Source organism: Primulina eburnea, chromosome 12 (assembly GCF_022965805.1).
Source record: "Primulina eburnea isolate SZY01 chromosome 12, ASM2296580v1, whole genome shotgun sequence".
Lineage (NCBI taxonomy): Eukaryota > Viridiplantae > Streptophyta > Magnoliopsida > Lamiales > Gesneriaceae > Primulina > Primulina eburnea.
Window position 1 is genome coordinate 7,215,560 of NC_133112.1, and position 71,078 is coordinate 7,286,637.

The 71,078-nt window shown below is 34.4% G+C and overlaps 8 protein-coding genes across 9 annotated transcripts in view; 6 read left to right on the forward strand and 2 right to left on the reverse strand.

The window, feature by feature from the left end:
* Positions 1-5,970: 5,970 nt before the first annotated feature.
* Positions 5,971-9,055, reverse strand: LOC140808380 (uncharacterized). The gene is made up of 2 exons (XM_073165490.1): positions 8,118-9,055; positions 5,971-6,178 (listed from the first exon to the last, which is right to left on the reverse strand). Exons 1-2 carry the CDS (start codon positions 8,920-8,922, stop codon positions 6,057-6,059), a joined length of 927 nt encoding a protein of 308 aa, XP_073021591.1. The 5' UTR covers positions 8,923-9,055; the 3' UTR covers positions 5,971-6,056.
* Positions 9,056-20,457: 11,402 nt separating this feature from the next.
* LOC140806912 (TOM1-like protein 9) lies at positions 20,458-26,850 on the forward strand. The gene is made up of 10 exons (XM_073163462.1): positions 20,458-20,824; positions 21,030-21,108; positions 22,248-22,346; positions 22,433-22,546; positions 22,661-22,821; positions 23,904-23,985; positions 24,190-24,275; positions 24,999-25,190; positions 25,323-25,741; positions 26,066-26,850. The coding sequence occupies exons 1-10, from the start codon at positions 20,724-20,726 to the stop codon at positions 26,662-26,664; spliced, it is 1,932 nt and encodes a 643-aa protein (XP_073019563.1). The 5' UTR covers positions 20,458-20,723; the 3' UTR covers positions 26,665-26,850.
* Positions 26,851-28,630: 1,780 nt separating this feature from the next.
* Positions 28,631-32,357, forward strand: LOC140807668 (protein PEROXIN-4-like). 2 transcript variants are annotated; one of them, XM_073164618.1, is made up of 6 exons: positions 28,631-28,759; positions 28,929-28,998; positions 30,062-30,181; positions 30,284-30,412; positions 31,106-31,235; positions 31,934-32,357. In XM_073164618.1, the coding sequence occupies exons 2-6, from the start codon at positions 28,993-28,995 to the stop codon at positions 32,020-32,022; spliced, it is 474 nt and encodes a 157-aa protein (XP_073020719.1). In that variant the 5' UTR covers positions 28,631-28,759; positions 28,929-28,992; the 3' UTR covers positions 32,023-32,357. The 2 variants fall into 2 exon arrangements, with proteins under 2 accessions (XP_073020719.1, XP_073020720.1); XM_073164619.1 differs by having other exon boundaries at positions 28,670-28,759; positions 28,953-28,998.
* A 5,001-nt stretch (positions 32,358-37,358) lies between these two features.
* On the forward strand, positions 37,359-39,829 carry LOC140808061 (uncharacterized). The gene is made up of 3 exons (XM_073165071.1): positions 37,359-37,532; positions 38,133-38,364; positions 39,146-39,829. Exons 1-3 carry the CDS (start codon positions 37,408-37,410, stop codon positions 39,440-39,442), a joined length of 654 nt encoding a protein of 217 aa, XP_073021172.1. The 5' UTR covers positions 37,359-37,407; the 3' UTR covers positions 39,443-39,829.
* A 7,977-nt stretch (positions 39,830-47,806) lies between these two features.
* On the forward strand, positions 47,807-50,740 carry LOC140806609 (uncharacterized). Its single transcript, XM_073163167.1, has 3 exons — positions 47,807-48,938; positions 50,264-50,553; positions 50,723-50,740. Exons 1-3 carry the CDS (start codon positions 47,807-47,809, stop codon positions 50,738-50,740), a joined length of 1,440 nt encoding a protein of 479 aa, XP_073019268.1.
* A 629-nt stretch (positions 50,741-51,369) lies between these two features.
* On the reverse strand, positions 51,370-52,676 carry LOC140808164 (zinc finger BED domain-containing protein RICESLEEPER 2-like). The gene is made up of 2 exons (XM_073165212.1): positions 51,534-52,676; positions 51,370-51,449 (listed from the first exon to the last, which is right to left on the reverse strand). Exons 1-2 carry the CDS (start codon positions 52,330-52,332, stop codon positions 51,406-51,408), a joined length of 843 nt encoding a protein of 280 aa, XP_073021313.1. The 5' UTR covers positions 52,333-52,676; the 3' UTR covers positions 51,370-51,405.
* Positions 52,677-54,964: 2,288 nt separating this feature from the next.
* Positions 54,965-56,455, forward strand: LOC140806610 (uncharacterized). Its single transcript, XM_073163168.1, has 3 exons — positions 54,965-55,171; positions 55,313-55,447; positions 56,201-56,455. Exons 1-3 carry the CDS (start codon positions 54,965-54,967, stop codon positions 56,453-56,455), a joined length of 597 nt encoding a protein of 198 aa, XP_073019269.1.
* Positions 56,456-68,919: 12,464 nt separating this feature from the next.
* LOC140808233 (transcription factor HY5) overlaps positions 68,920-71,078 on the forward strand; it is a 2,934-nt gene continuing 775 nt past the window's right edge. The window contains exons 1-3 of the mRNA XM_073165307.1: positions 68,920-69,206; positions 69,652-69,826; positions 69,980-70,136. Of these exons, the coding sequence (XP_073021408.1) occupies positions 69,110-69,206; positions 69,652-69,826; positions 69,980-70,136 (429 nt within the window). The 5' untranslated portion in view covers positions 68,920-69,109. The remainder of the gene's footprint in view (positions 69,207-69,651; positions 69,827-69,979; positions 70,137-71,078) is intronic.

Genomic DNA, 71,078 nt, shown 5'->3' on the forward strand with positions numbered 1-71,078 from the left:
AACACTTAAGTAAAATAGAGTTGTTGAGGGAAGAATTAGGACCTTTAAAACGGTTGCTAGAACAATGCTTGCTAATTCTGAAATTTCTAAGAAATTTTGGGCTGAACTAGTAAACAATGTATGCTATACTCAAAACATATCAATGATAACAAGAAACATGACAAAACACCTTATGAGATCTGGCATGACAAGCAACCAGTTATATCTTACTTCAAAATTTTTTGTTTCAAAAGTTTTATCCACAACAATGGTAAAAATCATCTGAGTGCTTTTTGAGGCTAAGACAGATGATGATATATTTTTTGAATATTCTTCAGTTAGTAGAACTTATAGTGTATTTAACAAAAGAACTCTAATGTTGAGGAATCCGTGCACATTATATTTGATAAACAGTGTCGACTGACCAATCAACTTATCGAACCAAACTGATCAACCGATTTGAAGAAATCAATCTGGATAATGAAAGTGAAGATGAAATCTATGAAAAAAAATACCTCAAATTCCTAAACCAGAGCCCAAACTGACATCAACTCAACTGAGCAGAAACAAACTGAACTCAACCTAATTGATTCAGTTCCACGTAACATTATTGATGAACCGTATTACAGAAGGAACAAAAATCACCCACCTAGCTCGGTAATAGGTAATCCGACTGCCCCTATAAGAACCCAAGATGTACATATTTTCAGTGTAAATGATAAAACAAAGTATTAGCAGTCGAGAACTATATGTGTTCAGTCGGAATAAAAAAAATTACAGTCAAATTCAATATTAGTAGAAGTCAAGGTCTATTTATATTCAGGGTAAGGTCACACTCGATTTTAATATCTCTATAAAAGTTCATATTATAAGTATAATATAAATAGTTGAGAACCATGTGTTCTCGATCTATATGCACAGGGTCTCAGTTGATTTTAATATAACTATCGGATCTGGAAAAGTAATAAATACAAAAATAAAACTGCTGATAAAAATATTCACAAATGCAGTAAATAAAAAGCCAAATAAAATCAAGAAATGTTTGTGTACTCTGATTGGAATGCTTGTGCAAATTTAACTTTTATCCAAGCAACATTCTCGGCAACAAGGTTGGGTACATCTTTTGGAACCGGCAAAAACTTGTGTGAAGCGGTCTCGCGGGTCGTATTTTGTGAGACGGATATCTTATTTGGGTTACTAACGCCATGGTTCCAAATTCTCTGGATAAGGCAGAAAATGTAAAAGTTATTAAACAAATTTTGTTTACATATTCTGAAGTAAAAAGTGATTTTTGGCATAGTGCCATATTCTAAAAACTTTCCAAGGGTCATAAGAATGGTGAAAAACTATGTCATACAATCGGCGTTCCTCTTTATCTGTCACTCCACTTCCAGCCAATCGGGCCAAACCCTTTCCAGTGGAAGAATGTCATATGTGACACCTTGAAAGGGGGTCGATAAAATTCTTCACATAACTGAGGTCAAATATAAAAATAATTGAGTGGTATTAATGGAATTATAAGTTTATCAAACTTGAGTATTTTGCAATAACTCTCAAAAAACTTGGTAAAACAATATGAAAATTCACCACAATTCACAAAACTAAATTATGAACAACATTTAGTTTTATGTGAAATAATGAAATCCGTCGTAAAAATTGTCAAATATGGAGTGTAATATGCAATAAAGGTTTGGGTCATTATGAAAAAAAAAGATGCACCAATTATATGTAAAAAATAATTTATTTTTTTTTCACTTTTGTCTCCTCAAATAAGCCTATAAATAGGAGTGTTTCGTGATGAATTAAATCATCCATTATTATAAAAACTTTGAGTTCATAATTTTTCTCTTTATTTTATCCAAATTTTTTGACTTAAATACAATTATCGTGCTAAGTATATATTTCAAGTTCTTCATTTCTATCATGAATAGCTAATCTTCCAAATTCGTATGATAATAAAGTAAAATTATTTAATATTTATTTATTTATTTTATATTTAGTTTCTTTTATTTAATCATTTTTATATCCTATTTATACATGAGAATTTTGATTTATTGATGTTATATGTTTTGCCAAATTCTTGGTATAACTTAAATATTAGTTTGAATTACCAACAATTTAAAATGGTTATCTTGATTTATTATATATGAATATTATCATAATATTGAATTCTTGTTACTATTTAAATGTTAGTTTGATATTAGCAACTATTTAAAGTGATTACTTTGATTTAATGTTTATAACAAATATGTAGCTTAATAAATAATTGACAATATTTATAAGTTTTTGTGTATATAATATAAGAATATGAAAATAATATAAATAATAATAATTTAATATATTGGAACAATTTTATCAAGTGGATTTCAATTATATTCATTAATTCTAACTTTATTAAATACCAAGAGTAAATCCTCTAATCTCAAGTGTTTAATTTAAAATTTTGAACATATAAAAATCATCATCTAAGGCTAATAATTGAAAAATAAAAAAAAATAGAAAGATATCAAAGTAAACTTATAATTACCTTAGCTTTCCTATGGATACGACATTCGAATTCGCTGAAATATACTACTTTGGACTATCTGATATTGAGAGTGTAACGATCAAAATTGTAGCACGGTGCTTCCGTCAATGGGACTTCATTTGTGCATAAGGGAAAAATTAGTTTGACATATGGTTCAGAGGATAACATTGGTAGGGCTATGGGACATAACCAAACCTGAACGTGTCTCAGGAGGTGGTGTGGGTTGTGCATCATGTGGTCCTTTCCTCAACCAGATTTCATCTTTTTATAAGGACACAATTAATTTAACATATATCTAATGCAATGCTACAATTGTAATAACCTGTCCAATGCTACGAGGAGTAACAACCTTGGGTCGGACGAGGAGTAACAACATGTCCCGTGCGTGCTATGAAGATAGACAACAAGAAGTGCTCGCAAACAACCTTCTCAATGTTGACCTCATCACCTCCCTCAAGGCTCACAATGCACTTAGCCTATCCTCCAAGTTTCGCACATGCACCACATCCATATCCCGAAATGTCTATATTTAAAATCTAAAGTCATTGGAATCTGATCAGGAATATCTTGGAAGCATTTAAGGCGCATGATCAAACAATACTCGAGTATTGGAAATTTAACACGCCCTCTTTCTTATGACCATCCAAAATTCATGTTCGAGAAAAATTTATAATTATTCAATTCGCGCTTACTATTAGATTACCAAAGTTTGTTCTACTCACCATGACATCCATCTCCGCGGCATTAAAATATTTCACTATTTTTGTGAGACAGTCTATATATTGCATCCAACTGATGTCAACTTGCAATTAAAGCAATCAACTTTTAAGACTTTCTTTTTAAGAACGACTAGTAAAACGTAAAACAAATTTAAAATAACACAGAGATCATCTGAATAAATATGGGTATAATGAGATTAAACAAGCAGTCGAAAGGAAAATATCATACAGTCCACATTACAAGCAAACAAGTCGACATAACTGGCACACGGTCTACATTTCATATTATGTATTGCAGTCGGAAATCAAAACGAATGCAGTCGAAACTCGAAAGGGAAAACAACTAAGTCAGGCAACAGTCGATATTTACTAAGACGAAATGAACTGTGGTTGAAATGAGTACAAAAGCATTCAGAATGAAAACAGTTTGAACTTCGATATTTAAAATCTAACTTGTAGTTGTTTCATCATTATTTTCAGACATGGCTTGATTCTGTATAACCCAACGAAATCATAAATTATATAAAATAGTAACTCGGTCGGTGACTTAATGTAACGTTTTCCTCTGCCATTTTTCACACCGTAGAAAGATCAAAACTTGGGTCTGTGCTTGCTTTCCGAAAATGCAGGAGGTTACGTGGAGGATACTGTTGGAGAAGGAGAATATTAGGCAGAAAGTAAGTGTAATAAAGAAGAAGACAAAGACACTGCTATTTACGTGAACTTCAACTCAATTGATTAAAGACCCATTTACATATGCTATTTATAGAAACAGAGTAAAACAAATATTAACCACTAATCCACTAATCCAACTATGAGATTCACTAAATCTTAACCAAATTGACTAAGCAATAAACTTGAGCCACAAGCATGACACGTAAACTAAATAAACTTTGACTCATTCTTCAATACTCCCCCTTGATTCAAAGTTGCACACACCAAGAAAAGCTCTAAAGTAGACAAACTTCTCTTTTGGCAAGGACTTTGTCAATATATCTGCGAGTTGCTCATGAGTGTTGCAATACTTCAACATTATCTCATCCTTTGCAACCAAATCACGAATAAAGTGGAAACGTATATCGATATGCTTTGTTCGGGAATGAAATTCTGGATTTTTTGTCATAAAAATTGCTGCTTTGTTGTCACAGAAAATCTCAGTTGGTCCTTCTTGTTCTTGTTGAAGTTCAGCTAACATTCTTCTCAACCAAATGACTTGACACGCTGCTGCAGTGGCTGCCATGTATTCAGCCTCCGAGGAAGATAATGCTACTGTGGCTTGCTTCTTTGAGCTCCAAGTGATTACTCCAGACCCAAGAGTAAAAATACTTGCTGAAACACTTCTCCTATCATCCAAGGAACTTGCCCAATCACTATCTGTGAAGCCACATAATCTGAAATCGGAAACTTTCGAATACCAAATCCCATATTCCATTGTTCGAGCAATGTAACGCAAGACCCGCTTTGCTGCTCCAAAATGAATCTTCGAGGGATGTTGCATAAACCTGGAAATCATACCAACAGAAAATGCAATATCGGGTGGGTCGAGTGTGTGTTAGATAAATCAAACCTCCAACCAAGCTCCTAAACCTTTTTGCATCATCCATCTCTGCCCCATTTTCATGCTGCAATTTTTCATTGATATTCATTGGAGTGGCAGTAGGTTTACAATTCATCATGCCAAATTTTTTAAGGAGATAATTGGCATATTTTTGTTGCGAAATAAAAATCCCATCTTTTGCTTGTTGAACTTCAAGTCCAAGAAAATAATGTAGTAAACCCATGTCCGACATTTCGAACTCATTCATCATAATTGCTTTAAACTCGCCCACAAGAGAATTAGAGGAGCTTGTGTAAATGATATCATCAACGTAAAGGCAAATAATGATAAAATCATTTTTACCTTATTTCTTCACATACAAAGTGGGCTCATTTTCACTTCTCATAAAACCATTTTTCTGAAAATATGCATCAATTTTGCTATACCATGCCCGAGGAGCTTGCTTCAATCCATAAAGTGCCTTTCTCAACCTGTACACTTTTGTTTCTTTGCCTTCAACAATGAAACCTTCTAGTTGTGTTACATAAACCTCTTCTTTCAAATTTCCATTTAAAAATGCAGACTTAACATAAAATTGATATACATTCCATTGTAATTGAGCAGCTAATGCCAAGATAATTCTCACTGTTTCAAAACGAGCTACCGGAGAAAATGTTTCTTCAAAATCAATGCCATATTGTTGTGCATATCCTTTAGCCACAAGCCGGGCTTTATGCTTTTGTATGCTACCATCTGCACCAAATTTTGTCTTGAAAATCCATTTCAAACCAATTGAATTTTTTCCTTCCGGTAAATCCACCATCTCCCATGTCTCATTCTTTTGGATTGCTGCCAATTCATCCATCATTGCTTTCTGCCATTCTTCAGTTTCAGCTGCTTCTTTATATGAAATAGGATCTGAAACAATAAGAGCAAAGTGACAGGATTCATATATATCAGTCAAAGATCTACACCTTTTCTGCGGTATCTCATCCGAAGGGCTTCGACTTTGTGATGTGCGGGGAGAATTTGATGATGTTGAAGAGGATGAAATTGGAGAAGCCGTAGAAGAACTAGCTGGAGAATTTGTTGAAGTTGGCTCTTGAAGTTCATTTGAAGATATTCCATTGATCCAAGGAATATGTTCCTGCACTTTTTCATTGCAATCCCAACTTGCATTTTCATCAAAACTACATCTCTTCTCACCAAAAACTTTCCATTAAGAGGGTTGTATAATCTATATGCTTTAGATTCAGTGCAATAACCAATAAAAATGCATTTTTCAGATTTTTCGTCAAGTTTTTGACGAAATTGAGAATTCACCAAAGCATAAGCTATACAACCGAAGACTCTTAAATGACTTACAGACGGCTTTGTGCCACGCCAAGCTTCGAATGGAGTTCGATTCATGACAGCCTTTGTTGGAGATAGATTCAATAAGTATACTGATGTTGCCACAGCTTCAGCCCAGAAGTCATTTGAAAGCTTTTTTTCTTGCAATAAACTTCTCGCCATCTCTACAACAGTCCGATTCTTTCGTTCAGCGACGCCGTTTTGCTCCGGAGTGTAAGGAGCTATCAATTCCCTGTGAATGTCATTTTCTTCACAAAAAATATTAAACTCTTTGGCTGCGTTTGGTTCGAGTGATTAGCCGGGATAGATTATTTTATCCCGGCTAATCACCCGTTTGGTTGGATTTTTAGGAAATACGAGGGCCCGTGATAAAATTGAAAAGCCCGCACTGTAGCTACTATTTGTTGGATAAATAATACTGACAATTTAGGTGTGATAAATTATCCCACTCTTAATACCTCCTATCTTTCCAATTTTACCCTTCTCCTAAATTCAAACTCACCACCACGAGTGTCGCCGGCCGACCATCCGGTTAGCGACGGTTTGTAAAAATCCGTCCCAAATAGCGACGGTTTTCTCAAAAACCGTCGCTAATAACCACGGTTTTCTCAAAAAACGTCGCTAATAGCGACAGTTTTTCAGAAATTGTCGCCGATCTAAACAAGATCGGCGACGGTAAATCCGTCGCCAATAGCAACGGTTTTCTTAAAAACCGTCGCTATTAGCGACGGTTTTTAAGAAACGTTCGCTGATGTAAACAAGATCGGCGACGGTTGCCCAAAAACCGTCGCTATTCGCGACGGTTTTAGAGAAACCGTCGCCGATTTTCCGGCAATCGTTTCAGGCCCTCTCACCCGCCGACCTTTTCCGGCAGACCATTTCCGCCCGACCGCCGGCCACCACCGCCACTGTCGCCGTCGCGAAGGGGAAGGGCAAATTCGTCTTTTCATCAAAAAATTCAAAATAATCCTACACTTAAAAATCTTACCAAACATAATATTATTTTACACCATATATTACAATCCTATCACAATCATTTTCTTTATCATTTACGTACTAATCATTAGTTTACTCTATCCTTCAACCAAACGTAGCCTTTGGATACAAATTCTCCACCCCTATCTGTGCGAAGGACTTTGATGCAAGATTCACTTTGTTTCTCAACTTTAACTTTAAAGTTCTTGAATTTCTCATATGCTTCAGACTTGTTTTCTAAAAAATAAACCCAACTCATGCGACTATAATCATCGGTAAAAAGCAAGAAATAGCGACTCCCACCAAAAGATTTAGTCTGCATAGGCCCACATAAATCGGCATGAATTAATTCAAGACACTTTGAAGCTCTCCAAGCCTTTCCAACAGGAAAAGATTTTCTAGTTTGTTTTCCATATATGCATCCTTCACATAAAATGATAGAACCAATCTTAGGCAATCCGAAAACCATACCTTTATCACTTAATAATCTCAGACCTTTGACGTTGAGATGCTCATATCGCAAATGCCATAGAATTGAGTCAACTTTTCCATCAGCAACCAGAACAAAATTCTCAATGCGTGAAACTTCCAGCGGGAACATTTTATTTTGCGTCATGTTGATGGTGACCAACGTAGTTCCTGAATTCTTTTCCTTAATAACACATGCACTATTATCAAAGGAAATAGAATATCCACATGACATTAATTGTCCCACACTAAGCAAATTATATCCCAAATCAGGTACAAATTGAACATTGTGCAGTAGCTTTATTTTACCATTTGGTGGTTTTAATGCCTACTGTACCTTTCCCTTCAACTTGCACATCTTTACCATTCCCAAGCTGCACCTTCAGCTTTTGTGTCTCATCAAGCTCTTTAAACATGGATTTTGTGCCCGTCATATGGTTTGAACAACCGCTATCTACAAACCACACACCACTCGAATTATTTTCATTATTAGAAACCATAAAAAGCTTACTTTCCGGAAAATAAGCTTTTACATGCCCATATCCCTTGCATTGAACACCATTCTTGTTAGTTCTTTGCTCATTGGTGTACTTCGATTGCCAGTCGAATCTACCTCTGCCTCGTCCTCTACCAAAACCTCTACCACGACCATGACCACGGAATCCTCCTCTTCCACGGCCTCTAGTTGTTGAGATTTCAATTTCTCCAAGTTTTGAGACTGCTTCCTTCACTTGAAATGCCTTTTCTTCATGTTTTTTAAGTGACCTGTTAATTCTTGACTCATGGGCTTGCAAAGACCCCATAAGTTCATCAAATGAAAAAACTGACAAATCCTTAGATTCTTCTATTGCAGCGACAACATGATCAAATTTTGGAGTTAAACTTCTCAATACCTTTTCAACGATGGTCTGGTCATTAATCTTCTCTCCATAAGATCGCATTTGACTGCTTATTGCCATTGCTCTTGACAAAAAGTCAGCAATTGATTCTCCCTTGTTCATTATCAAGGTTTCAATGTCTCGTCGAAGTGACTGCAGCCGCACCACGATGACTTTTGAATCACCTTGAAATTCCTTCTGCAAAATTGACCATTCTTGCTTCGACGTGGTCGCAGATGCGATTCTTGAGAAGATGCAGTCATGAACAGCCTGCTGCATAATTACCAATGCCTTTGAATCTCTCTTCCTATTCTCCCTCAACCTGCTTTCTTCGTCAGGATCGGTACACCCATGTTCTACCAAGTCCCAAAGATCTTGAGATTTGAGCAAAGTCTTCATACGGATACTCCAAAATTCATAGCCTTCTCCTTTAAAAATTGGAATAAGTGGTTGTGCAGCACCCATTGCAGAAGTACCATTGGCCATGAAAGTCTTTCTCAAAATGTATCCCTCAACTCACGTGTTTGCACTCTACTCTCTCTCAAACCTGGCTCTGATACCACAAATGTTGGAGAAAGAGAATATTAGGCAGAAAGTAAGTGTAATAAAGAAGAAGACAAAGACACTGTTATTTACGTGAACTTCAACTCAATTGATTAAAGACCCATTTACATATGCTATTTATAGAAACAGAGTAAAACAAATATTAACCACTAAGCCACTAATCCAACTATGAGATTCACTAAATCTTAACCAAATTGACTAAGCAATAAACTTGAGCCACAAGCATGACACGTAACTAAATAAACTTTGACTCATTCTTCAATAGATACGAACGACGACGAAGTGGATGAAGGAGTGACGGTTCGGTTTCATTTGAGTTTGAGAAGAAAAAAAGGAAAAGTGGAAAAAATAATAATTTTTATTGAAACAAAACATGATCTTTGATGCGCATTTTCTGAAACGCTGATGACATGGAGCTTCAATTCCCAAGTCGCCATTGCAATTGAGCTCCTTCATGATTAGTAATGACATCCACATATTCTATTTTATATTAGTACTGTTGCATGGCATACATTTTTTTTGGGTTTGATATTTTTTGTGTAAAAAAATATATTATTTTATTATAATATTATACTTATAAAAGAATGATTAGACAAGATTTATCGAGCTAGTTTAAACTTTTAAATTAGAGATAAATTGGAGAAAAAATAAAGATACATATGTACAAAAATTATTAATAAACTCACATCAGCGAAGTTAGCTAACTAATATTATTAAGGGTAAGACAGTAAAGGAACTGGTGTCATATTAACGAACAAAAGTTGTTAGTATGAAATGTTCAAATTTAATAATATAATTTAGATATTATTATAATAATTATATTTTTTTATATCGATTTTTCTCGAGATTCTTGGATAATTGAATTTTTTATTATTATATGAAAGAGAATGTCATTAGTCATTTATTTATTGAAATAAAGAAAATATATGGGTAAATGTCAATAAATCTTCCAACTTTAGTTTCATTTAGAGTTTACTTCCTTGTCCACCAAAAGTTAGTTTAAGCTCTCTAAAATATTTAAAATTTTGCAAAATCATCCTTGAACCTTCTTTTTTGAATGTGTCGTTATACATATCGATCATGCCCAAAGACATAGGACTACACAACGTTTCCGGCTTATATACCATGAATCAAGTGTTTTTAATAGCCTATCATGTTGTATAATAAATTAAACATATGACTTCTTTGACTAGAATGTCGTTGGGTTGTATCCACCGAGTTTTACAGAATGCTCCTCACAGCCTAACCACGCAGTCTCAACAGATAGTTCCTGAAATAGATCTCTTCAACAACACTAACACAACCATGTATCATTTTCTACCTTATGGTGTATAGTAAAATAGTAAACAAGTTTAATTTAGAAAATAATACATGAGAGGAGCAGTAAGTCTTGATTTTTTTTATTTAAACATACAACATATTATTATATAGTTACTTCCTATAGATGAGGAAAAACTTGTTCAACTACTTATAGTAGCTTGGATTACAACAGATATAAAATAGAAAGAGAAATAATATAATTTATTTGAAAGAAAATGAAGATCTTGAATGATGTCTTTATCTTCATTCTAACTTGGTATTTATTGAATCCTCATTTGCATTTCAAATTCAGATTTCAATTACTTTCTACTTGTGGCTGACAACATCTTTTAGTGAGTGTATCACTAGTTAGTGGCATGTCAGGTCTTGTTATGGCAGTTGAGTGGTCCATCGTCCATTAATAGAGTGGTTGGATCACATGTCTTCTTTACTTTTGTCAAGGAATCTTTTATTTTTTATCGTTCTCGGGGAGAACGTGACTTGTGTGGACCTTCACCACTTAGATTTGTCTCCGCATTATGTTTTCGGTCATATTTGGGCCGAAAACCTTTCCCGAATGCTGGATCAGTCTGGTTTGGGAATTCTGAGTAGATTTTTTTTGGCCATCTTCCCATATGAGCTTTATTGATAAATTTCCGACGAGTTTCTTTACTCTCCAGCAGCTAGCTATTCCATAAAAGATTTCATTTATTTTCAAATATTTCTTCTCCAAAACTTGTAGTTTTTCCTGTCAAGGTATTTCATAGAAAAGATCTATTTACAGAATTTTGATAAAATTTAAATGAAAACTTGACTTTGTTCATATATGTGAGAAATACCCATAATCCCCATGCTGGTCTAGTGGAGATGTGGTCTTCGGTGAGTGATTAACAAGAAGTGTTTCATTCTCTGGAAAATCCTTGATGAACTTTTAAATGTTCATGTTTAGTTTAATCAACTTGATGAAGTGAAATGCTTCATGTGAGTCTTTTCCGACTGGTTCTAGTGATGTACTAAAAAAAATAAACTTTGGAATATCTCCTCTTCACAAATAATCATCATTTGCACATGTTTCATGGACAGATTCCAGGATCCATTTTGGTCGTGTCAAGATTTCTGGGAAATTGAATGATACAGTGTAAACTTAGGCAAGAGCACCAAACTCATATCATGATTTTACTTCTTTGGGATAAGAATTTGTTTTCATCCATACTCAATGATACTTTCTTGCCAAATAAACTCGGATTGTGGCTGGGTTGATGCATATTCTTGTTTATAATTTCTCTCAGTTATGTTGAAATTTTATATAAATATTACATATTTTTCAGTAAAAGACTGGACATTTTCCTGTGTTGAGTAAGATTCTTAAACAAAATTAACGAATCCTTAGAAACTTTGAAATTGTTTATTCTCTTTTAGCTCATCTGAAAAACTTTGTACCTTTCCTACTATGTGTTCTTCCAAAATTATTCTAAATTTATCTATTTCTACTCCAAGGAATTCAATCATTATTGTAGCAATAACTGCCTTTTTTCAGATAGAACGGGTCCCTCTTTTTTACAAACTTTAGAAAAAATCTCTAAATGTTTAAACCCATCAAGCTCTAGAATTTTATTAATTTCTTGAAAATCAATTATTAACCTAAGTTTGTTTCTCTTGATTTCACTATGATTTCTTACCAGGAAACCTGACTGTTGTATGGTGACATTCTATTTTTTATTAATCCAAAATGTTCCTTGACAATAATATGCACATCATTTTTTATCAATTATGTTCACCATGATAGACTTGCATCTAACGAACTCATATTCCTTGTCTTCTTTAATTTTAAGGGAGGTTTGGAGTTGGTTCCTTTCTCATCATGTCAATGGATCTTCATTGAAGTTTTCTTTGATCATTTTTTTGACATCTTCTATGGATACTTTTGATTCAAACTCTACATTTCTCATATAAAGCTATTTTGAAGAATTCTATTTTTTCTGGTTGGATGTTTTGATATACTCTTAATTGAAGCATTGTTTCTAAAAACCATCTAGAATCCTTCATTTTTGGGTTTAGAAGTTTTCCTTCATCACCACGCTTGTTGCGAAACTGGATTGTCAATTTTCTGTAAAATGTCTCTCTAAGCCTCTAGACTATAATTTTGTGATCACATGGTGGTGTGAACAATAATATTCTAGTATCATTTTCTTGTGTATAGAATTTAAACATTTGCCAGAAATTATTTCCAAGAAAAATGAATGTTCTTGTATCATAAAAATAAATCGGTAGTGGTTTTACCTTGTACAAAAGTGTTTATCCAGCACCTTCAATTAATATTTTTGTCATCTTAATCCCTTTACACAAGATTAACATTCTCTTGAAGAAATCTCGTCCAACAATCTGAGGTAATTCTTCTTCCCGTTATTTTGGAAAAAAATCCTCTTTTTATTGTACATATTTCAGCTTCTGAATTAATATAAGAAGCATAATATTATGACTTATATTATTCATATAACATCTCTACTGGGATGTATATCGAAAATGGGCTCATGGTCATTGGATTTTCCACATTCTATCATCCACCATGAGTACCATTTCATTCTCTAGACGTTTCCAACGTTTATGTTCCTAGATAAATTCTAGCCTAAGAACCAATTGATCTGATGCTTTTACTGGGATTTCTTTTATGTGAACTTCCAATTCTCCGATATTGATCATTTCTTGGTAATTTCCTATCATAGGTTGTTCTAAATAATATATGATATTATAAAGAAATTGATTTATTTATTTTGTAATATCAAATACTATTCCAACATCTCTCCACCCTTCTGGATATCTAAGTTTTCCTATTATCGAAAAGCTTTTTAGTACCTGTTGGGCTTCCTGGACGAGTGATTTCCCCCCACCTATGACTTGTTTATTTCGTCTCATTGAAAAGATAATCTTCTTAATTCCAGTTTAAGACTTTGACTCTTTTGTAGAATTGATTTGTCTTGGATCTGGATATCTGCTTTTTATATTATAATAAACTTGATTTTTTTTTTTTGATAAATTATCTGAGCAACTTTTCATAAAATTTCTGGTATTTCAATAAACTCGTTTCTAATAAATAATTCTGAATTATGTGTATTAGATAGAGTATATGAATCCAAGACATGGTTCGTGATACTTATATCTTGATTTTTTTTAAAATTCCTCCCTAATTTCTTGAGAAATAATTAATTGCATCTCTATCTGATATCTCGTAAGTCCCATTAGAGTTGTTATTTTCTTTCTAGAAACTTTATATATTAGATGATGATTTATTTTTCGTTGACAAGGATTTCGTAAGAACTTTTTTACATGTCATGTAGAGAATCTTTAATATCTCTGTAGGTTAGGATTTTCCATCATAATCATTTGGATCATGTTATGAAATATTGTTATCTGACTAAAGAAACCAAATAAGTCTTCATGCGTTTTGTGTCGAAAAACCTCGTCTTCAGCCAGATTCTGATTATGTTCCACCAGATTATTTCTGACTCAAGATTTCTTCTTCTCATATATACTTTCATCTGAAAGAATATTTTAAACTGATATACTTGGTAATAAACCGATTATTCAATATCTGGAGATGGTTCGAATCTTTTTATTAATTTTCTGTCATTTTTTGGACAGTCGGTCGATTATGACCTCTTACTCAACATTTCCAAGAATTACAATATTTAAAACTTTCACTAGCTCGGTTTGAGCTCTTCTAAGAGTTTTCTTTGTTGGTGTTCGTCTCGTAATTCGAAATGAGTTCGATGCTTGGGATGACATCCTACTTCTCAATGTTCCACTTCTTTCCCAAATTTGTAAGATCTGGATTTTGTCAAGAAATACTATTTTTGGTTTTCAGGAACTATTTCCCCTTCTGGTATAAGGATGAGATCTACGACTCTTCATTTTTTGCCTTTGTGACTTACTTCTAATAATTGTTGGAAGATCATTTTCTTTACAACATAAAGGAGTACATTTATTAATACCTCTTAATCTTTTGTAATTTTTTGGTAAAGCTACCATGTGAGACCATTCAGCCAGTTTTTTTTTTTTTTTTGAGAAAAGAGATCCTTCGTTCCAAATGGTTTTCTAGAGAGATATTCCCTAATTAGCATTTCTCTCTAGGGACTTGATATTTTGGCGAAAAAAATTGCATATATATTTTCTTCTACCACTGAATTCTATCTATATTTAATGAATAAGATAATATATTCATCCACTAAACATATGTCATGTAATTCAAGACTATACAGAGCTTGAGTGTATTTATTTTTCTTTTACGTTTCTTGATTGTTAAAATAGTCTATTCTTATAAATTATGATTTAAATAGGGTAGACATTCTCCCAACTATCTTACTAAGAGATTCTCCTGCTAGAACTGGCTCTTTGGTTTCCATCGAAGTCATGTCCCAAGCGATTTTAACTGATCTCATCAGAATCATTTCTAAAAGTTTAATGAATCTTTCTTTGTTGAGATCAAGTGTGCCAGCTGAGATTCTCAAAACTGATATCCAGTCATTTATGAGATCTTCTCTGTTTTTTGAAATCCAGTACATCAAGGTTATGCATAACCCCATAAGGATGTACTGCTTCTAAAACAGGCTTCTCATATGGTGTTTGGTGCAAGAGAATTTGATTTCTTCTTGAACTTATTCCTGCTAAGTATGCTTCTTCACCTACTTGAAAATCTGTTTGGGGTACTCTCATATTTGTATTATAAAATCGTATACTTACCCGTGGTGGTTCATGGCAAGATGACTAAGTAATTGATGGAGGTTTGCTGTTGTGGGGACCCGGACGCTAATCATCTTTTTAATCATGATTGGGACTAATTAATCAAGTATAATAAACATGGTCTAATTTTTTTTTTTAAAATGCGGAAGGTAATGGAATCAAACTCCTATACATATCAGTATAAAAGTATAAATCTGGTAAAATATACAAACATACATACTCAGGTTCAACAACTACTATCAAGTGTTTAAACCCTAGCTCTAGTCCAAGTCCGGTATCACCACTCTAATCTCGATCTGTCTTCACCTCTATGACCCTGTACCTGTCCCACCTGTTGCCATCCACACATACAAACAAGACAACAGCCGGATAACTCCGGTGAGATATAAATATCCCAGTATAAACAATGTATTACATGCAATCATATAAAACATATATAAAATCATAAACAAACATCGAAGCATGTATCTAATCTGACTACATGAATCAATGACTCGTGATCTAATCTTATCTTATCTCAAATCTAGGGATCCCAATCTAATTTAGACTTTGGTATGCTGTATCGAGTGTCTGAGATAGACGTCGATCTACATCTAAGGCTCTTCGATACACCGTAAGTCTAGAGTCTTATCGGTTCTGAGAAAGACTCGGCGGTTCTGTCCTAGCTAGGCTGTCAGCCCTAGACTCGGACTCTGACTCTGTTCTAAGTCAATAAACATATCAATCTGATAATTTGCAAATATCAATGCAATAAAATAAAGTATGTGATTTAGGGAAACTCAAGTCAAACCTAACTCGAGTTGTGCAATCCCGGATCAACATTTATTTATACCTTTCTTGTTGTCGCTCTGATACAATCGAAGTCTCGACTCAAAGTCTGTCAATACTCAATCTGGCAATGACAATACCAATATTCTGTATTAATATTCAAATCAAATCACAACATCTCTGTTTTATCAAATTCTGACAGTACAATAGTACAGTCTTGCGATACTGATAATACTATATCAGTCTGTACCAGTTATAATAATTTATAATCAATCCCTGTACAAATCTGATATCACATCTCAGTCAATTTCATTCTGAAAATCATAACAATTTCATTTTCAGTCCGTTTCTTAACCTGACTTCGATTCTACGCTATCTAACATGTCAAGAATAACATATATGACGTGTATTCAATTCTAACAACATCATAATTCCAAGACATGTCAAAACGTAATAAAACTTACGTCCAGTTGTAGCCTACGTCGATAGGTACACGGTACCGCAGTCGGATTTAAAATCTAACGGACGGATTGAAATAAAAAGGCGTAAGGATTTTCACGGAACTTCCCGAGCTTCTTTCTTTTCGTTCCTTTTGATTTCTGAAGGCATATGTATATATATATATCACGTTTGCATGTTATTGAAACGTGGCATATTTTGTTGCATTTTGGTCGGCGCTCGAGCGGTGCAAAACTACCGCTCGAGCGCGGCAGTTTCTGTCCAACAATTTCTGAAGGCACCCTTGGCGCTCGGGCGGTCAAAATCTACCGCCCGGGCGCCGAACTTTCTGCCCGCGACGAATATTACAGCAACATTGGCGCTCGGGCGCCAACAATTCTGTCCGAGAAGTTATATACTTCATATGCTTGGTTTAATTCGATCTCATAATGGCCCGGTTATACTCACATTATCTTAACTCCAATAACCTCATGTTAATATAATTAAAATATCATATTAACAGAATCAAGATCTTGGCCCTTACAGCTGTGACGTCCCGTAAATTTGAGGTCTACATGAACCGCATGTGTGCATTTTATTAATTCATCATGTATTTGATTAAATGGTTTTAAAGAATGTTTATTTCATTAATTGTGTTTTAATTCATGATCTATGAATTTGCATTGTTTTAAATTATTATATGTTTATTTGATGCATGTTAAAACTATTTTCTCGAGTTTCATGTTTCAGGCGATTATTCGACGCGGGATCGAGGAAGAGACCGGTGACGAATTTGGCAAATTTAAAATGTGGTATTTTATTTTTAAGATTCAGGATGGGGCATTTTAAATAAAATTATAGAGTTTTAGTATTTATTGAGTGATTTAAGAGTTTGAAACTTTTAAAATTGGTGTGTAACTATTTTAATTGTGGAGTTTGATTAAGTTAGTGTGGGTTACCCTTTAATTAGTATTTTTAATTTATCTTAATTAGCACCTTGATTAGCATTGTTAATTACTAATTAGCAAATCATTCCCCTAATCTATTTCCTAACTCACGCACACACCCACTTTAACACACATTCACACACACGTACAAGCATACACACACACACAATTTTATTTCTCTCTTCACTTCATTCTTTTAAAAGAAAACTAGGGTTCTTCCTTCATAGAGCAGCCGCCCCTCCCCTCAAAAATTCCAGCAAGTTTTGTGGAGTTTCTTTAAAGAAAACGGTGCCACAATCGTCCCGGATCAACCTCGCTTCCATCTCCGCTTCGGTAACACCGTTTCGGTAATATTTGATATCAAAAGGCACGTATATTCTGTTCTTTCTGCATCGATCTTGTCATAATATGCGTTGTGTTATTTTTTATGCGTGTAAATTCATGTGTGACGTTCGTCGTTTGAGCGGAAAATGGTTTGAATGCGTTTTGAAATACTTTTGGATCTGAAATCTCGTAACTTATTGTTCTGTTGAAACTGCGATTCTTCTGTCGGGATTTTGAGAAAACTTTCAACTAGAAAATTGTAGAACTTTTCGATGCCTTCGATTTGATATAAAATTCGAGATTTTTGGACAAAAATTGAGTGAGTTATAGCATTTTTTGTGGGACTGCTCAAACTGCGTTTTCAGAAAAGTTATGATGTTGATGTGTCCTTGAAGTTTTATGGTTCCAAGCTTTGTTGGGAATCGACGGGTGATCGTTGCTGCGTATAGGTATATTGTTAATGATGTTGAGTTGGTTATCAAAGTTTCGTGTCGGGTCGTTAGGCGCTTGGGAGAGCGAGGAGTCGTAAAAACTATTTTTATGTCAAAAATTTAAGTTTGTGAGTTTTATTTTATTGCGTGGGGTGCGTCGTTTTCTTGGAGATGTTTGGGACATCGGTGGAGTCGAGTCAGTGCCATAGTGTCCTAGGATGGGTCTCGAGGCGTGGTTCACCATTTGGGTAATCAAATTCGAAGAGTACAAGGTTTTAAGTCGCGGAGTCCAGAAGACGCGGCGCCCGAGCGGTAATTTATTACCGCCCGAGCGCCACCTTTTCTGCCCGAGTGTTCAACTTTAGAAAAGCTCGGCGCCCGAGCGGTAACATTTTACCGCCCGAGCGCCACTCTTTCTGCCGAGAGTTTTGTTCTACGAGCTCGACGCCCGAGCGGTAATGTTTTACCGCCCGAGCGCCATTCATTCTGTACAGACGCTTGATTTCCCACTTCTTTTCAAGTTCTAGTAACGAGTTCACGTCTTTTATTGTTGGGAAATGTTCACACGTCATCTTAGAGTTTGTTCGGGGTTGGATGTCATGATTAGTATGATTAAATGAGGTCAAGTCCCGAGTGATCTAGAATGTCATAAGCTATTTATGCACTTCGGCGGTGAGCTCGAGTACCTACGTCTAAGATATTAAAGTTAAGCTTTTGAAGTCATGTTAGTATGTGCAGCAACGGCTCCGATCGAAGTCCAACGAATCCCTCAACGCCAAGTAAGTATGTTTGACGTGCAAAGAAAATATTTTAAGTTTTTTGAGGTATGCTAAATGTCTTGTGACCAAATTATGTTTAGGATTGAAAAGCGTTAAATTATGAATGGGGACCAATCCGCCCGTTAAATTATGAACGGGTTAGATCGTGGTTGGAAAGCGTTAAATTATGAACGGGGACCAACCAGCCCGTTGAATTATGAACGGGGATCTCATGTATGTGGCAGTGGATACGTCCCTGTCAGCCCAGTACTGTGGTTTGTCTGATCAGGCATTTATTATGTTATGGGTCACTTGCTTTGAAACATGCCTCTACCCAAAATGATGAAGTTATGTATGTTCAAGTATGCAGTATGTTTATGAAAGTTTATGTTGACGGAAAGTCTAGATATGTACGTACGTATGTTCAAGTTCATTATGCAAGTTCAGTTTCAAGTTAAGTACGTTCTATTTTGAAGATGTATGCGATTTTATTATGTAGTACTCGTTATCCCAGTTTTTACGTGTTGAGTCTTTAGACTCACTAGACTTGATCGATGCAGGTGACTATGTTGAGGAGACAGGAGGTGGCGACCAAGGGGCAGGCTTGGACTGAGTGGGAGGCTAAACTCGAGGACCGCCAAGTTTATGTTTTTAAGCAAAATTTTTAAAATACTCTGGTTTTATGATTTGGATGTGAGACATTTTGAGACAGCTTTTCTTTTAGCGAATTTTATTTGTGATGGATGATTTCAAAGATATTTTATGAATGTTGAGTGACGACCGTATGGATGTTTACATTTAAGAAAATTTTTAATTTTTTCGCAAATTTTAAGTATGAAAAGTACGGTTCATTACATTTGCCCCTGTTATATTCATCTTCAGAACTACGACTTTGAGATTCATAAATATTCTGCGATGTCTTGAAGATCTTCTAGGCCAATCTTTTCTATAGTTGTCACCGGCTAAATTTCTTTTCTTAGTAAATTTTAATCAAATTGGTTATTTTTTCTTTGTCGGTTAAAGATTTTAGCATTACATTGGCCTTCCCTATTTGGTGTAATAAGGGTTCAATACCAAAAGATGGTGATAACCTTCTTTCCGAGGTCTTTTTACCAGAACTTAGTTGTTGTTCTAGAGTTTGGATTCTTGTTTGAATATCTTTTAATGTTCCAAGAATTTCTTCTTGTTTTTCAAGTATTTATTCAATTTTATGTGATACATAGTATAACTGATTAGCATATTTTTGTACCATCTTTTGGATCTCTCTAAGATCTCCCGAGAGTTCAGAGAAATCAGTTATTGTTTCTACGAACCAATTATTTTGAATTATAAGTGTACCTTAGGCATCTGATGTGTTCCTCTTTGCTCTTGATGTATAACCTATCTTTTTGTAAATATTTCAAAATATTGAAATAAGTAATGTAAATATTTAATCTTGAACGTATGTTCTGATCCATAATTTTGATAAAAATATGCTCCTCAAACATTTAATCACACAATAATAATAACATTGTATATTTGAAATAATTTTACTTCGACTCTGATATCATTTCTCGATTATAACACCAAAAATATTTTTGATAACTGTCAAAATTGGGAGTTCAAACCAAGATTTATATCATATGGTGTAAATTTTATGTTGAAAATTGCAATGAGGATTTTTTTTCCAAATTTATCCATAATATATCTCAAAAGGAATAAGATTGAGATTATTTAATATTGATTGGTCAACAATGCAGACACAGATTGGTTAAGAACCATATAAAGAAAAAAGGAAGAAAAGAAAAAAGGGGTACAATACATATTCTACCATAGGGATCAAGAATTGTCAAAGCCACCGCCGTAAACAAACGGCGGCGCTCCCCACTTCCGCCGCCGTCAACCCGTTTTTCTCCGCCTATGAAAACTTGCTGAAATCTGTAGAGGAAAGTTTGGAGGGGATTTCTGTAGATTTCTCTGTGGGAAGTTCCAAGTCCGATTGATATTTCGCTAGAGTTTGTGGAGATAAAAAGGGGGAAATCATGGTGAATTTGATGGTGGAAAGAGCTACCAGCAATATGCTGATCGGTCCTGATTGGGCAATGAATATTGAGATCTGCGACATCTGCAATCACGATCCTGTGTAAGTTATTTCAATTCTATTTTTAGCTTGGATTACTTGATTTTCCGTCTTTTTACCGCAGTTGCCCATGACATGAATGCAGAAGTATATCAGCTTGTTTGTTTTCTTCATACTGAATGCTGGCACTTTTTGTACTTGCCGTAGATTCCTCTCTTTCAAAATATCACTGGTTTTGTGAACTCATGATGGTCTTCTTTTTTATCAGACAAGCAAAAGATGTTGTAAGAGGTATAAAGAAACGTCTTGGCAGCAGAAATCCAAAAGTCCAGCTTCTTGCTTTAACAGTAAGCTTGAATTTCCTTCCCTAACAATATTTTGCCCTAGCCTTCGTTACTTGCCCACAGGCTTTACTTTCTTTTCACTTGATACTTTCTGGGTGTTTATACTCGTTCAACAAGAGGTTTTAAACCGTCCTCGCAAGGTCAAAGGTTAGACACAAAAACCATAGCTTTTTCCAAAACTTCCCAAAATTTAGCAAACTTCATTACATTTGTTACCAACTAACACCCCTTAGATTAACCTTTAAAATCTTGTTGGAAGCTCGAGGAGACGAAAACATTAAACATGGTAATGAAGCCATATCTTGACCAAATTAGTTTGATCCATTTACAAAACTTCACACAAGCTTGGGAAGCCATAACTGAGATAGTTTCATAGATGAGCTTCCAAATATTGATTATAAAGTACATAAACTTGAAGCTCGTTGCAAGGATCAAGAAGCAGTAATGAGCCATTGCTACGAGATGTTTTGAAAGTGGAAAGTAACAAAGAAAATGGAGAGTTTTCTTCCAACCTATGCTATCTAAGTTCTGTGGTGAAAAACTTTGAAATGACGATTATCAAGCCATTACATCATCTTTAAAGTTGTATTTTAAAAAAATTAGAAAAATCTCCTGAAATTGTGGGCGGTCCTTACCCCCATCCATTGCCATATTTGTGTCTTTAAATGGTCCTGGTCCATGACGTGCTTTCTAGCCTTCCCATGTTCAACTACACACAACATGCATGAGTTCCGTGTCTAAAATCCAAATTTAGAATGCAACGATGGACTAGTGGCAACCTAAGTCCCTAGTACTAGTACATGCAAACACCACTGTTCAAACCACTGTTTTATGTACGTTCATATGGGTCGTGTCTGCTTAACTGAACCAACTATCATGGACCTATGACCTTTACCGTCAGTTTCGTGGTGTGCAACACATCTACTTCCACTGTCTAGAACACGACATTCAGAACGCAAGCATGTGTGAATCTGAACATGGATGAACAAGAATTAGAAAGCAAGGAATGTACGACCGTGGCTCTGTGGTCACGTTCGTGGCACTGTGGGCTATCGGTGGCCAGCATAGGAACAAAAACATAACGTGGCACGTGCTTAATTTGGAAGCAAGTGTGACACTTTGGCTTATATTTTGTTTTCTAGCTATTAGAGACCATTGTGAAGAATTGCGGGGATATTGTGCATATGCATGTTGCTGATAAAGATTTACCTCGTGAAATGGTGAAAATTGTTAAAAAGAAGGTAACATGGTCACACATGTTGTTGCTATTCAGCATTTTTTCTTGATCTTTTTGTTTATTTTTAGTAACATTCATTTTGTTGTGCAGCCGGACTTTCATGTAAAAGAGAAGATTTTAATTTTGATAGATACATGGCAAGAAGCTTTTGGAGGGTCAAGGGCTAGATATCCTCAATACTTTGTGGCATACCAGGATTTGTTAGTATGTCTTGCCCGGATCATCCTGTCTTGTTCCCTCCATTGTTTTTCGTTTTTTAATGGAATACTATGGTTGTGTTTATCCTAACCTTTCCATATTTTATTGATTATTTACCAGCGACTTGGGGCAGTTTTCCCTCAGAAATCCGAGAGTTCAGTGCCAATTTTTACTCCAGCACAAACACAGCCATTAACATCTTATCCACAAAATCTTCGTAATCCTGATTCTAGATCAGATGCGGCTGAATCTTCTGCAGAAGCTGAATTTCCAACATTGAGGTACATTAACACAGTAAAACTTTCCTAATTCGTCTTGAATAACTTTACATTTCCCTGTTTCATCGAAATTGTGGAGGTGCTAGGCGGTCAGCCTTGGCGGTAAGGACGCCTAGGCGCTCCTAGGCGTTTAGAGTTTTTTTAGGAATTTTTTTGGGATTTTAATTTTTGAAACCCAAAACGCCCAATTAAACCAGAACATAACATAAGAAAGAATTATAGATTTCTTCTTTTAATTTGTTGAGAATAAAAGCCCAATTAAAACCATTAAATGTTGGCTTGCGCTTGCCCTAACACACCAGTCACATCTTCTTTGTCTGCTTGCTTCTACACACATAAAAAAATCGAATCAGACCCCTTAAAGATAATTTTTTTCTTTATTTTGATATCTTTTGCATTGCATCCCGACCCGCCTTAAGCAGAATAAGCGCCTTTAGCAAAAGAAGTAGGAGGAATGATCTAGGTCTCAATTGGATTTTAGCAAAGTTTGGACTGAAATTTATTCTAAGAACCATTACAAGTCTCTTGATACCGTGGAATTCGCTTAGCGGCACCTGGTCCTCACCTAGGCGGCCTAGCCTCTAGTCGCTGGTCTGGCACTTGACTAACGACTAATGAATTTTAGAACCTTGGATATTTGTAGTTATGATTAATCTTTTATTTGGGTTTTGTGTATTACTTAATTTTTGGAACTTCTGGCTTGGAAATCCAGCCTGTAGATACCTTGTCAGTGCTTGAATAATTATGTGAACGCAGATTTGAATGGTGTATCTTACTCTGGTTTATGAATAATTACTCCAAATGAGTTGCACACTTTTTCTTTATATGTAAAAGTCTGACCCTATCTCTTCCGTTACTTTTAGAACTCTAGCTGTGACACATGCAATTCTGCGAAGTCATGTTTTAATATTCATCTTGTTCCTCTTTCATAGGAACCATATTTCGTTCTTGTTTTGCAAGTGTCAAATAATGAACGACATTAGCTATTCCTTTGTACCTTTACTTACCTTACCTTCTGATTTGAGTCTCCAGTGCTCCTTTGGTAGTTACATTGCTGTTTGGTTTTGATGGAAGATTTTTTTCAGCTTGACAGAACTTCAAAATGCTCGAGGTGTCATGGATGTCCTCTTGGAAATGCTGAATGCTTTAAATCCTGGTGATAAAGAGGTAACTTTGCGCTGACATATGTTTGAGCAACATTGTAGTTCTTGTGGATCCTCTATTCTTGCATAATTATGTGAAGCGGCATGGAAAGTTGGAATAATTTATCTGATTGGCTATGGTGGAACTGAAAATAATTTACTTATTTTACTCTGATTTAATAAGTTTTCCCATCAAGTTTTTGCTAAGAAGTTATTTTTTTGGTTGCAGGAACTCAGGCGCGATGTTATTGTTGATCTGGTGGCGCAGTGCCGTACTTATAAGCAAAGAGTGGTACACCTAGTTAACTCAACTTCGTAAGGACTTGTTTCACTTCGACTTGTGCTAACAGTGTTTGTTTATTGTAATTGTCATTGGTGTTTATCCTTGTACGACTTTTTAAATGTTAACCTTCCATATTATCTTAACATTAATAAAAAAACTAAGAAAGATGCATCTTAGTTGATCAAATGTCCTATGATTGTTGACTAAGGAAGGCACATCGTGATGTTTCAGTTTTTTCTCATTTATTTCTTTCCAAGTGGTCTGCATATTCTGACAGGAACACAGTACAAATTGAATGTTGTAATAGCTGGACATGCCACAACGAATCACTTAGATCTTGGTGGATTTTTGCGAATCTAAAATGCTGATATTTGTCGTGAACCTTCTGGTATAAGAATTGCTTCTTGTACTGATAGATTCAAGTGTTTGAAGACACTGAGTGCAGTTTGAAGGGAAAAATCTTCTGGTTGGGTAACAGAATTGAGATTGCCCACTTCATAACTTTTATATAGGTTCTCCGTTAAGTTAGGTTCTGTGATTTATAATTTCATTTGACAGGTTTCATGGGTGAAATTTTACCTTTGTTGCTCCCCTTTTCTATGCTATTTGTGTGGTTTTTGAGAATCTGATCACAATATTGATGTAATATAAACTAGTATTCATCATAAATCAATCTAATATCACTGAGAAATTGTAATTATACTTGGTCAGAATCGTTGTAATTTAAAGCAGTCTTTTAACGTGTTCTGACATAGGGATGAATCACTGTTATGCCAAGGACTGGCGCTGAATGATGACTTGCAACGTGTTTTGGCTAAGCACGAGTCAATGTCCTCTGGAGCCACCTCTGGTCAATCAGATAACCCAAAACCCGAGCCAACTCAAGCCTTGGTAAAAGTTGATGCTCCTCTTATTGACACTAGTATTGCCAAACAATCCGAAAACGGGTAAACTTTGTTTCTGCCACTAAAGTATGAAATTTATTAAATGCCCCCATCATTTTTGCATGTTTAGGAAAGTGACCCAATGTGAAAAAGATTGTTCCTACTTCCTAGCCGTGAAGTAAATGTATTTTGCAGATCCACGTCAGGTACTATCAAACCAGCACCTCCAGAAACTAATGCTCAATTAGCAACGCCAACAAAGGCTGCTCCTATTATAGATCTTCTGAGTGGAGACACACTGGCCCTTGTGCCTGTGGCAGAACCTCAGCCAGCGAGCCCTGTTACATCTCAGCAGAACGCTCTTGCTCTTGTTGACATGTTTTCACCAAACAATAACAATAACAATATAACTTCCAACACCATTGGACAAGGATATTCATCATCACCTCAATTTCCACAAAATGTACAAATTCCGCAGCCTTTGTTACACTCAAATGGAAGTTTGTCTGGCTCTGGATTACCCCAATATGGACAGCCACTTTACCCTCAGGGCTCTTCTTCTATGTGGAATGGTCAGATGACCCAACAACAGCAGCCACCTTCGCAAGTTTACGGTACATCTTTGGTCTTTCTTATTTATTTAATATCTAATAAAAAAACCCTGTAGAAAACCAGAAAAGAAAAAACATAAAAAATCCAAATTAATTAATGAATTGGAAACAAACTTCAATTACTTTTGTCTCATGTGTGATTCTTGGGAAGATCTGGCCCTTGTACTTTCTTCATTAATATGTTCTTCTGATGGTTTCTTCTTTTCTCATCCTGAATCAGGTTATTGCTTGATTTATAGAATTTTGTAGTCTTGCTCTACTCTAGAGCTCAAAGTGATGATGCATTATAATTATTGTCTGATGTATCCCTAATTTTTCGAATTATAGGTGATCAAGATGGTGGTGCGCTTCCTCCTCCACCATGGGAAGCTCAACTGGATAACACTCAACTACCCATAAGCCACCCCACTCAACAAATGCAAGTTGCATATTCCCTGCCACCCCCCAGTGGCACATATCTTCAAGGATCGCAACCTTTGGCAAATAACCAACCATTCAGCACATACACTCAACCAATCTCCAGTGGCCATCATACCCTTGTAAACAACCAAGTTCTGCAGAGCAACCAAATGACTGCTGGCTTGTATTCACAACCTTTTCAAAACCCACAGGCTATGGGTATGTTTCCTCAGCCAACACAATCTGTTCCAATGGTTTATGCGTATCCTCAACAGGCCTACGGGTACCAAACAGCTGGCTATGGCTATAGCTATGGTTATGGCCAAGGTGAACGACAGAACACACAATTTCTTGATCAAAACATCTCCATATCATCGAGGGACCATAGCTCCATGAGGAATTCTTCTAATATGGTTTCCAATTCCTCATATGTGTCGTCCGGGAAGCCCTCCAAGCCAGAGGACAAGCTATTTGGAGACCTTGTTGATATTTCTAAATTCAAAACGGGAAAAAACCATGCCATATAAAGCAGGGAGTATGTGATAAACATCGTGTCGTGTTTGTATCGTTACCAGCTTTCTTATTCGCTTGCCCACTTTCTCTAGTTACCAGATGTTTGATTTCTTGTTTGTAATCTTTGCACATATGTTATGATTGTACTTCTCATGTTGAAAAAATGACTCCCGCGTAAATAAAGAAACATTTTTACGTTATTTCAAATTATTGCTGTTTTTAGATTGTTATGAACTCTCACAACTTTGGCCATCGCTTTTACTTGTGGAACGAATTTATTCATTTGATAGATAGAAAGTGTCATCATGTGATTCACTGTCGGAAAATTAGAAGTTCAAAAAATAAATAATAACTGCATAATTTCTTTTATATTTCATATTAATATGATCTTGTATGTTTATTTTTTATTTTTGGAACTTTATAGCCATTATCCCATTATTTGAAAAGACTAGCTTGCGAGATCATTATTGGGTTTAAATGCTTGATATACATAATGAAATACTAGTAAAAGATGCACATGCAATATATTAGTAAAAGTTGCATGTGCATCTTTTACTAGTATTTCATTATGTATATCAAGCATTTGCATGTGTTATTATTATTTTTAATTTGAGTATATAATATTAAATAATTAACACGAAATTATTTTCGATTTAGAAAAGTTGTTCGATTTAAAAAGGAAGTTTTGTTTTGATTTTTATATTTAAAATATGGAGTGATTTGAAAAGGTTTTTAGTAGAGTAAGAAGGATAATTATGGAATTAAGTATTTTGGTGTCCTTAAAAGTAGTTATTCTAAGGCTCTCACACTTAATATAATAGTATAGATATATAAAATTAATATTGGCCACTTCTCCAAAAAAAAGAAAAGAAAAGGTTTTCTAGAAGACAAAAAAATTTGTGTGAGACGATCTCACATATCGTATTTTGTGAGACAGATTTTTTTTTTGGTCATCCATGAAACATTATTATTTTTTATGCTAAGAGTATTATTTTTTTTGTGAATATCAGTAGGGTTGACCCGTCTAACAGATAATGATTCGTGAGACCGTCTCACAAAGACCTACTCTGTCTAGAATAGAAATCACACGTTTTGATATATGAAATTGAAATTATGTTAATTAAAGAGTAAAGCTCATTTTAGTACATAAAAATTATTGATAAATTACAAATTGATATATGAATTATTGTTGATGTTTAATTAGTATATTATCCAAGTAAAAAAAAAATCCACTTTACATTTAACCTAAATTGCTTGTAGATCCAATTACTTTTATTAAATTCAATTTAATAGACATTTTGTTCCAAAACTTAATTAATTAATAGTTTTTAAAAAATATATATTCATTTAAATGTTATATTATAATAATAAGTATCACGCTCTTTATATTATATGACATAATTTAAAATATTTATAAATATATAATAATATGATATTACTTTTTTACATCTATATTTTAATATTATAGTTATATTTTTCATGCAATAAATAAATTATATATCTAAATATTTTAATATATTGATAAAATTATAATTATTATTAAATAAACATATCACCGGAGCCAGGAGTATCAGCTAAAGCAAGTCTAATCAATATTTTAGTTTTTCAAAATCTAGTGTTGATCTCATTTTTAAAATTTGAAAAAGTGTTTCAACATCAAAATTGCAGATCGTGAAAAGATAAATATCTGAAAATTTGGTTGCACATGACGATCGGTACATCGATTGTCCTAATTTGCATGATCTCGATGGTCGGAAATTATTGTAGATCTTTCTGATATTATTTTGTGTTATTGTTTCTATTTCAAAGATAAAAAAAACTTTTACGTTATTTTAAATATAAATAAAAATATATTTATTTTACTAGGCCTTATGATGGTCATAAACCGAGGTTCTATTTCATTTTTTTGGCCTAAAATGTGAAATACTAAACGAAATGGACCAAATTGTAATGATAGAAAGCTCTAGGGGGAAATTCTAATTTTCATAGGTGAGGCTTACATATCAACGGACAAGATTTGCAGGTATCATTGAGCTACGGGGCAATTGCTATATTTAACGAAAATCGTTGAAAAATTCCATCGCTGCGCGTAAATTGATTGAATTTCAGGTGAGTTTCTATTTCTATGATCCCTCATAATTTGTCATCTTTTTTAGGTCCTGCTCACGTTTTGTCCACTTCGTATTTCTCGTTTTTATCACTCCCTTTACCTTTTGCTTTGGCATTTTAGCGGTGGGGTTACGGTAAATTGATTGAATGTTTCTTTATTATAATCAAGGTAACTCGTTGTTAACTGATTCAGTTCTCAGCCGTGTTTAGGTGGATTTTGATTGGTGTAGAAGATGCAGGTTAGTGTATTTTTCCTGAAAGTTTTTGTTTTCCCAACTTCTGTTTTTCTTGGTTTCTTTTTCTTTCATTTTTCACGATTGATCGTCTGCTGTCATACCTGAAATGAGATTTTTATGTTTTTTTAAGAAATTGTAAAACGATCATATGGGTCTTTGTTATGTGTGGTTAAGCTTTATGATTGTGCTTCATAGTTGTGGAATATGAAATTAGTTGATGGGCGATTCAGCGTATTTGTGATTTTCTTTGTTTTTTTTAATCATATTTTCCGAAATTTTTTAATTGTAGGCATCGGCGGCTTCCCGGAAATTGTTTAATTGTTCTGATGTAAAACATGGTTCCTCATTTATTTAAGATGCCATGTTCATGTTAAATAAATTGCTGACATTTAGTCCAACTGCAAAATACCACTTCCTTCTCCTGGAACTGGATACCATTTGAACCATGTTAGCATTATATGCTTTTTTATACCCCTGATAGATGGCACGAGTGGAGGTTGATTCTAGACAGCTCAAAAAAAAAATGACTACATTTTGAGGGAACGATGGGGTGCACAAAAATTTTCTTAAAATGTTTTAACATCCGCATCGCACATTTCCAATTTATCGCCGTTTTGAGATAACCTTTTTTCTTCAAGAATGTCTACAGTTGACACCTGACATCTGGTTGTTATAGTATGTTATATCTAATTTCATTTCGATTCTTTATATAATGTAAAGTGATCATGGTCCTTTCTTTGCCATCAATAAAATCTTGAGTCATTGTACTGTATTTGGAATGTAAGATTAGGACTTTTATGGGATGTCATATCTCATTTTAATTTGATTCTCTGTATCATGTTAATAGATCATGCTCCTTTATTTGTCACCTATCAAATCTTGAAGCATTGTATTTGGAATGTAAGATTTGGACTTTTGAAATTGGATAATGATTTATAAGTTTCATGAGATTATAGTGTAATGTTTTAACGGCAATGATATGACAGTAGTGGCTGCATATTTTATTTGATTAATAAGTGATTTGTTGTTTGCTTCTGTATATGAAATGATTTTCTTGGCTTCGTAGGCATCAAGGGCTAGGCTTTTTAAGGAGTACAAAGAAGTTCAGAGAGAGAAAGTAGCCGATCCTGACATTCAACTCGTTTGTGACGAAACAAATATATTTAGGTGGACAGCTCTCATAAAGGTTGGTAGTCTTTTCTATGCATCATTATCGTATTATTGTGATGTTTGGGAAAATATGAATCATTCTTTTGTGTGGCTGCATTCCTTCCGTGATTTTGTGTAGGGGCCATCCGAGACACCGTATGAAGGGGGAGTTTTCCAGCTCGCTTTTTCTGTCCCAGAGCAGTATCCCTTGCAGCCTCCGCAAGTGCGGTTCTTGACCAAAATATTTCATCCGAATGTACACTTCAAGGTGTTGATTTATGTCTTTTAAGTTCTTTTTTCTGGAGTGTGCTTGTTCTAATGATAAGCCAAGAGATCAAAGGTTAAAATATGCGAGGACGTGTTTGGTTTGGTTTTGTTTTGTGAGTTAATATGGAAGAGTTTTGGGGAAAGAAATATATGTTTGGTTCTGCTGATGTCAGATCATGTAAAAAATTGTCTGGTAAAATGTTTTTTGGGTTAGAATATAATATACAGGTTTTGGAAGTGATGAAGTTTAACGATTATCTTGGAGATCTTAAGCAGGGAGAAAAAATATGTAAAAGGAAAAAAATAGAAAATTATGATGGCGTTTTTTTGTGGGGATGAAACATAGTTCCTAGGAAATAAAACCTGACAAATCCTAACTTTTTAAAATAGTTTTAAGAGAAGCTGAAGTAGAAATTCTAAAAGTCAGTTTGTGGCTTCTTCATTTTGGGTTTTTTAAATGTTTTGAAATTATATACTTTCAGCGAATATCATTTTTCTTGTAAATCGATTTCAGAAAAGCTTCTCCATTCAAGTTCACTCAACTTTTGATTTTATTTAGTAGCTTATCTTACTCAAGTACTTATATATATATATATATATATATATAAAGCTGTTATCGTAAATCTGCTTTTGATATGACAAGGCTGATATGTTAACGTAACATGAAATACATGCAATCTGTTTTTATATGCAGACGGGTGAGATTTGCCTCGATATTTTGAAGAACGCATGGAGTCCGGCTTGGACACTGCAGTCTGTTTGTAGGGCTATAATTGCCCTGATGGCTCATCCAGAACCTGATAGCCCACTAAACTGTGATTCAGGTATTAATATAGCCTCATCGCAATATACTTGAAACACTCGTTTTTGTCTGTGAAACTAGAAAAAAAAAATGGATGTGATTGTTTGCAGAAAAGATATTTTTTCTTGTACAGTAATGCGGTGTTCTGTGACTAGCTAACACTGAACTCGGGTAAATTATAACACATTGCTTTTTCTTTGCACAGGCACATGTATTTTGTGCGACTTGAATTTATGATTTTGAGTTCTAATAGTAATTGCTTCACCTCCAGGCTAATAATGGTCGGCGACAAATGGTTCATTCCTCTATGAGAAACTATCTTTATACTTCTCCTGGCCCATCTAAAATCTGATTGAAATGGAGATATTGAAACTAGGTTCAGAACTCTTCAGTAGTTGGGAAATTATTCAGAAATGGCGCTGTTTCTCGGATTTTCCCCGTGAACAATATGACAATGAGACATATATCAAGAAATAAATCGGATTAGGAAATAACGCAGTTCACATTTCCAAAAATTTTGGTGTCATGATAATGAAATCAATATTACAGTGCAGACGACCAGTGTTTCTTTTTCTTAAAACGAAAGATCCATCCCTATAATTCATGTCTTTTATATCTTCTTGCATTGATGTGATTTTTACAGTTATGAGGCGATTATACATCCTCACTTGGTTTATAATTTTGAGTGAACTGAAGCCTAATCTTTTCGATTTTGTGTAGGCAATCTCCTGCGCTCTGGAGACATCAGAGGATTCCAATCCATGGCCAGGATGTATACTAGACTCGCAGCCATTCCCAAGAAAGGGTAAAGTCGACTCATCTTCATGACCGTGTTTTGCGAGCCAGTCGTCCGCTGGATAATCACTTGTTATTTTGTGCATGAAACATGTTCTTCACACAATTTTATCGGTATTATGTATTCTATATGATGTGGGAAATCATCTTTGATGTATTTCTTATTTTATCTTCTGACCCCATATTCAAATGATTGGTTGCATTTTATGGACAGTAGATAATGTACCATGTAAGTGCTTGATATCTCGATGACTCAATCCACATGACTTTGTAATATTGATATCTATGGGAGTGTAAAGCTGCTCAGAAAGTTTAGTACACTGAATGGATCTTCACAATCCATAGTGCATCACCCCTAGTGAATGGTACTATTGTGTTATCACACTCCGTGTAGCGTAGAATCTCTGAGGGGTATCGTCTGTGTGTTCTGCTTTCGTTTCTGCAAAATAATGTTCCTGTTAATTAACAAATGTACAAATAATATGTGCATTTAACATTAATTAAATTAAATATTCATTATTTAATTTAAGTTAATTAATTCTATATCTCTTTATAATATTTTTTGAGAATTCTATACATATTAGTAATCATTGGTACTAGTACTATTATTTAATTAGTAAATTCGAAATTTACTAAATAAGTAATCATAAACTCATTATAGTCCCCATCAACGATCTGACAGTGATGATGTTCTAAGAATACAAATCTTATTCATATAATGAAAATTGAAAATTTCGAAGATCAAAATTTTTAACGTCCATATTTGGCAGCTGCCATTTTTGTGCACTCATTCATCAAAATAGAAAGTTTCACTCTCCTTCCTCAATTATCGGTCTATCCATCTCATTTATCAATCGGATTATTCTGCCTCTACCAGCTCTTCTTCTTTCAAGTTTAAACGGGTTGTGGTTCAACTCAAACGTGAGTGGATCCCAGTGTCGTTTATTTACAAGAGGTTGAAATTTTCCATCATACGTTGCTAGGTACTCAAACATCATGTATCACAACTGCACAAGTGTTGTGGGATCTAACGAGTGCCATGTAGCGGTGCAAATAGCATGAGAAGCCAAAAAAGATCTTCCATCATACGTTGCTAAGTACTCAAACATGTTGTATCACAATTGCACAAGTGTTGTGGGATCTAACGAGTGCCATATAATGGTGCAAATAGCATGGGAAACCAAAAATCGTCCATTTACCACATGAACAATCACTGGTTGATAATTTCACCGATTGCATATGTATGACACAATTTGGTCTTCCTCTAGTCGCAACCGAAGCAGTTTGCATCCGTACATCATTTTTGGCAACACGATGTTCGCTAGAGGTGATCACGGTGCGGTTTTGCGGTTTTTTTAAAAAATTTCAAACGACTCGACATATGCGGTTGGTTAGTATTTTGAAAAATTAATCGCGGTTTTACGTAAAAAATCATCCTTGCGGTTTCGAGCAGTTTCCAGCGGTTGCGGTCGGTTTTACTGTTTTTTTAATGAAAAATATTAGAACATATATTCTAATTTGTTTGAAAACAACAACAATATATTGTTTTCAAATATAGAATATAGTTCAAAGCATATAAAGATCAAAATAGATTAAACAATAATCAAGACTCAAAACTAAGTTAATAATTTAACAACACAACGCATTTACAACAAAAATGACATCTACACTATTTTATCATTTTTTTACTTTCAGACTACAAACAAAATATTATAGCAAAAAAAAATAAATACTTTAATAAAAGATTAATATGAATAATAATTAAGAAAAAGATAAGTTTTATTTGTAAGAATAATAATTTTAAAGACGGTTAGGATATAATGAATGATGACTTCTTTATTTGAATATGTTGTTCACAAATTATTATAATTCTAGGCCAAATTTATGGCAAGCAGTTTAGGCGGTGCGGTTTGGTGCGGTTCTTGGCAAAAAAAATAACTAAACCGCGTATGCGGTGCGTTTATGATTAATATTTTTAATCACGATTTTTATAAAATATTATGAAAAACGGTGCGGTGCAATTCGGTTCGGGTGGTTAATAAAAAAATGTGATCACCCCTAATATTCGCTAGATTTTCTCGCTCAGTCCTCATACTTACGACATGTAGAATATGACCATAACTAATTTTCCTGAATCATATGATTGCTTTTTATCGTACGTTTAATGAAGTACTGTATGCACCTCAGAAGGGTAAAGTGTTCTATCGCAGATATAGGAAGTCTATGAGCTCCCTTTAACACAGTGTTTAAACACTCCGACATATTAGTCGTCATACCCCACGACGCCAACAACCGTTATGGGCCATACTCCATTTCTCTTTGCAATTCTAGCCAAATATTTGTACGCCAAAATGTTTTTGCTCTAGATTGCCTCCATTGTTGTTTCAAACTTAAAAATTTGATGTTGTGTATCTGTCTTCTAACATAAATCTTTCAAATGCACATATTTGAATTTGCAATTAAAATTTGAGCATACGTGTCTCAAATAAAAACGATACACACCGTGAAGAGATTGAAAATAAGATAAATCCTCAACTGCTCCCACAATTCTCTTATGCATATCAGACATTAGGCACATACCATTTGAACTACAAACAACATGTCAACCATGATTCTCCATGAATCATTTCTAGGAATCAAATGTTTCTTCATCCACAATGGCGAATGTTAGAAGTAGAACCCGATTGTTCGCATCCAGAGTGACATCGATCAAAATTTTTGCTTGTATTTTGTGTATAAATGTGTACCATTGACATTAATAACTTTTTGACAGTGCCGAAACCCATCTATGCACGATTTGAATGCCTAGAAAACATAGTTCAATGTCTTTATCGCATCGGTGTTTGATCTGAGATTCTTCAACTCCACAATTTTCCCTAATTATATTTGGACATGGCAACATATATTTTGAAAGTAGTTACATGGAGTTCTCCCTTTGCCATAAGCGATTTCCAGTGCGTGTTTCAAATTTAGTCATGCTTTCGTATACGAGATTTTATATACATATTTATCACTATGATATAATTAAACTCGTGCGAATGATCACATCATACAACTCCCAATATCGTTTGTGTCATCATATCATTGTTCAAGTTGTGATGGTCTATACCAACATTGGTAGATATACATGCTTGAGGCCTATCCATATTTTATTATTTTCTAATAACTTGTTTTCGACTTGAAAGAAGTTCGAGTACCCCCATCGACATATGACTGTAGAAAAATCATATTTGCACCTTAATTTCCACAAAATGGGTGTGCTATCCACGACACGATACTCACACATGTTTGCATATAGAATCAGATCATTCTTATCCTTAAAAAGCATATTTACGCGTAATTCTCCTCTCTCTGGATTATAGTAGCTTGTTCGGATTCTAGAAAGTACACCAACAAAATTAGGAGGCTCTTCCCCGAAAAATTTATTGAAAATTAATGGCATTTTATAAGCGCTAGAAAGAAATGGTACAACTTGCCTCTGCAACGTTTCACGAGGTGGTTGACTAGATGATGTCTCCTCATCAGGATTAGCATGTGTATTCACATTTTCGTTGACATTCAATTCCTATTCTTCTTTGGAATATGTGACATCTCCGGTTCAGTATCACTCCTAGAAACATCATCATTAGTAGCTATATCCAGAAAACAAGCTCTTGTATTTATGCCATCATTGTTTGCCACACAATTATGTCTTTCTGGATTCCAACTTGATCTACCACATTTAGGTCCCAACTTAGTGTTTTATCCGCCCAACATACAGTAGTATTTGGTTCAGAAGGCCGATGATATATTGATCTCACAATACACTTTTATGCTCCAAATATATATTGCTTAGACCTTCAGTGACATGTGCAACATATAATTTTGTCTCCTGAAAGCCACCATATGATGAAGTATTGGGTTGGTTATATTGAATTTTTTTTTTCTATAAGAGGATTATTAGTTACTCGTTGGATTTATTCGGAACATTTTACTTAATCGGAGATGTGTGGAACGTATGATTCAGGTTCATCAAAACCAACATGATGATAAATTGGATTTGATTCCACATATAAATGCAACATATGCATATTGGGATATTGCATTATAAACTCTAAAGTGTCGTCATCAACGAGATTGACTTGAACTTCATATCAAGATGATTTCTCCATGAATGAATATTTTGTTGACAACTTAATAGTAAACTGCATTAAATCGATTTCTAACATTTTATACGTAATTTGAACAAAATCCAACAAAGTAATACATCGTAATACTCATATTGGTCTAATATAATGAATAATATATTCGACTGATCCATTCCCGACAATAACATGGCCACAAAAATATAAAAGCATATCGATAATAGCCACTTGGAAGAAGAATTTCGGATATAGCCAAATTTTAAAAATTTTGACAGAATAATTTTGGATTGAAGAAGTGTGAGAAATAAATAAATACGAGGCAAGATTTTAAATAAAACGAAACAAACTAAGAAGAGATTTATAGATTTTGAAAGCATGAATCAGGCATATTCATGTCATGAATACCGCATATTCAACGCGAGAATCGAGCTGAAACTAAAGCAGTAATTGTGGGAATCGTTCTGAGGCAGCTTCCACTTACAGTAGTAGCTGACACTGCCACTAACAACATATTGTCGGTGACGTTTTACAATAATCTTTCAAAACATCACCAACAAAATTATTTTTGAAATTAATTTTTGTTTTTGATTTTTTTAAAAAAAAATACCTTGTTGCCTTTTGTTAGAAATTGAAACTAACGAAATAATTATAATCTTTTAAAAAATATGACCTTTTTCAAGCAATATATATGAAAACATCATCATAAAAAATACATTTCACCTATTATACATGCATAGAAAAAAACAAAAAAACGACTCATGACTTGTAGTACAAATTTTAAGATAATATATCGGGTTTGATATTTAGGCACAATTTAAAGTCATATATAATTAAATTCGTTGAAAATTTATTTTATCATACAACATGTTTATTCAGTCATATTATTTATCAATCTACTAATTATTTATCTTACATCAATCAAATCATTAATTATTTAATTTACATCAATTATATCATTGAATTTAAATTATGATATTATTTTAATAAATAATATTATTAATATTTAATTATTTAAAAGATAAATAATAATTTATCAAATTTAATTAATCAAATCAAACAAATTATTAATTATAAATCAAATATTATATTAATATTCTTTTATTTATCTTATTAGACTATTTATCTTATTATACTATTTTTAACTTGAAACGATATCATGATGACAAGAAATCTCGTAAAAAAAAAAAAACAAAAGGCGTTGGTGCGATTATTATTTTGAGGAGTAAAAGCGCACAATCTCTGTCATTTTGCGTGGACCTCTCTCACAGTTCGGCAATGGCGAATGCTTCAACTTCAATGCCAGCATCACCTCCATCAACCCAAGGAAGATGGAATCACCTATCTACATACGCGTCGCGCATTTTTTTCTTCCTCATCATTCTTCAGGTCCCGCTTTTCAGGTCAGGATACATTCTTCTCCATTTCATTTTCACCCAAATTCGTAGTTATCCTTTGGAATAATGGATTTTTTGTTCCAATTTATTCCAAAGGCTCGTCCTTTTTTGGCTGAATATTCAAAATTTTCGGAATTTTAGTTTGATTGGTACTGCTTTTGATGGTGGAAGAAGATGTATCGTTAGATGATTTGTGGATCTGTTGTATTTTATCGGAATCCAAGAGTTTCTATTTTTGGTCGTTTCTAGTCCAGTATACTATGATGGTTTGGGTTAAGTATAGCAAATATTAGACATATGATCGAATTCAAGTGAGTTGTTTGTGCCAAGGATATGCTTTGGTTTAATTTTCGTAGCCCTAATTGCAAATTGTCTACACAGGTAGAAAGCTTTTTTTTCAGCTGTAATTAATCCATGAGTTATGGCAGCATGAAGCTATTTCATCATAATTTTTTGATAAATAAAGTATTGTTATTGTTGCCCTGGCTCGATCTCTGTGAATATGCAGTTAGAAACATTATTTGTGTAATTTAATCACCAGTAACTATCTTTCTTCCTTCCCTTTATGTAACTGGTTTCGTCTTCTCATCTCCTGCACACTTTCAGGGTTCAATGTAGATCTGGCATGTGTACAACGCCTCTTCATGTCACATCTTCACAGTTGGTGTCTAGCGAAGTCTTTCCACTTCTAGTGGTAAAGGGCCTTCTTTATCCGGGAGCTGTTGTAAATGGTCTCATCAGTAACATGACTGTGCCAAGCTGGAACGATCTTCTAGACTTCTACAACTTGACCGGCATAAAGGAGGCCTCTGCCGTGACTGATCTACAGAGATTGGAGGTTTGACTTTGGCTTCTCTTTGCCCACATCTCTTTCAGAGCTTTATGTGATTGGAGGTTCTTTATCTATTGAATATCAAATTGAGCATGCTTCCATGGGAACAAAAAGGACTTTTTCAGAATCTATACTACACTTTATGGTTATTAGCAGTCATTATACACTATAGATAAGATGCGTAGACATTATTCTTCACAATTTACCAATTATAGATAAGATGCATAGACATTTTTCTTCACAATTTACCAACGTTCTTACTATTGTAAATTTATGGAAGCAACCCATTCGTCGCTGTGTAGTCTCTAAATGTATTCTTCCTTTGGGGTCTTGGGATTTGAAATATTCAATTCTTATTATGTGAATGGAAACTGTTTCTTTTTTTGCTAGTATATTGATTACTATAAGGCAGTGTTCTAAAAGGCAACGTCTATGTGCAGGCGGTCTCCCACCGCCCTGATTTTAGAAGCCGTTTAATGTAATATATAGAATTTTTTTATTTTTTTAAAAAAAAATTTTTTTACATATTTTTCAATCAATTTGTATCGTATAAAAAAGAAGAATATGTCATTGATTTTGAGTTTGAATCCGACATAGAGGAGTTATTGGGGAAATAGGGAGACAAACATGAAGAAATTGATGTTTAGGTAAAAAAGATAACCGCCTTGGCGGCTTGCTTTTTAGAACACTGCTAAAAAGTAACCATTTCTGTGGATGAAAATTTTACTTCTCTTTTTCCCCATAACAATTACCTTGTCGTAAAGGATTGTTCTAATTCCTTGACCAGGTTCTTGCTGGAAGTTACTTCAGTGTGGCTGGTTCGCTGATTGGTGTTATAAAACCAGGAAGGATGAGCATGTTCGGAACACTTCTTGTTGTGTGGGGTCTTGTTAAGGAAGGGATTCTTGGAAAGCAGGCAAGCACGGATCCGGCGAAGGCCGTATTTGTGTACCCAACAATGTTACTAGCCTTGGTTTGTGCTTTTCTCTCTGTCAAATATGATTTGAAGAAGGCAGTGAGAAGTGCCCCAACTCGACCTGTTGTTAAGCCTCTGAAGAGCTCTTCAAAATCCAAATTAAAATGATCTACAGATGCAACATGTAGACAACAGTTGGAAATTTTTCTCTCTTAAAGAAGGGTCAAATCGGGCTACCCAGATTCCCTCAAGATGCCTCGAACCCATCAAGGTCATGTTTGCCAGGTGCTTGCTAACTAAGTATCTTGTCTCGAGACGATTTTGTTGTCTTTATTTTCTTCCATTTTTAGCTTATCTATCACTCGCAATGTATCAGTTGCTGACTTTTATTTTCTTTGAGTTTGCGAATTTGTGACTTGGATTGGTTTTATGTCAATTTAGGAAGTAAGTCTCATACCGGAAACAAATTTATGTGTAATAGTGGGCAAAGATTATGTACTTGGCCTTCTACTTTAGTATTGACATAGGAAATGATACACTGGCCTTTTATCCTTATTGAACTGCTGTCGGATACAACAAGGCCGCACTTGTCATTAGCTTATACTGCCCCTTTATTTGAATTTTCAGACTTGATTTGACAATGATCGGAGAAGTTCAATCATAAACCATAGAAATAACAAGTCGTGTGACATCCTCAAACTTGGGACCATATTCCCTAGATGTCAAACTTGGGACCATATTCCGCTTCTATTTTTAGGGAACATCAACCAAACCGTGATCTTTAATTTGGCAGAAAACTAAGAATTAAATTTTATACTTTATGAGAATCAAGACGAGACCACTATTACCATTTTGACCCCACCATTTGTTATGCAAAAACAATATTCTTATATTGCACCTACTACTCTGGCGCAGGTCAAAAGCTTTGATGCCATATTCTGACCTTTATTGTTGTTCTTTAGCTTGGAAACATGTGTATTTTGGACCCTGTCGGCAATATATATTTCAAATTGAAACCTACAATTCAAGATATTATAGTTAAGATGGCTAGTTTGAAGAGGTCTGCGAGATCATTTAGAAGGCAAGGTTCGTCAGGATTAGTGTGGGATGATGATGAGCTAGCAGGTGGATTTTATAAATTTGTGCAGAGAGAAGGGAAGTTGGGTGAACTAAGGCACTGTCATAGTCTCAGTGGTGGTGCGACTCTGGTGGATCGAGGCAGTTTAAAGGCAGCAGCACCGCATTACAACCGTAGTATATCCGCTCCGATTACAAATCCAAGATTGCCTAAATTTGTTACAAAAGTTTTATTTGCAGAGGTCTTTGGAAAACCTCTCAAGTCTGGAGAACATCCCAAGTGAAAGTTTTTATTACCTTTAAATACATTTAAAAAAAAAAAAAAAAAAAAAACTCGAAGTATAAGGCATAAATTTCCGTCGTCTTTTTTTGGTATATTAATTAGTTATAAAAATGGTATCCTGCGTGATTGGATTTGTGTCCACTTTTTATAGGACTCTCTTATATGTCCGATCTATGAAAAACACATTATTTTTTATTTTAGATATGAACCAGGTCGATCGTCTCACGGATTATGTATTTGTGAGATCATTTTACAAGAAAGTTACTCGTAATCAGGTTATTTTTACAGTTTATTCTAAGGATCGTGTTATTTGCACTCCGTAATTTGTTAACCAAATTTTAACTTACTATTTCATCTAACTATTTGTTAGAATATGATTAAAGTTTGGAGGGAGGTAAATAAAATCATTTAAATTTTTTTTAAAAAGTTTGAACAGTTCGTTCTTAAAATGTTTAAAAAATAAATCGAATACTGAGAAATAAAATAAAGTTTGATTTTCAAACCATTTACTTAAAATAATTACTCTAAAAATTCCATCCTAAAACAGGTACAACAAACAAATGCAATGAAAGAAAGATGCATGAATTTGCTTATAATAAATAGTTCGAAGGTCAAACCATTCTACAATTTCCCTTTTTCCATTGTCAGAAAAATTTCACTAGAGGATTTTGATTTATACAACTTTTTGTATGAATTCATTTTGACATAAGACTTATCTCTTGCATAATCGAAATTTTTAGCACACTCTCGATTGTAGACGACAACATCAGAATCTGTATAATGTTAAACGTCTTTTATGCCAAAACTACTAACATAATTTTTAATGTCTTTATATGAAGACTATCACTTAACTGAAATTTGAAACTCATCTCTCTTGTATATGTGAATGATTGTATGTGTGAGAAAATTAATTCATTACAGTTTATATACTCTCAAATGTATTCTCACACATAAAAAGAAAAGCTCTCACTAAGTTAATATATCTTTTTAGACTCCCTTTCTTGGTTTGCTCTCATTTTCATTAATTTCTTCTCATAAGTTGTCCATGCGTTGAACATCATTCAAAAGCTCGTATTTGATCTTTAAGATGTTGTATATATAGCCTCCATAAGTTATATATACGTTAGACACGAGAATCATAAGTTATATATACGTTAGACACGAGAATATGACTGTTGGAAAATGGTCTGTCAAGTTGCCAATGTGGTCTGGCTCCAAAAACTGAATGGTTGAATGAATGAAACGGTTGGATGAGCAAACCGGTTATATGAAACGGTTGGATAGCAAAACGGTTGAACATCTAACCGGTTGGATGAACAAAATGGTTGAATGTATGCGGTTCGGTCTGGCCCGATTATTACAACTCTGGATTTTTTGATTCTGGGAAAAGTGATAAACATTAAAGTTATAGTCCTTTCTCTTACATTTCTATATAATTAAGAATCACTCATTTCTATGTTCATTCGAGAGCGATATGCTCTAAATGCCGACATTAGTCACGTGTCGGAAGCTGTATTCGTGTTGCAAACCAGCAACTTCATCGCGATTTTTATCAGCTTCTCAAGTTTCGATTCAGATTTTGACCTTTGAAGATGATTTATAGATCATTGTCTTATCTTTCCAATGTATACATTGTTTCATTACACAAATCGAGCTGAGCAATATGGCCAAAATATCAGTGCTGGTTTATCGAGCAGTCCGACTCAAGGATGTTTTCCGGTCGCATATTTCAACCATCATTTCGCCTCGATAGCGTCCAAATTCACTCGTCCAATCTGAGATATTATTTCTAGAGAATTGAGTTGGATTTTTTTAATCGTTTTGACCGCTAGTCATTTGGATAACTGGTTTGTGAGATATAATCGAGACACTTAACCTCGCCAAATTTTTAGCTTGACTTTATTCGAGTTCCAGCTTGTCAAATATCTCAACTTGACATCTTACAACTACACAACTGAATAAATATGTTAAAAACATAATAACAAGTTTTTCTATCATTAAAATCAAGATTGTTAGCACCGCAATCCAACATTATTTGTCAACATTACATCCCTAAATTAATTTTCAAAAATTAACAACTATCGTGTAGTATAATAGTAATAATAATAATAATAATAATAATAATAATAATAATAATAATAATAATAATAATAATCTTGTTATTTAATTATTATAATTTTAAATACATATTAATAAATTACCAAAAGCTTATATTTGCAAATTAAAGATAAAAACTGTATTCAAATCAGTTTTTTATTAGCGAAAGATATTTCTAGCCAACTTATACTTGGTTTACCTTTCATTTTTCAAATTTATCCATTAACCTATGTTGATGAAATATGTATTATAGGAACTTTTCAAAGTAATCCTATTTCTTTTCAGTTTATAACTAAACTTGTTCATAGAATTTTAAAAAGAATTACAAGAACAGATTGAAAGAAAAACCTTTCAAATATATTCTTTAAAAGAAGAAATAAAATTTTTAACAATTGATGAAAAATTACAAAATCCTAAATTACAGGAAAAGATTAAAATTATTTATAATAAATTTTCATTAGAAATATGTAATGATCTACCAAATGCTTTTTGGAATAGAAAGAAGCATATAATATCTCTTCCATATGAAGAAAATTTCGATGAGAAGAATATTCCTACCAAGGCTCGTCCTTGTCAAATGAATTTGGAATATTTAGAATTATGTAAAAATGAAATTCATTCTTTGTTAGATAAATTTAATAAAACCTTCTCAATCTCTTTGGTTTTGTACTACTTTTTATGTTAATAAACATTCTGAGCAGGAAAGAGGAGTTCCTAGATTAGTCATAAACTATAAACCTCTTAATAAGATTTTAAAATGGATTAGGCATCCTATTCTTAATAAAAAAGATTTATTAGATAGATTGGTACATGCAGTTATATTCTCAAAATTTGATTTAAAATCAGGATTTTGGCAGATTCAAATAAAAGAATCTGATAGATATAAAACTTCTTTTAATGTTCCAATAAGACATTATGAATGGACTGTTATGCCATTTGGACTTAAAAATGCTCTTTCAGAATTTCAACAAATTATGAATGATATTTTTTATTAATATAGTAATTTTATAATTGTTTATATCGATGATATTATAGTATTTTAAAATGATATTGAAATACATTTCAAGCATTTAGATATGTTTAAAAATATTGTTATTCAAAATGGTCTTGTTATATCAAAATCAAAAATGATTTTATTTCAAACTAATATTCGATTTTTAGGTCATATGATTGAAAACAGAAAATAATTCCTATTCAAAGAAGTATAGAATTTGGTTCAAAATTTCCTGATATAATAACTGATAAAACTCAGTTACAAAGATTTTTAGGAGGTTTAAATTATATTTCTCATTATATTAAAATTTTAACTAATGATTCTGCTATCTTATATGATAGACTGAAGAAAAATCCTTTACCTTGGTTTCATAAACATACAGAAGCTGTTAAAATTATTAAGGAAAAGGTTAAAAATTTCTCTTGTCTTATGCTTGCTAATCCCCAATAGGATAAAATTGTTGAAACTGATGCTTCGGATATAGGTTTTGGAGGAATCTGAAAACAGATAGATCCTCAATCAAAACAAAAATATCTTATCAGATTTTATTTTGGTAAATGGAATAATGCCCAGAAAAATTACTCTACAGTGGCAAAAGAAATTTTAGCTATCGTGAGATGTATTTTAAAATTTCAAGATGATTTATATAATCAAAAGTTTATTACAAAAACTGAATGCAAATCTGCAAAATTTATGTTTAATAAAGATTTTAAATATGATATCTCTAAGCAAATGTTTGCGAGATGGCAGGTTCATTTAGCTCTTTTTCAATTTAAAATCATTTATAAAAAAAGGTGAAGATAATCACTTACCACATTTCTTAACTCGAGAATATTTATCTTAATGTTTTCATTTACAGATATGTACTCTCGAGGCAGAGGTGAGCCCTCTTATAGAGGACGAGGAGGAAGGGGAAAACCCCCTAATATTATTGCCCAACATGGAAAACAGAGGCTCATAGCCAAGAACTTATCAAGTTCATCAGCCAGTAATACTGAGCAAAATGAATTATACAATGAATTTCAAGAATTCTTGAAACAAAAGCAGAGAAATAATACAGATCCTCAAGCTTCAGCATCATGTGCTAATATCATCAAAGAAGATGATAATGATTCAGCTCTATATACAGAGACAAAACATCGAGAATTAATTATTCTTATAGAAGAAAAAGATGCCCAATGCAAAAAAACTCCATGGACTATCATGGAAAGATATTTAACCAATACATCATATGTATATGGTTCTTACAAGCAAAGAGGATTTTATGAAAATCTTCTGTTATCTACAAAAAGTGTTGATATAACTAACTTTTCAGTAATTGTGAGAACCTGAAATTCCAGCAGCTAGCAAATTTCAGCATAAGCTAAAAAAAATTCCAGTAGAAGCTAATATTTCAGAAGCTGGTATTTTCCAGCAGACAAAATTCAGCAGGCCGAATCCAGCAGCAGAAGAGCGAATTCCAGCAGACAGTTACTGATTCAGCTATTGAGTTGTAACTGAAGCATTTAACTCGAAATAAAGGCTGTTAATGGCAGATTATGGCCATTTATTTGGTAGACTAACAGTCAGAATCTTGCCTATAAATAACACTCTCAAATCTCTGAATTGGGGTTACACAAATCTGAGATTATCATTTGAATTTCGAGCTAAGGGAGGGTGCTTATTTTCGAGCAGTAGAAACCAGTGGCAAGAACGAGCATATTCCAGACTTCTACCGAAACCTTATTACAAATTACGGTAAGTGGGCTTATATATAAATATCTTAGAACCCGTTTGATGATTTCTGTTTTAAAGCAAAGTATATTCTCGATTTCTGATTTTGAAGCACTGAAACTTAGTGAACTAATGGTAGGAATATATATTCTGAACATTACTGAATTCTGATTACTGATTACTGGCCTCACCCCTTAGACGAGAGAACATATAGGGGACTGATATCAGTTTAGCCATGAAATTCACGAATGTGCTCAGTGCTTACTTGTTAAACTTCTGATTTCTGATTACTGAATACTGATTACTGATTACTGATTTCTGAATACTGATTCCTGTTCTGAAAGTAAGAGTTTCTGTATATTCTTGAAATACTGTTCTGTATTAAAATGATTTTCGAAAACTGGGAGTTATTCCCGCCCCTGCTTACTGAGTGACAATCATATCACTCACCCACCAAACCCATCTCAGATAAGAGTACTGAAGAAATGTCAGAAGAAGAGGAACAGATCCAGTTCTGGGGCTGGTGAAGAAGACTGTTGTTCTCAGTTTATGTTTATTTTATTCCGCTGCATCTGTTAAGATACTGTAATATTTGGTTTTACATTTCCGCTGTAAAACATCAGTATTCGAGTTGTAACAGACAATTGATTTATTTCGTATTATGAATAAAAGACTGGTTTATGAGATTCTGTACTTCTGAGGCTTGTTGTTTTCGAATGTCAATTTGAGAGCAACGTCGGTGTCAACCAACCCCCGTCCCGGGGCGTGACATTGAAGTGGTATCAGAGCAAACCGGGTTTCATAATCTGGGAGGAGGAACTAGAAATAATAAGTTCTTATAGACTTCTGAGAATAGGTTCTGAAGGTTACTGAAATAGACTACTGAAAATAAGCTACTGTAATAGACTACTGAAACGAGTTAAAAAAAAAAAAAAATTCAGTAGGCCAAAACCAGTAGACGAAAAACAGTAGGATAAGACCAGTAGTCTGAAACCAGAACCAGTAGAAGGAAACCAGCAAGATCTGAATGCAGAAGACTGAGTCAGTAGACTCAGAATGCAGCAGACAATGCTGGAAAAGCAGCAGACTGCTTGCAGTAGCATCAGAATTGCAGTAGCAAGTGAATTCCAGTAGGCGCATGCAGTAGACTTCGCAAAATGGCATAGAAGTTGAGGTGTTTTTCGCGCAAACTTCAAACGGCCATAACTTTTGATCCAGGAGGAATTTTTACCATTAAAAGTAGGCGTTGGAAAGCTCTCGACGAGGAGAACCCAAAATCCCAAAATTTTTACGAGGAATTTTTATTCATCGTTCTAGCACCACCGACGAACCCCAAAATCCTCCGTTTAGATAGAGATATCATCATTTCCGCAAAATTTTCCAACTTTTCGAAACCTTGAGGAATTTTCATTTCCAAATGGCTTAGTATTTTTACACCAAACTTGGTATCATTCATGTTCTTGATGTCAAGGATTTTTAGTAAATTTTTCACACCACTCTGAGACCGAAAATTTTTGAGCTATTTTCTGCTATTGAATGTTATAGGCTTACTGATTCTATTCATTCCAGTACTTGTCTATAACTTAATCCATATTCTTGATATCAATTCTGAACCTTTACCTTCATGTTTTGGATGTAGGATATGGCTGACCAAAGTAGCTACGTTAAGAACTTAGAGAAGAAGCTAGAGAAACTAAAGGGGCATAACTACTGCCTAAAACTGGACAAGGACGAGTTAGAGCGTCGAGCAGAACACTTGGAGGGTGATGTTCACAGATATGCTCACTATCTGCATGAAGCAGAAGAGAGGAATAGGAAGACTCAAGAGGAGTTTGAAATATCCCAAGAGACTGTGGTAGAATTCATCGAGTTACGTGATACACTACTCGAGAATATCCAAATACTCAAGGATCAGAATCACAAACTTGTGCACCAGCACAATCAGTATAGTGCACAGACTGATGCTCAGATTCAAGAGTTGCAAGATACTGTTGAAGTTCTTAGCGACCAGAATGCAGTTCTGCATGGTCATATTGAACATCTCGAAGCATTAATAGCCAACCATGAAGATGAACCCGAGGAGGATCCCGAAGAAGAAGAAGAGGAAGTTGAAGAGGACCATATGGATTTAGATTTGGGAGAAGTGATAGATTAGAACATCATTAGTAGTCTTGTGACACTTGTTCCATTTACCTTCTTGTTAACAATTTCGATATTTCGTTGTAATTGCAATTTCTTGGGAAATCAATAAAATATCTTTCGATCAATTGGTTTCATATTTAATTCTCGAGCAATTACATAAACATTGTATTTCTTTTGTTTAATCTCTATACTGCCATCAATCTTAGAACTTTCATAACTGTAGGAAATGGACGGAAGACCAGTTAGAAACAATCGCAATCCTCGCTATGGCAACCGCAACAATCGCAATGACGACCGTAACAATGAGGAGGCACAACAACAACCCCCACAACAGCCACCAGCAGTTGGCCTCAGCCAAGTGAATTTAATGGCGATAGCCACGATTGTGGCAACCACGTTACAAGGGTTGGTGAACCCTAATGCTAATCAGCCACCACCTCCAGCTCAGAATGGGACTAAGCAGCACTATGAGGCTCTCCGAAGAGCAAGAGTCCCTAACTTCGATGGAAGCACCGATCCAGAGGTCGAACAAAATTGGATGAAAGAGGTGGAAAATCATCTTCGACTACTTGAGGTTCCCCAAAGGATCAGAGTAGAGGTGATTACACCTTTTCTTGTCGATCAAGCTGCCAAATGGTGGGAAGGAGTCTCACCAGCCATGTTAGAGGCGGGACCTATCACTTGGCAAAGGTTCCGAGAGGCGTTTCTGAGGCAGTACTTTCCGACAGCAGTTCGAGTGCAGAAGCTGTCAGAATTCGAAAGCTTGATGCAAGAACCAAACATGACAGTGGTGGAGTACTCATCCAAGTTCCACTCATTGGGAACTTACTTCCCAACCATCATGGGAGACGAAGCTTTGAAGATGCATCGCTTCAAGAAGGGATTGAACAGCCGTATTCAATCTGCCCTTGCCGTTATCGAGCCCAATAGCTTTGAGGAATTGATGGGAGCCGCCATTAGGGATGAAAACGACATTAAGAGGCGTGAAGGAGAAAACAAACTCAAACGTCCTCAGCAAGGCCAGTACCAATCGGGCCAACAATTCAAAAGGTCTAGGTTTTCAAGCAACCAATTCACCAGTGATCCAGCCAAAGGAACCACTTCTTCCCCATCAAGCAAAGAGGGAGTCAAGTGCCAAAATTGTGGATTCACTCACACGGGTGAATGCCGTAAGAATTCTGGAGCTTGTTTTCGTTGTGGAAAGATGGGCCACCGCATTGCTCAATGCCCTTTTCCAGATCCAAGGAATGGACCAGCAGGAGAAACAACTCCAAACAAGCCTAAGGAGAACAAGCCAAATGCTCGAGTCTATGCCATCACTCAAGAAGAGGCGGACAACTCAAATGATGTCGTAGCCGGTACCATTCTGATCAATAATATACCTGCTTATGCGTTATTTGATTGTGGTGCTACGCATTCATTTATGTCTAAGAGATTTGCCAAGAAGTTAGGAGCTAAGCCTGATAACTTAGAAGAACCATACAGAGTAGCCACTCCTGCAAATCGAATTTTAGAAACTCGCACTCTATATCGGGATATTAGTGTTCTCATAGAATATCAGAATTTCAAGGCAAACCTGATTCAACTAAACATGGTGGAATTCGACGTAATTCTTGGAATGGATTGGTTAGCCAAGAATCATGCCTTAGTTGATTGTCATGGAAAGACGGTAACCATCCAAGCTCCACACCAAGAGAAAATTTTATTTCATGGCAAGACCAAAGAACGAAAGACTCTCCTTTCTGCTTCTCAAACTTGGACAGCCATGAAGCGTGGAGAAGAAGTTTACCTAGCTATGTTAAGCGAGGTAAAGAAAGAAACCACACTTACGCTAGAAGAGATTCCGGTAGTACGAGAATTCCCGGATATCTTTCCTGAAGAACTCCCGGGCGAACTTCCCGATCGCGAAGTGGAATTTGAGATTAACTTAGCGCCCAATGCTACCCCAATCTCAAAAGCACCATACCGAATGGCTCCAGCAGAGTTGAAAGAACTCAAAGAGCAACTTCAAGAGTTGTTGGACAAGAAGCAAATCCGACCAAGCGCATCTCCGTGGGGAGCTCTTGTCCTATTTGTAAAGAAGAAGGACGGAAGTATGAGGATGTGTATAGATTATAGAGAGCTGAACAAGATCACGATCAAAAACAAGTATCCGCTTCCAAGAATAGATGATTTGTTTGACCAACTTAAAGGAGCTTCAGTCTTTTCCAAGCTCGACTTAAGGTCAGGCTACCATCAATTGAAGGTCAAATCAGACGATATCCCAAAGACAGCTTTCAGAACAAGGTACGGACACTATGAGTTCACAGTGATGCCGTTCGGATTAACAAACGCTCCGGCAGTATTCATGGATCTCATGAACAGAGTGTTTAAACCATTTCTAGACAAGTTTGTTGTGGTATTCATCGACGACATTCTAGTATATTCGTCAAGTGAAGAAGACCACAAAGAACACCTTCGTCTCACCCTCCAGAAGCTGAGAGAAAAGGAACTATACGCCAAGTTCAAGAAATGCGAATTCTGGCTAGAGAGCGTCGCATTCTTGGGACACATAATATCAGCAGCAGGAGTATCTGTGACCCTAAGAAAATAGAGGCAATCTCTGATTGGCCTAGACCAAAGAATGTGACAGAAATTCGAAGCTTCTTGGGATTAGCAGGCTATTATCGAAAATTTGTTGAAGGATTTTCTTCAATAGCCATACCTCTCACCAAGCTCATACAGAAGAACTCTAAGTTTCAATGGAGTGAAAAATGTGAGCAAAGCTTCGAGATTTTGAAGAAGAAGCTTACATCCACACCAGTGCTAGTATTACCTATGGAAGGTAAGGACTACACAGTCTATAGTGATGCATCCAAAGAAGGTTTAGGATGTGTACTCATGCAAGAGGGAAGGGTGATTGCATACGCGTCAAGACAGTTCAAGCCGTATGAACAGAATTACCCAACACATGACCTTGAATTAGCTGCAGTGGTGTTCGCACTAAAGATTTGGAGACACTATCTTTATGGAGCCAAGTGTGAGATTTTCACCGATCACCAAAGTCTCAAGTATTTGTTCACTCAAAAAGAACTAAATATGAGACAAAGACGATGGATCGAACTCATGAAGGATTACGACTTGACAATAAGCTACCATCCAGGCAAAGCCAACAAAGTAGCAGATGCTTTAAATCGAAAGAATATGAGTAAGTAGGGGTGGGCACGGGTCGGGTTTTTCGGGTTTCGGGTAGTTCGGGTCGGGTACCCGATTTTGTCGGGTAGTATTTTAATTACCCGAACCCGATCCGATTCAAGCCACTACCCGAATTTTCGGGTACCCGATAATTTCGGGTTCGGGTAAGGGTCGGGTTCGGGTTTTTTCTTTTTTTTTGACAAATTAAAATTTTATCGTTTTGTGTCTACCAAATAATATATGACGAGAAAATAGGCTTATCAAAATAATATTGTCTCGTGAATGTGTACAAAAGTTATACAATAAATATTTATCTCAAAACTTAGAATGAGTATTATAATTAACCAATCTTTAAATCGAGCATAAACTATTGAAATCCAACTTTGATCTTCACAAAAAAAAATCAGAATCAACTTCTTGTCTGACTTTCAAAATATCATCTGGAATGTTTCATCACCTGCATAAGATATAAATTTATTAACAAAAAATAAACATCATAAAAAAAAATTAAAATGTACCAACAATTCATGTTTTTCATCAATGCAGGAAACAAAATCCATAATATAAATATAATAAGATTCACATGCATAAACTTCCAACCTTGAATTGATTACATTTTTTTCACCTTTACCGTTGAATTAGTTATGACAATCAAACATCAATAATAGATGTATCAACACCCAATTTTGTCAACTCTGCAAAATAAACAAAGAAAATAAAATGTTAGTACATCGAAATGTTGAGATATATCTAAAGTAAATAAAATAAAATTAAAATACCTTTGTCAATCATTTCAACATCACACAAATCTTCCTCCATATTAATTGGTTTTGAATCACATCGAAACCAGTCTTGAGCACAAATGAGAGATTGAACTATCTTGGGCGATAAAGAACTCCTAAATGCATCAAGTACATGCCCTCCGGTGCTAAATGCAGCTTCTGAAGCAACGGTGGAAATTGGAACTGCCAATATATCTCGAGCCATTCGAGAAAGAATGGGAAACCTGGGACTATTATCTTTCCACCATTGCAATATATTAAAGTTCTTTTTTTCCTCCTCAACATCTTCAACCAAATATTTCTCCAACTCAGACTTTACTACTTCACCTTTTCCTCCACTCTTATACATCTTGAACTCTTGCTTCAAAGACAATCTAATAGCCATTTCAGACTCATCGTCTGCCTCCCACAAGCGTTTCTTAGACATATCTTGCGAGCCAAGGGTGGAGCTATTTGATGAAGAGCATAAACTTTTAGAAGTGTCTGGAAGTTTATTGGAATGCCTTAGTTTATAATCATCAAACAACTCGTAAAGGCCAAGTCTCACTTGTTCTTTCATGGTCTCATTTTTCCCAACACTGCCATACATTCTATCAAAAGAAAATTCAACAAACTCCAACTTATGTTGCGGATCAAGGATCACAGCATAATATAAAATCATATTCATTTTCTCAGTTGATCCCCAATACTTATCATACTTTTCTTTCATTCTTTTTGCCATCAAACTTAGTTCAAAGTCAGCACTCTCCAACCATTGCTTAAGAAGCATGTCAACCTCACTAATCTCATGAAACATAATGTTCGATGTAACATACAAAGAACCAGAAATACGCAAAGTGAGTTTATAAAAATGTTTCAAAAATTTCAGCAAAAGCTTGGATCTTTCCCAATCATGCTCATTTGGAACCCCATCATATGGATTTTTTGAAAGATCAATTCGGAAAGCAAGATCGACTTCATCATACGCATCAAATGCTCTTTTAAGTCATATTGTCGACTCTAACATTAAGTATGTTGAGTTCCATCTGGTGGGCACATCAAGAGTCAACAACTTATTTGTTTCTATTTTTTCAAGCTGAACACACTCTTGAAATCTTTTGTACCTGGCTGGAGAACTCCGTATGTACCTAACAGCTCCCCTAACACGCGAAATAGCTATATGCTCATTATTTCCTTTCAAACCATCCTGCACGACGAGATTAATAATATGTGCAATACACCTTACATGAACATATTTCCCACCCAAAATATTGTTTCCCCAATTATCAAATTTCTTCTGCAAATAAACAATTGCCCCATCATTCGAAGATGCATTATCCACAGTGATAGAAAAAATTGTACCTATACTCCAATCAAGTAAGCATCTCTCAATACATTTTCCTATTTCTTCACCTTTATGACCAGATATTGGGCAAAAGTTCAAAATCATTTTATGTAAGTTCCAATTTGCATCAACAAAATGAGCAGTAAGACACATGTAGTTAACTTTCTGAATAGATGTCCATGTATCTGTGGTAATGCACATCCTTTCACAATTATCCTTTATGAACTGCTGTAATTTTGCCTTTTCACTCAAATAGGACTTGTATATTTCTCTTGTTATTGTCCTTCGTGATGGAATATCAAACATTGGACATGCAACAGACAAAAAATGTCTAAAACCAGGGTTCTCAACAGTCTTGAATGGGAGTTCATCTACAATCAACATGTAACACAATGCATCTCTAACTTTTTGTTGCTCAAATCTCCAGTTAACAAGAGAGGAATCTTTGTCACTTTTATGAATTGACTGAAACGAGAGTCTATTTTGATTTGTTTCAACCTCATGTGGTTTCTTCTTGCATGATTCATAATGGTTTTTAAGGGGTTTGGTGCCATGAACTTTTGGATCAGCTTTAATCTCTCTAGAACAATATTTGCATCTACCTTTTTGAACATTCTCATTTTCACAAAAAAACCTTTCAAAGTGTTCCCACCATTGTGACCTAGACACAACCGTCCGAGTACGTTTTTTGGAATCACATAATTTATCATCCTTCTCATCAACCTTATCATCAATGTTCATGCTAACCTCTTTGTATAAGTCACTTTGTGGTTGTATGTTTGGCGAAGAAAGAGTTTCAGATATTCCTCCAAATTCCTCCATATTCGCTACATCAAACAAGAAAATCAAATTGTAAGTGACTACAATGAGTAATGACAACAACACAATGACATCAAGACAGAAAACATGCTATTGGACAAGAAACAAGAAAACATGCTACTGGACAATAAACAAGAAAACATGAATTTGAAGAATCTATTATTATTAATTTATCATGGTGTGGTGTGTGAAAATGGAGCAAGATATTTAGTTACAAGGGGATCATCAACAGCAGCTTATTATAACATATTAGGACCTATGAGTGCCCTATTCCATTATATACAAGCACCACTTCTTTAAGATAATGATGCCCATCATAAAAGAATATTTGGCAGATAGCCCCAGGAGTCAGGACACACTCACATGTTGAATTTCCCCAACATTTCCAAGAAGCCACCTTTTTTTACTCGTTCACATGCTCTATATGTATCTCCAGAAAATGTGGATGATAACTACAATGTGCATGTATACAAAACTAATCCAATTATTCAACCAATTGACTCCAGCACAATTTGCCATTGGGTTCAGTCTTGTTCTAATACTGAAGATGTTAGGAAAATCAAAAATGCATGCCTTGGTTGTTAATAATAACTTGATCACACAAGTGTACAACACCGCAGCAGCAATCAAGAAATGCACATAGTATATATTATATATATTCTTCCCAAATAAATACAAAATGCGAGATTTGAGCATAAATGTATGAGACAGGCAATTCAACAAACACATAGTGAACAAGATTTGAGCGATACCAGCAACTGTAAAACACCGACTGAAGCTAAGATTCGAGAAAATCCAGTGTCGATTTCAACGGGTCTCCAAGAAATAGCGATGCAATTCGAATTGGTTATCCGAAACTCCTCGGACTGCCGCTTACCGACCCTCGTTCTAACTTCTACGTAGAAGTCTTGCGGTGCTTTGCCGTATCATTTCTATATTGAGGATTTGAGGTGATATCGTATAAGGCTATAAGCCCATATTGAGGTGTTTTTAAATTTATTAGCCCATACGTTTTTTTAAGCCCATATGAGAATTGTGAAGTGTAAGTCTTCCGGTCATTACTTTACAAGCCGGTAAGCCCATATGTTTTTTTTAAAAAATCAATCGGGTACCCGATCGGGTAATTCGGGTACCAACTTAATACCCGAACCCGATCCGACTAAAATATAGTCGGGTTCGGGTATTACCCGAACCCGACTATTTACCCTATTTTACCCGAAAATTATACCCGATCGGGTTTCGGGTCGGGTGGAACCCGAAAAACCCGACCCGATTGCCCACCCCTATGAGTAAGGTGATCCTGACCTCACTTTCAGCACAACCATGTCTTCGAGAGTCAATCAAGATGAGTCAAGATAGAGATTCCGCTTTGGTGAAACTGAAAGAGCAAGCCAAAGAAGGGAAATCACCAGATTTCGAGATAGACAACAAAGGAATATTGTGGATGAAAAGACGATTGTGCGTACCAGACATTGATGACCTTCGACAAGAAGTAATGTCTGAAGCACATAAGTCAAAATTTTCAGTTCATCTTGGCAGTACCAAGATGTACAGAGACTTGAAGAAAAATTTCTGGTGGAGTGGAATGAAGAGGGACGTGGCAACGTTTGTTTCTAAATGTCACGTGTGCCAGCAAGTCAAGGCAGAGCACCAAAGACCTGGAGGACTTCTGCAACCTCTAGAAATTCCAGAATGGAAATGGGAGCATATTTCTATGGATTTCGTTGTGGGTTTACCAAAGTCTAGACAAAGTCATGACGGCATCTGGGTAATTGTTGATAGACTCACAAAATCTGCACATTTCTTACCTGTCCGCATGAATTATAATTTGGACAAGCTAGCCACATTGTACATGAATGAGATCGTGCGGTTACATGGAGTACCAGCTAGCATATTATCAGACAGAGATCCTAGATTTACATCTCGATTTTGGAAGAGCTTTCAACAAGCTATGGGAACCAAGGTTACCCTTAGTACGGCTTATCACCCTCAAACCGATAGCCAAACTGAGAGGACCATTCAAACTCTTGAGGATATGCTGAGAGCTTGTGCTCTAGACTTCAGTGGCAATTGGAGCGAACATCTGCCATTAATCGAGTTCGCATACAATAATAGTTACCACAGTAGTATTGGAATGGCACCATACGAAGCTCTGTATGGACGAAAATGTCGATCACCACTGTATTGGGATGAAGTAGGGGAAAAATCCATCGTTGGACCCGAACTGATCCAAGAAACAGTGGATAAAGTTGCTATGATCAGGGAGCGATTAAAGGCTGCACAAGATCGACAGAAAAGCTGGGCTGACATGAAAAGAAGACCCGTGGAATTTGAAGTTGGAGAGAAGGCATATGTCAAAGTGTCACCCATGAAGGGTGTATTCCGATTCAATAAGGCTGGGAAACTCAATCCCAGATACGTCGGACCATTTGAAATTCTTGAGAAAGTGGGAACACTTGCTTATAGATTAGCACTTCCACCCGACATGTCAAGAATTCACAATGTATTCCATGTATCGCAGCTGAGGAGATATATTGCCGATCCTACTCATATTCTGGAAGCTGGACCACTGTTGGTTGAAGGCAATCTAAATAAAGAGCTGAAATATGAAGAAATTCCGATTCGAATTGTGGATAACAAAGACCAAGTACTGAGGCGACGAACTATTCCATATGTCAAAGTACAATGGTCCAATCAAACCAAAAGAGAAGCTACTTGGGAGTTGGAAGAAAAGATGCGAGAACAATACCCTCATCTCTTTGAAGATCATGCTTAGCCAAGTTTCGAGGACGAAACTTCTCATAAGGAGGGAGGGATGTGAGAACCTGAAATTCCAGCAGCTAGCAAATTTCAGCATAAGCTAAAAAAATTCCAGTAGAAGCCAATATTTCAGAAGCTGGTATTTTCCAGCAGACAAAATCCAGCAGGCCGAATCCAGCAGCAGAAGAGCGAATTCCAGCAGACAGTTACTGATTCAGCTATTGAGTTGTAACTGAAGCATTTAACTCGAAATAAAGGCTGTTAATGGCAGATTATGGCCATTTATTTGGGAGACTAACAGTCAGAATCTTGCCTATAAATAACACTCTCAAATCTCTGAATTGGGGTTACACAAATCTGAGATTATCATTTGAATATGCTCGTTCTTGCCTATAAATAACACTCTCAAATCTCTGAATTGGGGTTACACAAATCTGAGATTATCATTTGAATTTCGAGCTAAGGGAGGGTGCTTATTTTCGAGCAGTAAAAACCAGTGGCAAGAACGAGCATATTCCAGACTTCTACCGAAACCTTATTGCAAATTACGGTAAGTGGGCTTATATATAAATATCTTAGAACCCGTTTGATGATTTCTGTTTTAAAGCAAAGTATATTCTCGATTTTTGATTTTGAAGCACTGAAACTTAGTGAACTAATGGTAGGAATATATATTCTGAACATTACTGAATTCTGATTACTGATTACTGGCCTCACCCCTTAGAGGAGAGAACATATAGGGGACTGATATCAGTTTAGCCATGAAATTCACGAATGTGCTTAGTGCTTACTTGTTAAACTTCTGATTTCTGATTACTGAATACTGATTACTGATTACTGATTTCTGAATACTGATTCCTGTTCTGAAAGTAAGAGTTTCTGTATATTCTTGAAATACTGTTCTGTATTAAAATGATTTTCGAAAACTGGGAGTTATTCCCGCCCCTGCTTACTGAGTGACAATCATATCACTCACCCACCAAACCCATCTCAGATAAGAGTACTGAAGAAATGTCAGAAGAAGAGGAACAGATCCAGTTCTGGGGCTGGTGAAGAAGACTGTTGTTCTCAGTTTATGTTTATTTTATTCCGCTGCATCTGTTAAGATACTGTAATATTTGGTTTTACATTTCCGTTGTAAAACATCAGTATTCGAGTTGTAACAGACAATTGATTTATTTCGTATTATGAATAAAAGACTGGTTTACGAGATTCTGTACTTCTGAGGCTTGTTGTTTTCGAATGTCAATTTGAGAGCAACGCCGGTGTCAACCAACCCCCGTCCCGGGGCGTGACAGTAATACTCAGCAGAAAGGAAGTTATAACTTCTCCAAGTTCATTGTCAAAAAGATCATATCTATTGAAGAATGGGGTATATCTCCATTAGTTGAAAAAAAAATTATTCTGAAAGTCATAAAATAAATTTTAAATTCTTTTTGGGATTATATTGAAAATTTTAATAAAACTTTGTTTTATGAAAATGAAAAGAGGAAACATACATGGTTTCTAAAGATTTGCGAAAATGCTTTTCATCTTCGTGTTCCAAATTGGTTTTTCAAATGGTGGAAGATATTTGGTCTATCTGCATTCTGCAAAGATTTTGCCTGAGGCTTTTATAAAACACATAAATACTTGGTTAAATGTTTCCTCGAGTATTAAAAAATCATTAACTGAACATTGGATTGATGGTAAGACTTATGTCTATTCTTCATGAAATTTGGAATCCCATGGATCTGGAAATGACAATCAGAACTTGGGTACAATGATGAAGGTATCCCTTGCATATGGCGAGTCAGTCTCACTAAATTTTGGGACAAATTACTACGTGATGATCCAGAAATTGGAAAGCCTTATGGTTATCACACTCTTCATTAAATGGAGGAAAAATTTCATTATATCAGAAAGAACTTCATAATGAACAAGAAAAGGGAAAAGCCTCTATGAGTCCATTTAAGATTCTCACTCAAAAATATTCTGAGATTTATTCAAAAGGTAAATTGATTGAAGTTTATATCGAAGAAATGAAGAATGATCTTTTTCAGAATATTGGATGTTCTGATTCAAAATCAGATAAATCTATAGAGTCTGAATTCAGTGCAAATCAATTCATTCATTTAATGCAGATGCAAGATTCACAGGATCCAGAGGATGATATCCCTCGGCTTTCTCAAATAAATGATATATTTGAGACACTCAAAAAATCAATAAAAGATAATATTAAAAATGATTAAAATCAACAGAAGAGGAATCTCTCAAAATTGGTGGAATAATATTGGCATCGCATATCGTGACAAAAGTGGGTGGTATATTACTGTAAACTTTTACCATTTGCTTTAATAAAGCATTGTACTGTTTTATTTTGAGATGGAATCCGGGGTTTCATGTTCGGCTCTTCTATCTATTTATGGGCATTCTCTGTTCTTAGGAGGACACGGTCGAGTTTGCTCCCCTCTATTCTCTTATTGTAAAAATTCTTCTGAATTATCAATAAAAGTCTCAAGTGTTCTGATAACAACTTTGTAAGTTTACTGTTTTTATTTTCTGTTTTTTATTTTACTGTTTTTAATTTTTATATTTCATAGATTAGCCTCTATGACAGGCTAAAACATTCGTGCTAAATTATTAACTAACTATGACATGATCTATATTTATTTGTAACTTGGAATCAGATTTAAATAATAAAAGATTTATTTAAATTTTGGAATTTAATGTAATATAAGTCTCTTTGGTTAGAACATAAGGTTAAAGATGAACCAAGAAATGGTAAACACAAGGTTCGAGTTTATCCGGGAAAAATAAATTCATGTTGTAGTCCTTCATCCTGCTTAGCCGAGAAATGACGTTTATGGGTGATTTTTATGAATTTATGATTCTTTGGCCTTTGGTAAATCATCTGTTGTTTAATTTCTTTGGTATATCTTTTGTAAATCCTTTGTGTTTTGTAAAATTTCCAAATAAGAATCTTATATTCATTATTATTCTGGAGTTTAAATTTCTCTTTTTCTTAGCTCAGTTTGAGTTGAAGATGGTATATAGGCTGGAAGCCAATAACCTCCATGTGTGCGAAAGCCATTAAGGAAAACTTTGGTAAAACAACGCCACGTATCAGATTCCTCTTTGATTCCAAGCCTCAGATGGTATCAGAGCCATGGAAATAGTCTGGTTAATAATTTAGCACATTTATTCAAATGAATATTTTCAGTATAAAAGAAAATGTTCAAAACAGTTTAAATGAAGAATATGATTTACCTGAAAATTAAGATTTATTGAATAAATGGACTATTCCTAAAATAGAATCTAAAATGATCTATAAGTTAGGAACTTTTGAAAAAATTGGTTTCAAACAAGTAGTTAAAACTACAGAATCTTTGGTACCTCTTCATAATGAAGAAATTGTTATTAGATTGTTAAACAATAAAGATATTTTATCTTATAGGAAAAATTACAGATTTATTCATATAGGTTTAATACAAATTGCATTCAGACCTTTAACTTTAGAGGGTTTACCAAAAAGCTTCATAGCAGCTTTAAGAGATGGTAGAAATTCAAATTGGAAACAATTCCTTATGGGAATAATTCAATCTAGTCTGGCACATGGTCCAGTATATTTTGATGTTTATCCGAATTTATCTTTATCTTTGTCTGATATAAATATATTAGATTCTTTAAGATTAAATGTTAAAACTCATGGTTATAATTATACTCCTGGAACAGAAGTAATATATATCTGTTATCGTATTTATTATAAATCATTATTTACACTAATCCTATGTGTAAAAGAATAGATAAAAAAATTAAATAAAATTATTCTAATAGAACTAATTTTAATAGATCTAATATTACAACTCGTAGATCTATAAAATGGGAAGAAATAGAACTTTCAGAAAACTGGATGATTGAACAAGCCGTTCCTAGAAATCCTATAATAAATATGAATTTACAACAAGTTATACAGAATAATGAATGATCTGTTCAAATACAGTTTAATAATGAACAAAGAAGATTATTATCCTCTTCTATTTATGCTAGATCAAGATCTAGTCATTCTTTTATTTCTCCTTTAGATTAAATGATAGATATACCACAAACTTCTAGAGCATCTACTTCTCAAGTAAGAGAAGACTTAGAATCTACTGATACAGTAGATGATTTAATTATAAATCAAAATAATATTTTTCATAAAAATAACTTTCAAAAAGTTAGAGAAACTGGTACAGTTTCAGAAATGAATTTTAGTATTTAATGGATAGTAAAATAAAAATTGATTTTACTAAAGGATCTCTTGCTAGAGCAAAAATTAATGCAGAATTCTATTTACCCAAATGAGAATCTTTCAGATAATGGTATTGTAAAAGCTTCTCTGAAGAAGAATTTGAATATATAGTTTCATAATTTTATAAATATTGTGAAAACCAAAATAAATTAATACATTTTGTTCCTTGGTTTTTTTAAAACATTTATTATATATTATATCTCTATACTTGAAAGAAATTATAAACTTTCTTAAGGACAGATTCAAAAATCTGTTTACCCTCCTCAACAATCTTTTATTATAAAAAAGAATAATAAAATATTAAATTTTACTGCTTTTTCAAAATTATTTGAAAATGATATGTTACATATAACTGTTAAAAATATTAATCAGATAATTGAAAAACAGAATTATACAAATTTATATCTTATTATAATAGGAGAATAGATTATTTCTCTTAAGGATAGAATTGATAAAATTATCTTAGCAATCAATCAAATTAAACCAGATGTTCATGTACAAGAACCAGAAACTAAATATTGTTTCTATTGCTACTTCATCTATACAATCTCCTCCTGATATAAAAGATTTTAAATTTAAGTCTTCTGTTTCTGATATAGAAAAACTATTAGAAGAAAAATTTAGAAATTTTAATTTAAATACTCTTAATGAAGAGTTTGAAAACATTAATAATTCTTCTGATGAAGAAATTAATAAAATTAAATGGGCAGATATACCTACCCAAAATAAATATTATTATGATAGACACACTCCAATGAATGTACTTTTGGAAGAACAAAAATACATTTTCTCTAATAGTTATAATAGGAAAAGTATTTATGAGTGGAATATTGATGGTTTTAGTGATAAATAGATTTATAATACTGCTCACAGAATGCTCATGTATAGCACTGTATGTAAAACATCAGGCAATACTGATAAAAATATTGCTAAAATGATAATGACAGGATTTACTGGTCAACTTAAAGGTTGGTGGGATAATTATTTACATTACTCTAATAAAGATGAAATTTTTAATTCAATAAAAATGGAGAATAATATTCAATCAGAAAATGTAGTATATTCATTAATAATGACTATGATTGAACATTTTACTGGAAAATTCACCGATAATAGTGAACAAATTAGAACTTTATTAAATAATCTAAATGTAAAACACTTAATGATTTTAGATGATATAAAGATACTTTTTTTTCTCGTATATATGAGAATCCAGACTGTAATAATAGTCTTTAGAAAGCTAAATTTATAAATGACTTACCTTTCTTATTTGCTGAAAGGGTTAGAAATGTTTTAAGAAAGGATGATATAAATATTCCTTATGAAAATTATACTTATGGAAAATTAACAAGTACTTGTATTCAAGAGAGTTTAGCTTTCTGTAATGAATTAAAATTGAATAATCAAATTAAAAGACATAATCTACTTGAGAAAAAACAATTAGGTAAATTTTGTGATCAATTCGATATAGACCTACCTAATAAAGGTAAGAAGAAAATTAAAGATAAAGTTGAAAAGATTTATAAGAGAAGACATTTCTCTAAAAAAACAAAAAAAAAAAAGAAGAAAAGAAAATAAAGCCGTAATTTACGGAAAGCTGAAAATTATAAAGCTAAAAATAAACTAATAATTTGTAGAAAATGTAAAAAATCAGGACATTATGCTAATCAATATTGGGCTAAAAACAAAATTAATAATTTAGATATAGATGAAAATCTAAAAGAAACATTATTTCAAATAATAATGTACTCGAATAATAATTATGATAGTGAAACTGAGAATTCTTCAGAATATTATAATTCAGAAGAAATTCTGGATAATGAATCAGACATTTATGATTTAGAAGAATATAATAATTGTATACAAGGAAAATCTTCTATTAATACTATAGAGGATAATAATAATAAAAATGACGAGTTTTATAAACTTATGTCTCAATTTCAAGATTTAAACATAAATGTTTTAACTAATAATAATATTTTAGAATTCCTTAAAATGATTAAGGATCCAATATTGAAATCTACAAATATAGATCAAACGGAAAATACTGCTTCTACAAGCAATAATAACATTCTTGTTAAACAAGAACAATCTTATTCTATGAAATAAGTAAAAAATCTTTTACAGAAAAAAAATAGTCAACAGAATCTAGTTACTATACATGATTTAGTTAAAGAAATACAAAATCTTAAAGAACAAATAAAAATTTTACAACATAACAATAATAGTTTAAATTTTTCGGATTTCAGTTATTGAAAATAATAATAATAATTTAATTCCTGAAAGTTCTGAAAATATTCAAGATATTTCTTTCCCTGATATTAATATAAATCAAAAATATTTATCTGTTTTGAGTATGATTATATCTCAAAAATGGTATACTAATATTACTTTATTAATAGATAATTCTTATAAAAGGAATTTCATTGCTATGATAGATAGTGATGCACATTTAAATGTTATATAGGAAGGATTAATTTCTACAAAATATTTTCATAAAACAACTCATTCTCTTTCTCATACAGGAAGAGAACCATTAGAAAAATTTTAATAGTAGATTGAACCAATTTAAGCTAGATCTTGGTTTGTGTAATTTGATTAAATAACTTAGTATTTTAATATATTTTTAAATTTATTTTGATTCTTTATTTTAAAAAATTTAAATATTCCAAATATATCAACGTTTTAAAATAAATATATATGTTGTGCATATTTTAAATATTTAATTTTGATATGTTGATTATTAGAGTTAAATGTTTTACAATAAATTAAAATTTATTATAAATTTGAATATATTTTATTTTATTTGACAAACAATTAACATGTTGTATATTTAAACATGTTAAAATATAAATTATTTAAAAATGATAACATTTACAATACATTTAAAATTCTATAAAACATTATCTTAAAGTTCTAACTAATATAGAATAAATATATATTTTTTTATTTTTGTGTAAATTAATAACATTATATTTCCAAAATTTTATGTATCTCAATAATTTCATATATTTGTAAAAAGAAAGAAAGAGAAGTTAAGTAAAAATTTTGTCCTTTACTAAAACTTAAGATAATTTTTTTGTTATTTTATATATAAAAAAATATGCAAAAAATTTAAAATATTAAATTATTAATTATTTTTTGTAAATAATTTTTTTAGTTGTGGATTGTGGGACCCCGGGTCTGATATCTAATACTAATAATTTTAAATGTATCAAACTAAACGATTTCATAAAATATATAATTTCTTGTTCACAAACTGACATAAACATCGTCAGAATAATTTAAATGTCTCAAATGTTTGAAATATAATTTTCAACATGTCAAAATAACTATTGAACAAAAGTAATCCAAACATCATCAAATAGCTCCTAAGACCCGATAATCCCACTCTAACTCGTATCTCCTCGCCTGGAACTGGACTCTGGCATCCCAAGCCTCGCCTCACCTACCGTCAAGCACATGAAAACAAGAGGTAGCCGACGTGCCGGTGAGTATAAACCCAGTATGATACAATCAATAACATATGAGAATTTAAAATTTCACAAAGTTCATATAAATCCATAAAGATGCAATATAATGCAATGCATGATCAGAAGCTGTGGGCTATCAATAAATCTCAAGATCAAGTGAATCATATGGTCATAGGGTACCCAAAGGAATAGAATCACCAAGCAACATCCACCGACTCATCCGCTCGGGGTAGAGTGTTGTGTTCTACAATCCCAGGACTATGGTGTGCCTATAGAGAGTGTTCAGGCCATAGCAGCGACCTCCGTATACACTATGCCAACTCAACTATAGCCCCATACGTCTAACAAATCAATATATCAAGGCGACCTCCGCCATATCAAATCTGAATAAAAAAGTGGCTCAATATGCAATGCAATGATGCATTTCAATCTCATCAAGTCAATATCATAATAAGCTCATCTCAAAAGATCAATCATCAACAAATCACAAATAATTCATCAAGCCGTCGAATTTTCAATTTAAAATAAAAATAATACTTTTACCTCGTATGTTACCGACCGTAACATACCTTTCAAATATTACCAAAAGAAGATCGAAATATGTAGGTGACAAGTCTTGAACCTCGGAATTCTACTATAACTCAAGAACTCAGATCATTTATCAAAACAGAGCAATTTCTGTACAAAATTCATAATCAATTCAATACGGCTTCAAATCAATATCCACAAATTAGATATTCAAGAAAACTCAAATTCCAACAATTGTGTAAAGAAGTAATCTGTATCATTTCTTAATCGTAATATGCCATAAAAACATTCATTGAATCATTTTGTCAAACACATGGCATGCGTGCTAAAGAGCTATATTTACAACCACTTGAAGATTTGATAATCTTAATACCTTGAAAATAATCCTGCAACACAATAACATTTATAATTCCATCAATCATTATATTAACAACTTTACCTCAACACTTGAACCAAACAACCCATTGTTTTCCCTTCAATCACTAAACAAAGGAAATAAGCTTTCTTACCTTGCTTATAAACTCTTGAGGCGAAGAACTTCTAATCTCCAAGCAAAGATTAAGGCTTCAATAAAAGATTAATGTCTTGGAAGAAATTGGATTGAAGGAAAATGAAGAACCCTAGCTCTAAACCGATGGAGAGAAATGAGGATGAGAATAAATGATACAAAAATCATTCCCCAAGCTAATATATACCATCCAAACCTCAAAACACGTTTTTTATACAAGTTCTGGGCGCCATGGCGTGTGTTTTGGCGCAGAGGCGCGCACCATACTGCCCAACACCCAAAGTTTCAGAAACCCGCGCGCTAGGGCGCCTGATCCTGCGCGATGGCGCGCGGTATTCTGCACAAAACGCATTTTTAACTTCAGAATTTGCGAAAGTGGTAAACTAAAAAGTTGTAGCTCTATGTCATTTCTTGCATCTCCCAAAATTTCAGGTCATTTGGAGGTCTGAGTAAAACGTTATGCCCATTCTCCCAATATGTGTCATTGTAGGAACGACGATACGCACGACACACTTCGGGGCGCTTTTGTCTCGTCTTCCCTAATGATTTGACCAAAACTCAAAATAAGAAAGTTATAGCCCTATGTCTTATCTTTCTAATGAAAGTGGCCTCACATCAATTGGATCAATATACAAAACATTATGCTAAAAACCACAACTACTGCCACATTTTTCATACCGTTTCTGCACTTCCATTACCTATTTAGCTCAAATTCCACCTTTGATTCTACTCATCCATTATCTATTACATTCTATAACATCATTATCATTCATACCATAACGTAAAGCCATAAACCATCACAACTACTGTCATATTATATCAAAATTCGGGCATTACATGGATATACAAATTTTTTTTGTATTTAATATTTTTCTAAGATAAACCAAGATTTTGTAATTTAAGAAAAATAAATTTAACGACAAAATTTATGACAACTGACTAATTTGATGAAGTGGTGTTCTATTAATACTTTTTGGAGTGTAAATAACATTTAATTTGTTTTAATCTTAAATGGATCAAACAAAATATAAGGTAGATCACTAGGGATGTAGATGAACCGAACTGTTCGCGAGCTTTTCGGATATCGGCTCGTTAAAAAGCTCGTTCGGGCTCGTTCGTTAAGCTTATCGAGCCAAGCCCGAGCCTTATTTTGGGCTCGACAATTTTGTGGAGCCGGGCTTGAGATTAATGATGTTCGGCTCGTTAGCTCGTGAACATGGTCGATAATAGGTTCGTGAGCTCAAAATTGAGCTCGGCTCGTTTAGCTGGCTCGTGAGCTCGAGCTCGAGCTCGAGCTCGGCTCGTTTAAGTGGTTCACGAGCTCGGGCTCGAGCTCGACTCGTTTAGGTAGATCGTGAGCTCGAATTTGAGATAATTAATGAGTTATGATATTAAAATAATTATGTATAATAAATAATAATAAATTAAAAATTAAAAATTATATTAAAAATGTGAATGTTATGGTAATAATGGCATATTCCCGTAACCTCATCCTCATCTATTCCAAATCCCAAACCCTATTCGGCTATTCCCGTAACCTTACCTATTCCCCCCGAATCCGCGCCTCCCGACCTCCGCCCACCGTCGCCGAGGGTCTCCGGTCGTAGCTCAGGTCCGGTCGACCATTATCGAAGCAGAAATCGGTAGATTTGAGCGTGTATAGGTAGCGAGACCCCTTTCCCGTCCACCTCTAAACCGCGTACGATTCTCCGTTCTTCCGCCGGCGCCGAGGGCTGAAAATCTTGGTACCGTCTGGGTCGACTTTGATTGAGGCGTGAATCGAGAGTTTGGAGATCGTATAGGTCGCGAACCCTAGCTCTGATTCTGGTTTGGTTTCATCTCCAAATACAGTGGGCAAAACAATTAGAGACAAAAGTTCAAAAGTTTCAGCCTCTCAGGTGTGTTTGAATATTGCTGCTACGGCAATGAATTTAGTCTACTTAAGAAACTCATATTTGTTGGATTGTTAATGCAATGATATAAATTAATTCTAGCGTATGCACTCTCACTCCGTAGAAATTAATTCTAGCGTATGTAGAGACAAAAGTTCAAAAATTTCAATCTGTTATTGCTGCTACGGCAATGAATATAGCGTATGCACTCTCACTCCTAATTAATTCTACATATGATTATACATATATAATCTTATTATTTAAAAATATTATGGTTTGAAATTAATTATACTTTAAAGTAAATATATAAAAAAAATTAAAATATTTTAATATAATAAACTGAATATCAGACATCAAAGACAACCGACTAGATATCTAATGTCGCCGCATAGAAGAAATCTTAGCATTGTGAGGTCCAAAAATACAAGGCCACGTACGTGATACATTATATAGTATCATATTATACTATGATATGGTCCAAAATTATATAGGCCCACGTAATTCATTATATTTATATATATATAATATTCATTTATTCAAAATTCTAAAGTGTATCTTACAGAAATTACAATGTTATAACACTAGTAAAAAAAAATCGGATTTTATTTCGGCAATAATAAATTACGAAGTAATACATTACCAATAACTTCAGTAATAACACAAGCGAAGTAAAATAATATATTTTACTTCGGATGTTTAAAAATACGGGCTTCACTATATTTTTTTTATTATATTTTACTTTGGCATATCAATGTTGACGAAGTAAAAAATAAGAAAAATAAGTTCATGCTGAAGTAATAAGATGAACCGCGCAGATTAACAAAGGAAACTAAACTATACTGAACATTTAGCGACGGTTTGTTGGCGACAAACCGTCGCTGATTTAATTAGCGACGGTTTTGCAAAAAATCCGTCGCTAGTAGCGACGGTTTATATGGCCTCCTAGAGCATATGCGCGCGACAGAGCGCGCATATGCGCGGGTTCTTCTGAGCAGAAATGAGCTCGCTTAACGAGCTTGTTTAACGAGCCGAACCCGAGCCAGGTTCATTAAACAAGATAAACGAGCCATTAACGAGTCGAGCTCGAGACGAGCCCGAGCTTCATAACTTACGAACGAGTCGAGCCCGAGCTTCAAACCAAAGGCTCGTAACGAGCCCGAGCCCGAGCCTGATACTGTTCGGCTCGGCTCATTTACATTCCTATAGATCACGAATCAGAAATGATTTACTAAGGCTCAATTTTAAAATTTCAAAATGGAACCGGTTCCACTTGTTTCCACTTTCATGTCGAGAATCAGGGCAAAAACTTGTGTGGGACGGTATCACGGATCGTATTTTGTGAGACATATATTTTATTTGGGTCATCCATGAAAGATTATTAATTTTTATGCTTAATAATTACTTTTTATTGTGAATATCGGTAGGGTTGACCAGTCTGACAGATAAAGATTCGTAAGACCGTCTCACAAGAGATATACTCGAATGCCACCCTACATATTCTCGCACGTGCTTAATTTACATTTAAATATAGTAATAAGTAGATACGTAGGGGCAGTCGACAATTATTTGGGACACAACCAGGAACACTTTTTTTATGGTCCCAAATTCTACCTCAGACTCTACGGTCCGATCACACATGAATCCAACGGCTCGTATTAATCCACGGTGCCCACCAATTCGCCTTTGATTAATCCAACACGTTATGGCTCAGAATGGTTCCACGATAATGCCTCCATGTCCGTTCGATCAAAACGAATCCAACGATCACTGTAGCATCATCCCGCTTCTCATCTTCTTCTATCTGTGCTCTTATTGGAAACATTGAAGTCCCGCTCTTTTCGCTCTGACACCTAAATATCTCTTTTTCTAAATTCTCTGTCTTTCTCTCTCTACGACATTTTGGTTTCTCTCTCTAAATTCTTTATCTTCTTCTTTTTTCCTTTTTTTTTATTTTTAATTATTATTTGGCTCAGTATTTTGCTGTGAGGCCAGGGAGATGCAGGAGCAAGCTACCAGTTCCATTGCGGCTAACTCATTGCCTTCGAGTAGCGAGAGATCTTCTAGCTCTGCTCTTAATGTTGAAGTCAAAGAAGGTTCTTGATCATATTTTCTCTTTAGAATCCCGTTTTTTACTGGTTCTAAAATCTTTATATCGGATAACCCACTTGTAAAGATTGCGTCTTTTATTCTTTCTTGCAATTTGGGGAGGAATTTTTGTACGTTTGAGTCTACCCATTGGCTGACTGCCGATCATGAGCTGAATTGTCTTGAAAAAATTGTTACTCTTGTGTGAATGTCATCTCGATTTCTAAGTTTACACTTATTTATGTATAGATGAGTAATGCGTGCAGAATCGTCAGTTTTTAGATATGTTGTTTTTTCTGGTTTTAGGAGGGATTCAGACAAATTCTTATTCTGGTTATGAGAATTCGAAAACTGTAATTATCGTAATATTTGAGAAACTGGCGCTGCAAAGAGATGATGTTTTATTTCTTGTATATTGTACGGTGTGTAAATATTTTGTGGAACTTCATGAAGGAATGGAGAGCGATGATGAAATAAGAAGAGTGCCGGAAATGGGTGGCGAGGCAGTTGGTATGATGGCTTCCGGTCATGATGGTGGTTCAGTTGGCGGACCGGTTCAGCAATCAACAAGCGGTTCAAGAAGGAGAGGAAGAAGTCCAGCTGACAAAGAGAACAAGAGGTTAAAAAGGTCAGTTTATTTTGGCCTTTTCTTATCCGCTCACATCCTACCCCTTCATCACTGATCTCCCACTAAAATATTTGAAGCCCGCTTTGAGTTTTGTGATTATTGATTGTTAGTAAGGATATGATTGCCTTTTGTGATTTTGCTTGATTCTCATAGGTTGTTGAGGAACAGAGTATCAGCTCAGCAAGCAAGGGAGAGGAAGAAGGCATACTTGATTGATTTGGAGGGAAGGGTTAAAGAGTTGGAGACTAAGAATGCTGAGCTAGAAGAAAGGCTTTCCACTTTGCAAAATGAGAACCAAATGCTTAGACAGGTTACTTTTCATTTAGTTGCTCACCTTAATGTTCTGAAATTCTTGTAATCAATAATGTATGTGTTGCTGCTTGATTTTTGTTACAGTGTGGTTCCCCCTTGTGAGTATCTTTACTCATTCTCTGCTAGAATCATTATGGTTGTAAAATTTAGGATGCTTGTAGTTTACATGTGCTTTTATATGATTGCTTGGAGTAATAAGAGATGTTTTCTAGATTCACTTGATTGTAATTTTTCCTTTCGTAGTTACTCCATTTTCTGTCAAGACTTCATGAGTACTGGGTTAATCCTTGAGCTCGAGAACAGTACCCAAACCTAAATAACCAGTATTGTAGGTGGGAGGATCTCCCAACTTATTCGACACTCTACAATTTTTTGTATGCCCATACCTGATCATAAAGTTATTTTATCCAGGGTGGACTTTATGTGATTTATCAGTTGAAAAATGTAGAAAGACAAAATGTGGTGGACTTTATGATATACTTTTTGTCTTTCTACATCTTTCAACTGATAGCTAGGATGGTACTTGGTAACCTCTCTTGCTTCGTTTATGTAGATGATAAAGTTATTTTATCCTGGGAGATTATTACCTTAGGTTGTGTTTGGATTCATGCATTTGAGACGATGATTTCAAATTTCATGACTTGCTTGGATATACAAATTCAAGTTATGAAATTTCCATTAGTAATTCTGATATAATTCAAATACATTCAAGATGGGTATCAGTTACTCAAATCCTTCCACAAATCAAATATCTCTTTCCAAATCAAATACTTCAATCCAAGCGCAACCTTAGATAATTTTTATGTACTCCCTTCAAACATCCATGCTTTGAATTCTTGTAAAATTATCACATGAAACTATTAGTGGCACTCTACTCCTATTATTTTTAAATTTGAGAGTTCAGCTATACTAAGCAATTTCACGTTTTCCTAATTTCCGA

What these genes read in the sequence shown, in the direction of transcription:
- LOC140808380 (XM_073165490.1), bottom strand. Translation starts at nt 8,922, where the DNA reads ATGGCCAATGGTACTTCTGCAATGGGTGCTGCACAACCACTTATTCCA. An exon ending in GCAAAGAACTAACAAGAATG is followed by an intron (nt 6,179 to 8,117) that starts GTGTTCAATGCA and finishes TCTCCAACAAAG; the next exon opens with GCTGTCATGAATCGAACTCC.
- LOC140808164 (XM_073165212.1), bottom strand. Translation starts at nt 52,332, where the DNA reads ATGTTTCATGAGATTAGTGAGGTTGACATGCTTCTTAAGCAATGGTTG. An exon ending in TGTTGAAATGATTGACAAAG is followed by an intron (nt 51,450 to 51,533) that starts GTATTTTAATTT and finishes TTTATTTTGCAG; the next exon opens with AGTTGACAAAATTGGGTGTT.
- LOC140806610 (XM_073163168.1), top strand. Translation starts at nt 54,965, where the DNA reads ATGAGTAAGGTGATCCTGACCTCACTTTCAGCACAACCATGTCTTCGA. An exon ending in TTGATGACCTTCGACAAGAA is followed by an intron (nt 55,172 to 55,312) that starts GTAATGTCTGAA and finishes CACGTGTGCCAG; the next exon opens with CAAGTCAAGGCAGAGCACCA. An exon ending in AAAGTCATGACGGCATCTGG is followed by an intron (nt 55,448 to 56,200) that starts GTAATTGTTGAT and finishes CATGTATCGCAG; the next exon opens with CTGAGGAGATATATTGCCGA.
- LOC140808061 (XM_073165071.1), top strand. Translation starts at nt 37,408, where the DNA reads ATGGCGAATGCTTCAACTTCAATGCCAGCATCACCTCCATCAACCCAA. An exon ending in CTTCAGGTCCCGCTTTTCAG is followed by an intron (nt 37,533 to 38,132) that starts GTCAGGATACAT and finishes GCACACTTTCAG; the next exon opens with GGTTCAATGTAGATCTGGCA. An exon ending in CTGATCTACAGAGATTGGAG is followed by an intron (nt 38,365 to 39,145) that starts GTTTGACTTTGG and finishes TTCCTTGACCAG; the next exon opens with GTTCTTGCTGGAAGTTACTT.
- LOC140807668 (XM_073164618.1), top strand. An exon ending in GGTGGACAGCTCTCATAAAG is followed by an intron (nt 30,182 to 30,283) that starts GTTGGTAGTCTT and finishes GATTTTGTGTAG; the next exon opens with GGGCCATCCGAGACACCGTA. An exon ending in ATCCGAATGTACACTTCAAG is followed by an intron (nt 30,413 to 31,105) that starts GTGTTGATTTAT and finishes TTTTATATGCAG; the next exon opens with ACGGGTGAGATTTGCCTCGA.
- LOC140806609 (XM_073163167.1), top strand. Translation starts at nt 47,807, where the DNA reads ATGGACGGAAGACCAGTTAGAAACAATCGCAATCCTCGCTATGGCAAC. An exon ending in CTCAAATGATGTCGTAGCCG is followed by an intron (nt 48,939 to 50,263) that starts GTACCATTCTGA and finishes AATTTGTTGAAG; the next exon opens with GATTTTCTTCAATAGCCATA.
- LOC140806912 (XM_073163462.1), top strand. Translation starts at nt 20,724, where the DNA reads ATGGTGAATTTGATGGTGGAAAGAGCTACCAGCAATATGCTGATCGGT. An exon ending in ATCTGCAATCACGATCCTGT is followed by an intron (nt 20,825 to 21,029) that starts GTAAGTTATTTC and finishes CTTTTTTATCAG; the next exon opens with ACAAGCAAAAGATGTTGTAA. An exon ending in TCCAGCTTCTTGCTTTAACA is followed by an intron (nt 21,109 to 22,247) that starts GTAAGCTTGAAT and finishes TTTGTTTTCTAG; the next exon opens with CTATTAGAGACCATTGTGAA.